General features: G+C 45.5%; 1 protein-coding gene across 1 annotated transcript; it reads right to left on the bottom strand.

Moving 5' to 3' along the window:
• Positions 1 to 22384: 22384 nt before the first annotated feature.
• SMPDL3A (sphingomyelin phosphodiesterase acid like 3A) lies at positions 22385 to 64188 on the bottom strand. The gene is made up of 8 exons (XM_066606477.1): positions 64037 to 64188; positions 57796 to 58009; positions 56632 to 56776; positions 51663 to 51759; positions 36886 to 37064; positions 27316 to 27496; positions 26450 to 26574; positions 22385 to 23459 (listed from the first exon to the last, which is right to left on the bottom strand). Exons 1-8 carry the CDS (start codon positions 64176 to 64178, stop codon positions 23157 to 23159), a joined length of 1386 nt encoding a protein of 461 aa, XP_066462574.1. The 5' UTR covers positions 64179 to 64188; the 3' UTR covers positions 22385 to 23156.
• Between the last annotated feature and the right edge of the window lie 7901 nt (positions 64189 to 72089).

Here is a 72089-nt window from a genome sequence, read left to right as displayed (position 1 = left end):
CACCACAGATTTTGTCAGGAGTTAATGCAATTTAGAGGAGAAAAAATACAATTTCATATTTTTGTAAATATGTCATTTTAAGGATAGTTTTTTCTATAGTTCATATGAAAATGAGAATTTACACCCCAAAATGGATACCCCTGTTTGCCCTGTTTTCAGAAACATACCTGTTGTGGCCCTAGTCTTATGTCCGTATGCACAACGAGGCACAATCCGAAAGCAGCAGCCGGTGGCTTTCAGAACTGACATTTTGCTTCAAGGTGTTTTAGGCCCCATAGCACACTTGTAGAGCCCTTGAGCGGCCAAAATGACAGAAAACCCCCATAAATGACTACATTTTGAATGCTAAACTCCTTAATGAAATCATCTAGGGGTCTACTGCGTATTTTGACCTCACAGTTTTTGAATGAATCTAAGCAAAGCAGGAGGAAAAATTTACGATTTTCATTTTTTTGGCAATTGTGTCATTTTAAAAACAGTTTTTTTTTGTACAACACACATATGAATGAAGACTTGCACCCCAAATTGGATACCCCTGTTTGTCCCGTGTTCAGAAACATACCCATGGTGGTCCCAATATATTATGTCTCTATGCCCAACGGGGCCCAACTGAGAGAAGCAGCCGGTGGTTTTCAGGACAGAAATTTAGCTTGAAGATGTTTCAGGCCCCATAGCCCACTTGTAGACCTCTTGAGCTGCCAAAACAATGGAGCCCTATGGACCCTATTTTGAAAAGTAGACCGACCCCTTATTCAATTCACCTAGGGATGTACTGTGTATTTTGACCTCACAGTTTTTTAATGAATCTAAGCAAAGCAGTAGGAAAAAATTACGATTTTCATTTATTTGGCAATTTTGTCATTTCAAAAACAGTTTTTTTGTACAGCAAACATATGAATGAAGGCCTGAACCCCAAAATGGATACCCCTGTTTGTCCCGTGTTCAGAAACATACCCACTGTAGCTGAAATCTGATAACTGGACACATGGCTACGCCTATAATGGAGGGAACACCCTTGGGCTTTCAGAGCATAACTGAATAACTTCCAGGCCCATTTCTCACTTGTAGAGCCATTAAGCTGACAAAACAATAGAATGCTCCCCACAAGTGACACCATTTTGAAATCTAGACCACTTTGCCCATTTATCTAGTTGTGTACTGAGCATTCTGACCCCACAGTATTTTGCAAAAATTACTTGTGGGAAATATTTGCAGTTACCGATTAGAGTATTGATCAGATACAAGTTGAAGCGTAAGGCCTTTTTATTTTGTGCATATATATAGATATATATGTATACAGAGACAATACATACTGTATATACACAGCTAACACATGGCAGCTATTCAGAAAGGCAATTGTCTACTGCTTTATGGTCATTCTTGCTTATATACAATTAAAAGTCCTCCCATCAAGTAAAAAGTGCTGAGCTGACAATTCAACCCATCATCCACATGTTGAAGTTAGCCTTACAATGGAATAAGATAAGGGGTTTAAAGGTTGTTTCTCCAGACACACTAACCTTGTCACGAACCATCTCCTCATTGTAAAAAGCTTTATTGAAGAAGGTCAGAAATACACATTAGGAAAACTAAATAATTATCTCATATGGTATAGTATTGCATTTGATCTATATATGCATAAAATTATTCCAACATTACTTTAAATCATGTGAAAAATAAATAAAATTCTTTTTTTCATAAATATGTCACTTTAAAGGGGTTGTCCCGCGCCGAAACGGGTTTTTTTTTTTTTTCAATAGCCCCCCCCCCCGTTCGGCGCGAGACAAACCCGATGCAGGGATAAAAAAAAAAACGGATAGTACTTACCGAATCCCCGCGCTCCGGTGACTTCTTACTTACCTTGCGAAGATGGCCGCCGGGATCCTCACCCACGGTGGACCGCAGGTCTTCTGTGCGTTCCATTGCCGATTCCAGCCTCCTGATTGGCTGAAATCGGCACATGTGACGGGGCGGAGCTACGAGGAGCAGCTCTCCAGCACGAGCGCCCCATTCAACACAGAGAAGACAGGACTGCGCAAGCGCGTCTAATCAGGAGATTAGACGCTGAAAATTAGACGGCACCATGGAGACGGGGACGCTAGCAACGGAGCAGGTAAGTGAATAACTTCTGTATGGCTCATAATTAATGCACAATGTACATTACAAAGTGCATTAATATGGCCATACAGAAGTGTATACCCCCACTTTGTTTCGCGGGACAACCCCTTTAATGACAGTTTCATTTTATTCAATCAGGGAAAACTGGGGAGACACCCAAATTTTAGAGCAGTAGTTCTTCTGTGTTCAACAATACCCCCATCTACTTACAGGACACATGCCTAGGCCTATAATGGAGGGAACACCAATTGGATTTTAGGGCACAACTGAATAAATTCCAGGCCCCATTGCTCATTTGTGCAGAAAAAAATTGGCTCCCTACAAATAATCCCCTCTGCGCCCTTTTTGGGATTACCTAAATCTTATTTAAAAGTAATAATGTAAAACTGTGGTATGTTTCAAAACGGGTAATTACGGAGGCCCAATTGGAATGGGCACATGGGGCAATAAAACCAGGTATCCCTCCCCCTCGGTAGCACACAGCTTGCCTGATTTGGAAGGGGGGGGGGGTATTTCCTAACATTAGGGGCAGAAATAGGGTGTAAAAAGTGGCGATGTGTGAGGTTTCGTAAGCTTGCTGTGCTGCAATGGTCCCAAAGGAAGATGCTCGACAAGCTGCTACTTTTGTTCGCTAGTTTGTATTTCCCTCATTAGCGATTATGTGGGTATCCGTAGCCTGTACACAATGTAATTGTGTATCAGCTGTGGGTATATCCGCTACCCTAGAGCACAATGAGCTCTAGGTTGCAGATATCCGCGCTATAATAGATGAATAACCTAATTCCGACCTGCTAATGTGAGCAGAATTATGTAATCCAATGCATGTGATTGGTCCACATATTACCGCAGATCAAATGCATGCAGATTCCTCAATTCCTATCTGCTCGTGTGTGACTGGCCTAAGGTAGATTGCTACCTTTTTGTACAATATAATAATGGTAATCTTGTGACCCGGGACCACTCGATGAGGCCTCCCGTCACTGCTCCAGGCTCTCTTCTATTTTTGGTAGCCAAGATATGTAGATTTTAAATTTCCCAGGCCCTCCCTGGCTCCTGTGCATGCGTCCGTCATTTTGCTGGGGGCGCACGCGCAGAAGCCAGGGAGGGTCCGTGGAGGATAATTGCATCAGGGTTCAAATGCGGAGACCTCGGGTAAGAAGTTGAAATGCAACTTCAACTTTTTTTTTACTTTTATGTGATCACCATTATCCATTGGATAATGGCGATCACATGACCTGGGACTGCATACCGTGACCCCCTGTGACATCTCCAGGCTCTTAGCTACTTTTGGTAGTCAGAAGCTGGGAAAGGTCCACGGATAACGATCCTATCACAGGACAAATCGGGGAACCTTAGGTATGTCATTTCATCTCCCTTCACAGATACGATCCGTAAGAGGAGATGTAACTTTAACTTTTTAAACTTTTTTTAAAACTATTTTAAACTTTACCTGATTGCCGTTTTTCAATGGATAATGGTGATCACGTGACCGGGCAGCCCCCCAGTGACATCTCCCTGCACTCGGCTATCTTTGACAGCTCCATAACATGCTAAATTGCATTGTAAGAGAATATATGGTTACTAACAGAAATAAAACTAAAGTGTTACCATCTACAAAATGGATTTCCAAAATCAATTGTTTCACCCTAGACTATTCTGGATGAACTTTAGTTTTATCATACAGAAACAGAATGCGATAAAGAGTAATAAAAAGAGGAAAGCAAATACAGCAGTTTGACATTTGCTCAATAATAGACCCACAAGTAGAGGCATAACTTGAAGCTCCTGGGCCCCAATGCAAAACCTGGAATGGGGCCCCCAACTATAATGCTTTATTCATAGTACTGAGCCTTATGGGCCACCCAAGGCTCCTGGTCCCAGGTGCAACCGGATCCCCTGCATCCTCTATAGTTACGCCCCTGACCACAAGATCGGGTCTAAACATAATAAATAGCAATTGAACAAAAGTGCTTACTACAAAATCCAAATGTTATAATAATACAAATGTCGAAGGGGTGTAAGAGCAAGGCAAGAAGTTGTATTTATAGTTGACAAGAAATCTAAAAGGTATCCCCGATCCCATATATTAGTGAACTGATCTGATTAAGGGCTGTACGGTATGCTAAATGCCTAATATCATTAATTATTTCATATAAATTGTGAATAGAGGCTGGCAAGGTCTGTTTCCAATGATGAACAATCAAACAGCGTGCCGCTGTTAGAATACGGAGGCACATCCTGGCGGTATCCTCCCTAATTGTAATGGGAAAAGCACTGAATAAAATAGGCTTTGGGTGCTAATGGAATACGAAATCCCCAAACGTGATGGATAAACCAGCAATCCTCTGTCCAAAAGAGCTCTCCCAAAAAAGTCTTCCCACAAAGTGCTCCAAGTAAAGAATGAGAGACTAGCAGTGTAAGGGAGATACATGGGCATCATAGAGTAAGGAAATAGCAAAATGGCAAATCTGTAGATAGGAGAAATCTTTTTCTGGATTGACAACTGGAATTTAGCCTACAAAAATACACAGGGATCTAGTTCTGAAGTCCACTAAATTGACAAGTAGGAATAAATTATTTTGGGACCAAGGCCTGGTCATAGCTGAAGCACAGCTATCTGTAAAATGTGCGTGGAAATAGAAGGATGACATTGATGACATGTTGTAGCTGTGTAGGTAACAACCACAATATAGTGTCAAGTGGTCAAAGCAGACTTTTTGGAGAGTCTTTCAATTTCCCCAGTTCTGGCAGAGGGTGTGTTCTCTTCATGCTAGCAGGGTAAGTAGAACTGAGTAATGTCCTTATTATAGAGCCAGCAGCTAGAGTCAGATCCCCAAACGTACTGCATAAGTAGGAAAAGGAGACGATGGACTGTTCTCTGAGATCTATAGCTATATTACTTGAGGAGGAGAAAAATATACTAGAGAGGTTTACAACTATATTGGAAAGTTTACAGCTTGTATTATAGGGGTTCTGTCATTCAAAAAAGAAATCAATACCTACCTATTCCTCTCCCACCAGTCTTCTTACCCCATCTTCTCCCTGCCGATCTTCTCCTGCCTACTGTAGTCACCCCGATCACCTCACCACAAGGCAGGCGATTCTTCCTCTTCCAGTAAAGCATCCATTCTCGGCCTGCCTCCTTCCTGCAGGTCAGTGTACCTGGTCACTAGTGACGTAGCGCAGGGGCGTAACTAAAGGCTCAGGGGCCCTGATCCAAACGTGAGCTGGGGCCCCACCTCTATCTGTATCTGTACCCGTACCCATACCTAAACCATGCTGCACAGAGACATAACTTGAAGCTTCTGGGCCCCAATGCAAAACCTGTAACAGGGCCCCCAACTATAATGCTTTACTCATAGTACTGGGCTCCCTATATGGAGAAGAGAGGCCTTAAGGGCCCCCTAAGGCTCCTGGGCCTGGGTGCAACCGCATCCCTTGCACCCCCTATAGTTACGCCCCTGACGTAGCGTTCACTGCCTAGCAGGAAATGCCGAATCCTATACCCAGCTACTGCCGACTCTAAGCATCCACAATAGGAATCCAGGCTAATGGGGATGTGAAGACTTTCCATATCCACTGTATATCCGTAATTTGAGTGCAGTATGCATGTGTATATATCCAAGCCTCCCCAGAGCTGTGGATGTGGGATAAGGGTGCCTGCACACGAACGGAATTTCTAGCGCGTTATTTTAGGCACATTATCTGCCCCAGACCGCAGCCAATATACTCCTATGAGGATCCGCAGTTGTCCCCAGACGGACGGATTTGTATCGCGTTTTTTCACGCGCTTGAAAAAATCTGCGACCTGTTCTAATTTGGGTCAGATTCTGCGCGTGAAGCCTCCAATACAAGTGAATGGGTGCGTTTTTTCACGCAGTACATCCGCAGTGCAGCTGCGGATGGAGTCACTGGTTGCTATGACTACAGGAAGTAGGCATGGTAGGAGGCGTCCCAACACACAGCACAGAGCTTCACAGGCAAATTTCAGCAGCAGCACTGTCCTTCCAGTCACCTCATCCACCAGACAGCAGCCACAAGCCACCAGCCTGCCACAAGCCACCAGCCTGCAGCCACCAGCCATCAGCCACCAGCCTGCAGCCACCAGCCACCAGCCTGCAGCCACCAGGCGTAACGAATAATGATCGACATGGGCAAACTTGTCGCAATGATGCAGGACTTCCCTAGCATATGGGACACTAACTGCCCAGAGTACTTAAACAAGAATCGAAAGGAACAATCCTGGCTTCAACTCTCCGCTCAGGTTTTTGGGGATGCCTGGACGAATGCAATAGAAGCAGAAAAGAAGAACTTGCGTGAGTATTATTCGCTATTGCATCAAATGTCCTTTTTTTTTCATTTTAACCCCTTAGTGGCCAAGCAGTTTTACTTTTGTTTTTATTGTGCTTTTTTCCATCCCCACTTTTAACCCTTTAGTGACGGAGCTTTTTTGCTTTTTTCCTTTTTTTCCCCCTACTCCCTAAAAAAATCGTAGTTCCTTTATTTATCCATCGACGTCGCTGTATAAGGGCTTGTTTTTTTGCGGGACGAGTTGTATTTTGCAATGGCACTATTTATTGTACCATATAATTTACTGAAAAACCTTTAAAAATTGTAATCGGAGAGAAAAAAAAAGACATTCCACCATCTTTCGGTGCGTCCTGTTTCTGCAGCGCGCAAAGTGCAACAAAAACGACCTGATATTTTTATTCTATGGGTCAGTACGATTACTACGATACCACACTTATATAGTATTTTTTTTGCTGTAGTACTTGTATTTTGTTTTTTAAGATATTTAATTTTTTAAAATTATTTTCTGTGTCCATTTTCTGCGTGCAATAACTTTTTTATTTCTTTGGCGACATAGTTGTGTGAGGGCTCATTTTGTGCAGTATGTCCTGTCGTTTCTGTTGGTACCATTTTTGCATACAGTTGACTTTTTGATCGCCTTTTATTACATTTTTTCTCGGAAATAGGGTGACCAAAAAAGTGCATTTCGGGCGTAGTTTCTTTATTTTTTTTTACCACATTCACCGTGCAGGGTAAATCATACATCACTTTGATAGATCAGACTTTTACGGATGCAGCGATACCAAAACGGTCACACTGCAGGACGGGCGACTCTCCGCAACGCTGGCAGAAAAGAGCACATGACCGGCTCCATTGCCGGACTTGTGTTCTTTCCTCCAGCTCTGTGGAAAGACGTCCATCCTGCATTGCGGCCGTCTTGTGCAGGAAGACGGGTGCATCAGCCGCCAGGATGCACCCAAGTTACTAAGCCCTCCACTGAAGCGGCATTTATTGGGTTAATAGCCTTGTTCAGCAGACACCCGCAATGTGTAGAGGGAGATAGGTAGTATTTCTTGCCAATGCAGGATGTAAGAATGCAAAATCTGTAGTAATGAATTCCTCTTGTGAATTTTTTGCAGTGACTGAAATAGTCACGCTGGAGAAGCGCCTGAAAAAAGTTACATGGATCAACCATGCCCACAAAGACATCTGCTCACCGGGTGAAAGCATGCTGCCAGAATAATTTAACGGTGCTCGCACAAGCAAGAGGGACAAAATGGAGTCTGGGTATTGGTTTTTAAGTTGTTTTCCAAGGAATGGGCAGTTCTCTAGGGGTTGGGTTTACAATAAGGGGTGTCTGCTGGTTTTTCTGCGCGTTTTTTTCTGCAACACATCCGCGTATATCCGCGCGTGATTTTTCACGCATTCGCACCTATCCGCAAGCACATTTAGGTACCATACGCGCGTGAAAATCCGCTAGCGGAATCCGGAACGCTCGGGCTTATAACTCCACCTCTTATATTCTCCCCTTGTGCACTAAAAACTCCAATCATACATGTGGTACTAGGAAGTACGAACTTATATAGCAGGTGGTGACTTGACTTTACAATTTATCCCTTTATTGATCTTGGTTCTGGGGCTGTACCTATGTACTGAGATTGGTTCTGATGGTGTATTTATGTAATGAACTGTTCTACTATTAATGATTACAATAATATATATTTGCAATATTCTAATTGTTTTATTGGACTAGGAAGTCGTCCACGTTATGAGACCTGGGTCCTGAGTATATCAGGAAGTAGAAGTTTTTTGTCAGGCAGATTCTTTCATTTGTGGCCATGGAATTGCAATTTAATTGCAATTAAAGCCACCTTTTTATAGATGAAAACTGGAGCCTGCATTTTAGGCATTTATAGACGCTGACCTCTGGTCATCCCTCATCACTGTAGACTATTTTGATTTTAACAAACCCCCCACCCCACCCTTGAAAACCCCTTCCTGTTAACCAGGGTAGAGAACAGATCCATATACCCGGTTTCCCTGAAAATAAGACATAGCACAATTTTCCAGGATTTTTGCGGATGCAAAATGATTTTTAAGGATTTTTGAGGATGCTTGAAATATAAGCCCTACTCCAAAATTAAGTGCTGCTTACAGTTAACTAAAGAAACTCAATTTAAATAGTGTCCAGGCAGCTATATACAGTTAGGGCCAGAAATATTTGGACAGTAACACAATTTTCGCGAGTTGGGCTCTGCATGCCACCGCATTAGATTTGAAATGAAGCCTCTACAACAGAATTCAAGTGCAGATTGTAACGTTTAATTTAAAGGGTTGAACAAAAATATCTGATAGAAAATGTAGGAATTGTACACATTTCTTTACAAACACTCCACATTTTAGGAGCTCAAAAGTAATTGGACAAATAAACATAACCCAAACAAAATATATTTTTTTCAATATTTTGTTGCGAATCCTTTGGAGGCAATCACTGCCTTAAGTCTGGAACCCATGGACATCACCAAACGCTGGGTTTCCTCCTTCTTAATGCTTTGCCAGGCCTTTACAGCCGCAGCCTTCAGGTCTTGCTTGTTTGTGGGTCTTTCCGTCTGAAGTCTGGATTTGAGCAAGTGAAATGCATGCTCAATTGGGTTAAGATCTGGTGATTGACTTGGCCATTGCAGAATGTTCCACTTTTTTGCACTCATGAACTCCTGGGTAGCTTTGGCTGTATGCTTGGGGTCATTGTCCATCTGTACTGTGAAGCGCCGTCCGATCAACTTTGCAGCATTTGGCTGAATCTGGGCTGAAAGTATATCCCGGTACACTTCAGAATTCATCCGGCTACTCTTGTCTGCTGTTATGTCATCAATAAACACAAGTGACCCAGTGCCAGTGAAAGCCATGCATGCCCATGCCATCACGTTGCCTCCACCATGTTTTACAGAGGATGTGGTGTGCCTTGGATCATGTGCCGTTCCCTTTCTTCTCCAAACTTTTTTCTTCCCATCATTCTGGTACAGGTTGATCTTTGTCTCATCTGTCCATAGAATACTTTTCCAGAACTGGGCTGGCTTCTTGAGGTGTTTTTCTGCAAATTTAACTCTGGCCTGTCTATTTTTGGAATTGATGAATGGCTTGCATCTAGATGTGAACCCTTTGTATTTACTTTCATGGAGTCTTCTCTTTACTGTTGACTTAGAGACAGATACACCTACTTCCCTGAGAGTGTTCTGGACTTCAGTTGATGTTGTGAACGGGTTCTTCTTCACCAAAGAAAGTATGCGGCGATCATCCACCACCGTTGTCTTCCGTGGACGCCCAGGCCTTTTTGAGTTCCCAAGCTCACCAGTGAATTCCTTTTTTCTCAGAATGTACCCGACTGTTGATTTTGCTACTCCAAGCATGTCTGCTATCTCTCTGATGGTTTTTTTCTTTTTTTTCAGCCTCAGGATGTTCTGCCTCACCTCAATTGAGAGTTCCTTTGACCGCATGTTGTCTGGTCACAGCAACAGCTTCCAAATCCAAAACCACACACCTGGAATCAACCCCAGACCTTTTAACTACTTAATTGATTACAGGTTAACGAGGGAGACGCCTTCTGAGTTAATTGCAGCCCTTAGAGTCCATTGTCCAATTACTTTTGGTCCCTTGAAAAAGAGGAGGCTATGCATTACAGAGCTATGATTCCTAAACCCTTTCTCCGATTTGGATGTGGAAACTGTCATATTGCAGCTGGGAGTGTGCACTTTCAGCCCATATTATATATATAATTGTATTTCTGAACATGTTTTTGTAAACAGCTAAAATAACAAAACTTGTGTCACTGTCCAAATATTTCTGGCCCTAACTGTATGTAAAAAAGTAAAATCTTTTTGAGCAAAAATTAATATAAGATACTGTCTTATTTTCGGGGAAACGCGGTAGCAGCTCTTTAGCTTTGCCGATGCAGGACTTAGACCTCATTCACACGAGTGTTGCAGTTTTACGCGGGCCGCATGATGTCGAAAATCGCATCACTGAAGAGTAGCCGCGATCGTTCACATGGGCATATCACGGAAAAGAATGCTGCAGCATGGAATTCTATTGGTTGGCAGAAATCCTCGTAGTGACTTCTAATGCTTAAACAGAGCCAGCTGTCTTAGTTTCCGAGCATGGGACACAGGTAAACTCCCTCCCCTCCCTTTTATTTTCAGCTCGCATTGGAGTCTATGGGAGCCTCCAGCGTTTTTGACCTATCTTTTGACGCTGCGTGAAAAATCGGCAACTAAAAATGGTGGGTGATTTGACATTTTAACGGTGTGATTTTTTTCATGCGCCCGAAAATCGCTTATGTGAATGAATGTATTGGAATCCAATGTTTCACATGGTCGTGTAAATGAGGCTTTAGATGAAAAAACACTGGGGGCCAAATCTTAACTATAGGTAAATAGGAAAATATGAGACGCACTATTAGGGCGCCCACCCACTGGCGATTTTTTTTCCTTTGCGTTTTGCGTTTTTTCTCAAGAGCAATTAGTATTGAATGTGCTCCTATCCACTGGCGTTTTTTTTTTCGGTCCGTTGCAATTTTTAACATAGGAATTGTCAGTTGCATATGTGTCCTTATTTTTCTCTTAATGCACCCATGAATGTCAATGGAAATTAACGAAAAAAACGCGAAAAAGCCACGAAAATGCAGCGGAAAACGCTGCGTTTTTCACGCACGAAAATCGCAAACGCCAGTGGGTGGGCGCCCTTAACAATTAGTTTCTTCTGGCTTTTTCTTACTTGTGTGTCTTTAGATCAGTAGGGGTTTATTTTTGCGATTGCAGCAGGCTGTAGGTTGGTAGATTTTATCTGGCAATTTTGCATAGGCTTCTCTCTAGGAAAAAAAATTGCAGAATATAAAACTTGTAAAAAATGGGAAAAAAAACAAAAACACCCCTAAAAACTGCATGTGCCAGTTAAAAAAAATGCATTTTTTAGGGCTGAAAAGTGTCACAGAAAAAGTGCATGTGAAGGAAGTCTTGGGGCACTTTTACATGTACCGGAATATCACTTACCATGTAGAAGAATATTTTGCCACGCTGATAATTCTGCATTTCTTTGTGTATTTTTGCCGATACGTAGCAGCAGCCCATGTGAATGGCAAAAAATACACGGTTAAAGTTCGGGACTCGATCGCGGCAATTTTTCATTCATGTGATTTTATAGCGTAAGGGCAAACATAAACACGCATACGGCGGTGTGAAAGAGGCCTAAGGGTATGTTCACATGGGGTGGAAATGCTGCAGAATCTCTACTGTTGAAAATCAGGTACATTCTGCAGCATTTTTGCATAGAGACTCACAGCTGATTTTGGTAGCTATATCACACCCCCTCACCTCGGAATACATGATGCTGTCAGTACACCCCAGAACAGGTACCTCGGCGACAAGCCCCTGGTCTGGTGATGCAAAAGTGGAATCCCCAGACCAGCAGCTCAGCTGTCACTGGAGGCTGGCGATGAGCCTGTGCCAAGGTGCGCTGCAGACACGCACATATGGTGCGAATATTGATGCAGGTTTTTTTGTTAATATTTGCAGCAGAATTTTCAGCGTTTCCACCCCATGTGAATGAACCCTAAGCCTCAGGTCAAGGCTGCTCCTTGTAATGATCAATGATCTGTTGAGTCACTCTTTGCAGCCATCAAAACAAGTAATATCTCTTTAGATTGAGGGCTTCTATAGACGACCATGATTTTGGAGCTTTTTGCGGCTGTGAAAATCATGACTGCAAAAAGTGACAAAATAAAACCGTTGATTCCAATGGGTTCGTTTTGACGTACATGCAAAGATAGGGTAGGACCGATCTTCTTGCTTTTTTTTAAACTCGCGAGCAATAGTGTGGAGTTTGAATAGTCAAAAAAAATCACTGGTTCATACGCAAATATGCTCTGTAGCGGCGAGCGCATTTACACCTGCGTTTAAGCAGGAATGTTGATATCCAATAGGTGGCGCTGCAGAGGTATCATTTGCATGTAAAAGCAGCATCCACAGTAAATACTTGATGGAAATTACAACAGGAAAAAAATATCTTTGTACCAGCAAGCAGATAGAAAAGATAAAAAGAGTGATTCCATTCTAAGATCTATTCAGTTAGCCTTTAGACAATATCAGCAATTGCGGAATCTTACTTTTTTTCTTTGCAGAAATTGCAGACTATTTTTTAATAGACCGATTCCATCTAGTGGTCACTTTGATGCACAACAGGCAAGCATTTGTTATTTTGAACCAAAAAAGGGATTGGATTTAAAGAGAAAACACACCTTTATTTTATTTTTTTTCTTTATTTTTCCAAGAGCCACTGCTGTTTTGTCTATTTAGAAGCTACTCCTGGTTTTGGCCCCCAAATACCGAAGCAAATGCTGTTGTGTGAAAGACGTCTTATTATTTAAATTGCATCTTAGTTTAATACTGTATGTATTATCTGATTTGGTCTGTACATGTGCTTTCTGATTTGTACAGGGTTGTAACTATATTGGTACTATATAAATAAGATTATTACTATTATTACCAGGAAAAGAGGGATGTGGTGACACTGCAGTATACATAGAATTCAGTGGAGAGGTGGCAGCACTTACACATTTCTATGTCTTCTAAAGTCTAAGGGTTAAAACAGACGGGCGCATGCACAAATGCGCTCGCTGCTATGGAGTGTGTGTTTTGCGTGTGTATAATGCGCGCTCCTAAAAGAACCAATGGGTTCCTATAGCAGCGTTCATATGTGTGGAATTAGAGGCGCAAAACAGCGTGCACCTAAAAATGATAGGACACATTTGCGCATTTTGCTGCAGTTTCCATCGACTTCTATGGGAGCAGAAGTTAATGGAAACAGCACGCATCTAAGAAAATTAGAACATAGGTTCACATTTTGCAGGAGTTTCCATTGACTCCTATGGGAGCAGGAGTTAATGGAAACTCCTGCGCAGGGAATAGCTTCCCCGCTGCTTACAGCAGGGCATTTAAAAGGTTCTTCTGGCCAAAAGCACCTTTTAAAGGTCCCACTTTTAACCCCTTAGTCCCCACAGGGATGAGGGAACTCTCCGAGGGTTCCGTTAATCCTGGGAGTCCCCTCATCACTGTGACAGTGCTGTCACAGTGTTTAGTGATGAGGGGACCTTCGTGGAGCAGCTGTTTCAATGAACGGGCAAAGTTTAATGCGCTGTGCATATGAAACTTTGCCCGTTCACATGTTTTCCGCTCATGTGAAATAGCAGGGGTTTTTTTGCACACATAGTCGCACAAAAAAACGTGGCCATCTGAATGAGGCTGAACCGTTCAAATTTTGCGCTATTGCATGTGGGTAAAAAAAAGCAGGAAGACAGGTCCTGCCCTATCGTTTCTCCCACGTACAAAAACTACATGCAAGAAAGATAGGGCAAGTCCTAACTTTTCTGGGGTGTAGTATTCACACCCTAGAAAAGAGCTAGTAAAAACGAAACCATTAAAATCAATGGGACAAAATCACGCCCATGTGAAGAAGCCCTAAGGGCTCCTGCACACTTGCGTTTTTCTTGCGTGTTTTTTTCACGCAATATTGCTGCGTTTTTTTTACGAAATTGTCAATGGGACTTTCTACTGTTAAAAATGCATCACAAGTTGGTTCTTTGCAATTTTCGTGCGATGCGTTTTTAACATTAGAAGGTCCCATTATTAATCGCGTGAAAAAAACTCAGCAATGCCGTGTGAAAAAAATGCACAAGAAAAACACAAGTTTGCAGGAGCCCTAAACGAGAGAAAAGGTAGGCCTTAGGGTGCCTACCCACTAGTGATATTTTTTCTTGCGATGCGAGAGCGATGATTATGAAAACAATGATTTACAATGGCTTCATACTCATTTGCGTTTTTCTTTCTTAAGTCTTGCAGCACACAAAAAAAATCCACGATGTCCCTCAGTGATTTCAATGGGGCCAGCGGCAGTAGCACCAGCCCCATTGAAAACATAGTCAATACATTGCGGACTTATGCCACAGCTGTGACAGCTATAGCAGAGGATTCCTTCATCCCTGCGGGTACTGTGGGGATAAAGGAATCCTCTGCCACAGATGTCACAGTGGTGGCATTTCTTTCAATGGGGCCAGCACTGCTGCGGCCGCATTGAAAGCAGTAGGTTGCAGGCAACCCCTGCAACAATGATTTTCGGGAAAGCACTAGAGATGAGCGAGCACCAAAATGCTCGGGTGCTCGTTACTCGGGATGAAATTTTCACGATGCTCGAGGGTTCGTTTCGAGTAACGAACCCCATTGAAGTCAATGGGCGACCCGAGCATTTTTGTATATCGCCGATGCTCGCTAAGGTTTTCATTTGTGAAAATCTGGGCATTTCAAGAAAGTGATGGGAACGACACAGCAACGGATAGGGCAGGCGAGGGGCTACATGTTGGGCTGCATCTCAAGTTCCCAGGTCCCACTATTAAGCCACAATAGCGGCAAGAGTGCCCCCCCCCCCCAACAAATTTTACTTCTGAAAAGCCCTCATTAGCAGTGCATACCTTAGCTAAGCACCACACTACCTTCAACACAGCACAATCACTGCCTGCCACTTCTCCTGGGTTACATGCTGCCAAACCCCCCCCCCCCCTGCACGACCCAGTGTCCACAGAGCATACCAAATTGTCCCTGCGCAGCCTTCAGCTGCCCTCATGCCACGCTAAACTCATGTCTATTTATAAGTGCGTCTGCCATGAGGAGGAACCGCAGGCACACACTGCAGAGGGTTGGCACGGCTAGGCAGCGACCCTCTTTAAAAGGGGCGGGGCGATAGCCCACAATGCTGTACAGAAGCAATGAGAAATATAATCCTGTGCCACTGCCATCAGGAGCTGCACACGTGGGCATAGCAATGGGGAACCTATGTGCCACACACTATTCATTCTGTCAAGGTGTCTGCATGCCCCAGTCAAACCGCGGTTTTTTATAAATAGTCACAGGCAGGTACAACTCCGCAATGGGAATTCCGTGTGCACCCACAGCATGGGTGGCTCCTGGAACCCACCGGCTGTACATAAATGTATCCCATTGCAGTGCCCATCACAGCTGAGGTAACGTCCGATTAAATGCAGGTGGGCTTCGGCCCACACTGCATGCCCCAACCTGACCGGGCTTTTTAATTCATAGACACAGGCAGGTACAACTCCCTATTGTGAAGTCCCTGTGGACCGACAGCATGGGTGGGTGCCAGGAAGCCACCGGCGGCACATAAATATATCCCATAGCATTGCCCATGACAGCTGAGGTAATGTCATGTTTAATGCAGGTGGGCTTCGGCCCACACTGCATGCCCCAGTCAGACTGGGGTTCTTTAGAAGTGGACACATGTAGTTACAACTCCGTGTGGACCGACAGCATGGGTGGCTCCCTGGAACCCACCGGCGGTACATAAATATATCCCATTGCAGTGCCCAGCACAGCTGAGGTAACGTCAGCTTTAATGCAGGTGGGCTAAAAATTAATTGGATTACACTTTAGGCGAGGGCCCCAAAAAATTGGTGTACCAACAGTACTAATGTACCTGAGAAAAATTGCCCATGCCCAACCAAGAGGGCAGGTGAAACCCATTAATCGCTTTGGTTAATGTGGCTTGATTGGTAACTAGGCCTGGTGGCAGCCCAGTTAAAATAAAAATTGGTTCAGGTGCAAGTTTCAACGCTTTAATGAGCATTGAAATGTATAAAAATTGTTTAGAAAAATTATATGACTGAGCCTTGTGGGCCTAAGAAAAATTGCCCGTTCGGCATGATTACGTGAGGTTTCAGGAGGAGGAGCAGGAGGAGGAGGAGGAATATTATACACAGATTGATGAAGCAAAAATGTCCCCGTTTTTGATGGTGATAGAGAACGATGCTTCCATCCGCGGGTGCAGCCTACGTATTGCTTAGGTATCGCTGCTGTCCGCTGGTGAAGAAGAGAAGTCTGGGGAAATCCAGGCTTTGTTCATCTTGATGAGTGTAAGCCTGTCGGCACTGTCGGTTGTCAGGCGGGTACGCTTATCCGTGATGATTCCCCCAGCCGCACTAAACACCCTCTCTGACAAGACGCTAGCCGCAGGACAAGCAAGCACCTCCAGGGCATACAGCGCGAGTTCAGGCCACGTGTCCAGCTTCGACACCCAGTAGTTGTAGGGGGCAGAGGCGTCACGGAGGACGGTCGTGCGATCGGCTACGTACTCCCTCACCATCCTTTTACAGTGCTCCCGCCAACTCAGCCTTGACTGGGGAGCGGTGACACAGTCTTGCTGGGGAGCCATAAAGCTGACAAAGGCCTTGGAGAATGTTCCCCTGCCTGTGCTGTACATGCTGCCTGATCTCTGCGCCTCCCCTGCTACCTGGCCCTCGGAACTGCGCCTTCTGCCACTAGCGCTGTCGGATGGGAAGTTTACCATCAGTTTGTCCACCAGCGCCCTGTGGTATAGCATCATTCTCGAAGCCCTTTCCTCTTCGGGAATGAGAGTGGAAAGGTTCTCCTTATACCGTGGGTCGAGCAGTGTGTACACCCAGTAATCCGTAGTGGCCAGAATGCGTGTAACGCGAGGGTCTCGAAAAAGGCATCCTAACATGAAGTCAGCCATGTGTGCCAGGGTACCTGTACGCAACACATGGCTGTCCTCACTAGGAAGATCACTTTCAGGATCCTCCTCCTCCTCCTCCTCCGGCCATACACGCTGAAAGGATGACAGGCAAGCAGCATGGGTACCCTCAGCAGTGGGCCAAGCTGTCTCTTCCCCCTCCTCCTCAAGCTCCTCCCCCTCCTCCTCCTCATCAACGCGCTGAGATATAGACATGAGGGTGCTCTGACTATCCAGCGACATACTGTCTTCCCCCGCCTCCATTTCCGAGTGCAAAGCGTCTGCCTTTATGCTTTGCAGGGAACTTCTCAAGAGGCATAGCAGAGGAATGGTGACGCTAATGATTGCAGCATCCCCGCTCACCATCTGGGTAGACTCCTCAAAGTTTCCAAGGACCTGGCAGATGTCTGCCAACCAGGCCCACTCTTCTGTAAAGACTTGAGGAGGCTGACTCCCACTGCGCCGCCCATGTTGGAGTTGGTATTCCACTATAGCTCTACGCTGCTCATAGAGCCTGGCCAACATGTGGAGCGTAGTGTTCCACCGTGTGGGCACGTCGCACAGCAGTCGGTGCACTGGCAGATTAAACCGATGTTGCAGGGTCCGCAGGGTGGCAGCATCCGTCTTGGAGTTGCGGAAATGTGCGCTGACCCGGCGCACCTTTCCGAGCAGGTATGACAAGTGTGGGTAGCTTTTCAGAAAGCGCTGAACCACCAAATTAAAGACATGGGTCAGGCATGGCACGTGCGTGAGGCTGCCGAGCTGCAGAGCCGCCACCAGGTTACGGCCGTTGTCACACACAACCATGCCCGGTTGGAGGCTCAGCGGCGCAAGCCAGCGGTCGGTCTGCTCTGTCAGACCCTGCAGCAGTTCGTGGGCCGTGTGCCTCTTCTCTCCTAAGCTGAGTAGTTTCAGCACGGCCTGCTGACGCTTGCCCACCGCTGTGCTGCCACGCCTTGCGACACCGACTGCTGGCGACGTGCTGCTGCTGACACATCTTGATTGCGAGACAGAGGTTGCGTTGGAGGAGGAGGAGGGTGGTTTAGTGGAGGAAGCATACACCGCCGCAGATACCAGCACCGAGCTGGGGCCCGCATTTCTGGAGGTGGGTAGGACGTGAGCGGTCCCAGGCTCTGACTCTGTCCCAGCCTCAACTAAATTCACCCAATGTGCCGTCAGGGAGATATAGTGGCCCTGCCCGCCTGTGCTTGTCCACGTGTCCATTGTTAAGTGGACCTTGGCAGTAACCGCGTTGGTGAGGGCGCGTACAATGTTGCGGGAGACGTGGTCGTGCAGGGCTGGGACGGCACATCGGGAAAAGTAGTGGCAACTGGGAACCGAGTAGCGCGGGGTCGCCGCCACCGTCATGCTTTTGAAAGCCTCCGTTTCCACAACCCTATATGGCAGCATCTCCAGGCTGATCAATTTGGCTATGTGCACGTTTAACGCTTGAGCGTGCGGGTGCGTGGCGGTGTACTTGCGCTTGCGCTCAAACAGTGGCGCTAGCGACGTCTGGACGCTACGCTGAGAGACATTGCTGGATGGGGCCGAGGACAGCGGAGGTGAGGGTGTGGGTGCAGGCCAGGAGACGGAAGTGCCTGTGTCCTCAGAGGGGGGTTGGATCTCAGTGGCAGGTTGGGGCACAGGGGGAGAGGCAGTGGTGCAAACCGGAGGCGGTGAACGGCCTTCGTCCCACCTTGTGGGGTGCTTGGCCATTATATGCCTGCGCATACTGGTGGTGGTTGCTCCCCAGCTGATCTTGGCGCGACAAAGGTTGCACACCACTGTTCGTCGGTCGTCAGGCGTCTCTGAAAAACTGCCACACCGTAGAGCACCTTGACCTCTGCAGGGTGGCATGGCGCGAGGGGGCGCTTTGGGAAACAGTTGGTGGATTATTCGGTCTGGCCCTGCCTCTACCCCTGGCCACTGCACTGGCTCGGCCTGTGCCCACACCCTGACTTGGGCCTCCGCGTCCTCGCCCGCGTCCACGTCCTCTAGGCCTACCCCTACCCCTCAGCATGCTGTATTACCAGTAGTGCAGAAACAGAACGCTGTAATTAAATGTGCCACTTATTGGCCTGTGGTTGGAGGCTGACTTCGCTTACGGAACGCACAGCAGAGCCAGGAAATAATTTTGCGCAAGCCTGCTGTAACACTTAGCTGGCTGCGTATGAATTAGGAGGACAACTACACCCAGCACAGACCCAGTACACTGAGGACAGTCACAGGCAGCCCAAATAGATTTTTTTTTCCCAAATGTTTTTGGAAAGGCCCACTGCCTATATACACTGTATATGTCTTCTCTCTCTGCGTCACCACTACTGGCCCTGGAGTATGTAAAATAACTGCAGACTGTTGCACTGTGGACTGGAATACAGCGGTGATGTAACAGCCAACACAGAGCCAGGAAATAATTTTGCGCAAGCCTGTTGTAACACTTAGCTGGCTGCATATGAATTAGGAGGACAACTACCCCCAGCACAGACCCAGTACACTGAGGACAGTCACAGGCAGCCCAAATAGATTTTTTTTCCCAAATGTTTTTGGAAAGGCCCACTGCCTATATTCAATAAATATGTCTTCTGTCCCTGCCTCACCACCACTACTGGCCCTGGACTATGTATAATTACTGCAGGGCGCAATGCTCTGCACGGCCGATATACAAAAAAAAAAAAATGTGCAACACTGCAAAAAGCAGCCTCCACAGTACTGCACACGGTTAGATGTGGCCCTAAGAAGGGCCGTTGGGGTTCTTGAAGCCTAAAATACTCCTAACACTCTCCCTATAGCAGCTCCGGCACCAGCAGCACTGTCCCTGATCTCTGTCAGAACGCATCTGTGGCGAGCCGCGGGAGGGGCCGATTTATATACTCGGGTGACACCTGATCTCGCCAGCCACTCACAGCAGGGGGGTGGTATAGGACTTGAACATCGCAGGGGGAAGTTGTAATGCCTTCCCTATTTTTCTATTGGCCAGAAAAGCGCGCTAACGTCTCAGAGATGAAAGTGAAAGTAACTCGAACATCGCGTGGTACTCTTCACGAGTAACGAGCATCTCGAACACGCTAATACTCGAACGAGTATCAAGCTCGGACAAGTACGTTCGCTCATCTCTAGAAAGCACTTAAAATATAAGCCCTTCCCTGAAAATCATGGCCAGCTGTAAAAAAAAAAGTAAAAAACAAAATATATACTCACCTAGAAGAGCCGTCCAGCTTTTCTTTCCGGCACGGCAGTTGTCTTCTGTGTTCTGGAGGCCGGGGATTCAAATCACAGCCAATTACAGGCAGCCCTCAGCCATTGAATGACAAATGAGGGCTGCCTGTGATTGGTTACAGCGCTCAGCCAGCTTGTATGCAGGTCACAGTATCTCCATGGCTACAGACTAAATATTCTAAAATACATAACACGCCGTTATCTTCATCTGGTTAGTAGGTAATATTTACCCTGCTTTGGCTTGATGGTCTTCCTGTGCTCAGGCTAATCCTGAGTCAAACAGCTTAAATAGCAACAACAAAGGAAAAAAGACGGCTCCTTAAAAACTCTCCTTTTATTTAAAAAAAAATACATAAAATTACAAATGGTAGGTACCATGTAACAACGCGTTTCGAAAAACACTTTTTTCCTGATCATAGCTAACAAACTCATATGGTACTCCCCTTAAAATCTATTAAGGACCAATCATTATACATTTAGATTATATGTGCAGATTTCCACAAGCTTGATCGTACACCTAAAACCCCCCTAAAACAAAAAAATATATATTTTTTCCTTTCCTCTTTAATAAATATACAGTAAATCATTACTAATTTTAAAACTCACTGGTAAGCAAGTTCCCAACTTCAATATCCAGAATGCCTCTCTGCTGAGGACAAATTTTCTCTAATCCTCTTAAAGGTTTTTTTTACTGATTCAATACCACAGAATCTGAATGCCTCCAAAGAGAATCTGAATGCCCCCTGTCATTAATGTGCTCCATGATACGTGTTTTTGACTTACAAATAGTGCACCCTGTGTACATTTTCTTACAATTAGTGCAAAATCTATTGCAAATGACATATTTACTATCACAATTAATGACATTTTACTAACAAACTCAGATTTTCCATCTGCACTTTTAATTTTTGTTAGCGTTAATCCCGTATCTACAAGCTCTACGTCTAGCGCTACCCCATGTGAAAAAATCCTTCTGGGATAACCAGCACCGAGAATTACTAACTGATGTGAAATAACTTGGAGATCACTTTTTTGCTAAGTTTCCATTCCTTTTTAGAACACATTGTATGCCCTTTTCTAATACTTGATTTAAAATGTTGTCCTGTTTGAGGAAAGGTAGATCTGAGAAAAACATTAGTTTCACAGTTTGAAAGTTCCTACCATAAGGCCATTTTTACATGACCGAGAAAATCACGGAGGATTTGTGCGTTCTGAGATGGTCGAAGCATGTAACTTACTCACGGACTGACAGGTGGTCATTAGCATTTTGACTAGTAATTATTAGGAAATTATCGTACCAGTCTTTCTGGTGGCACAATGCACCGAACTGCTCTAATACATGCACGTCACACACACAGCTCTGCTACATACATTGTTCATCCCATAGAACAGGGATCAGGAGCAGCACAGCAGTGGAGATGAAGGACCTGTCATGACGTCACCATCATGGTCCACCCCTAATCACATGATGGTGACGCTCATTCCAAGTGAACGACCTACATGCTTCGCCCATGATCACATGACGGTGACATCAAAGGTCCTCCATCCTTGTGCAGATTGCAAGCGAACTACAAACCCCCTGCGGCCTCAGTTGCTATATAATACTACTGAACACCTAGCCAGAAAGCAGCCATGTGTGTACAGGACCTGTAATGATGTCACCGTCATGTGATCGGGGCGGAGCATGTAAGTCACTCATGCATGGACAGACAGGTCATTGTTAGAAGTTTGATTACCTGCAGACCAGCTTGTATGTAGACCACAGTGACTCCATGGCTACAGACTACATAGAAGATGTGGGATACCGCATGACTACAGATTCACACAGGATTTATAACCCCTCTTCATCCTAACCTACAGGCAGTAGAAGAGGGGTAAGTGGAAGGGTCACACTACAAAGGTATTGTTTATAGTCTGTAACCATGAAGATGCATACAGTAGGTCTGCATAGAAACTGCATACTCACAATGGTAGAATATTTTTAACCATTTGTTAACTTTTCCGAGCATATTTGCTAAGGGCAATTACTCGAGCGAGTATTGTCCTTAGCAAGTACCTGCTGGATCGGAAGAAAAGATTCGGGTGCCGGCGCTGGTGAGAGGTGAGTTGTGGGAGTGAGCAGAGGGGGCGGTGGCGGAGAGATCTCCCCTCCGTTCCCCCCCCCCCCCCCGCTCTCCCCTGCCCCCCGCCGGCACCCAAATCTTTTCTTCCGAGTGGGCAGGTACTGGCTCAAGGCAATGCTCGCTCGAGTAATTGCCCTTAGCGAGTATGCTCGCTCATCTCTATTGCTATCACATCAAAAAACATTTGCCCCCTGTCACATGCAGACATCAGAAGGGACCAGCATGGTATGTAATAATGTGTGTAATTATACTGTAGTCAATTAAAAAATTGAGATATTTCTCTCTTTCCTTGTTTAGCATTTTCCATTTTATTTGGATTTAACAGAATTTTTTCCATATAAAAAATGACTTTGTCTTTGTCTCCCCTCCTCCGCTGCATATTTACATGACTGTAATCTGCATACGCACATATGAACCAGCCCTTAGGAGTCTGGTCTGAGGTCTGAAGTAAATTTAGGGTCTGGTCTGAGGTCTATTAGTTTGTGAGGTATGGACAGGGGTATGAGTTAATTTGGAGGTCTGACCTGGAGTCTGAACTTATTTTGAGGTTGGGAGTTTGAATTTAGTTAGGGGAATGTTTGGGGATCTGAATTCATGTAGGTGTTTGGTACACCTTAGTTTTTTATCTTCTCCATGCAGTTTCTACTTTGTGTGGTACCATTGTCCTAGCATGTTCTATATTTCACATCACAAAGGGAGTTGTACCTTCACAGAAATAGTAGTTTTTCTTAACTGAAACTCAGTAGGCAAGTTTTCCTCTACATTACTTTCACATGTATCTGGTAAATTTCTGAAGGAAAGGTCCTCCAAAGTTTGCACTTTTTAGTTATGCTTCTGAATGCATTCTATGTAGGAATGAGCATCAACATGTTGTATTGCACAAACTTGTCTTTTTTTGCATAAATCATTACACCCTTCAGAGGTATCAAAGTTCACTATGTAATTCTTGTAGTAATTCTGGAAGTCAACACTCTGTGGCTTTTGAAATCTCATAATAAGTTCTTGTAAACTTTCCGGCTGTAGATCCTTTATGTTGTACTCTTTGGTCATAATATATTCCAGCTTCCACAAGGCTTCTTTTCTTCTGTTTGCATCAGTAAGATTTAAGTAGTAATGGTAGAGATCCTAAAATGCAATAATGAAAACAATATTAGAATCTTACAGCAAATTTATTTTTAAAGTGTTAGTGATGTAAGAGTCATGCTGTTTGATCTGATGAATTAGATGTGTCCCCCGGCTGCCCCTCCCCTATGACCATCTCTTAAAGAGACTATATCACCTCTATTTTTTATTGATTAAAACCAGATAGTGAAACATTTTCCTAATCAATTTTTTTTTGATTGTAGAATACATTAATTGCATGACCATGGGAGCAACCATCTTACATTTGCTGCAGATATATGCTTTACAGCTCATTTGCTTCGGCAAACGAGAATCATGAGATTCTCGGTCCATGTAAAAAGGGGGGAAACCTTTCAGTCTAATCCTGGCTGTGATAATGAGATAACTGTTGAAAAGTTTTCTCTACAGAACATTATTAGGTTTAGTGGTCAGCATGAAAACTGCAGGATGTTAGGATTTTTTTTAAATCTAGATTGTGACATCGCAAAATTTAAAACAGTCACCCAAAATTCTTTGCAAAAATGGGTAACTTGATTTATGCATTAAGTCATTTTCTGATGACTCATTCCCATTAAACACCGAGTATGACGCTGCAGCTGCATCCCCCTCCCTCTTTTACCTCCTTTTTTTTTTAGAAATCCTAATACATTCAGGTTGGAGGAGGTTTTTGTACATTTAGAGAAAGCCTGCAGACATATAAATGGGAACTACAGGCTGTTGGAAGATATAATTACACATAATAAGATATATTAAAAAGTTTCACATATTCAGATGTAATACCATTTTATGCAAAAGGCACACACTTGCCATATTTGCACATTCCTGGAGCTATACATGTTGATTACCTTGTTTTTAAATTACATATATTCCCAGTTCATTGAAGCAATTGAGTACATGTTGTGGCTGAAGCAATTTGACAGATTGCTCAACACAGGCCTCATATAAATGGCTGACCACATATCACTTCCCACTAGATTGAGTAGAAACATGGGTAGTACCTTCATGGTTGGCTCTGTCAGTATGGAAAGGGAAACCCTGGGCAGTGAGATGACATTGGGCCAACTAGTGCAGGCCATTGTATACTGTAAACTAAATTATCATATTGCAAATAGCAGCCCAACAACCAAAGGATGATTAACATTGTCATGGTATTATTGTATCTTGTCACCACCGGAAGCTAGGGGTTTGACAGCCTTTACATGGAGTAATGCCCCTGTCACACCACTAGCTCCCAATTGGGTGAATAGCGGAAGGTCCTTGAAGGTCCTAGGATGGATTTTTGACCGGCGTGTGACTCTCCACCCCGGCCCCTGTGTAAGTTGCGTGTGCCTGCGGCGGGTGTCACTCATTGTCTACCCACACTGTGGCCTCCCTCCTGTACTTCTGCACTGTGTGTCCGCCGGCAGTCAGTCACTGTACCCCTGCGCTGTGGGCTCCCTGCTGTCCTCAGTGTCCACCACCGCACTGCCCTCCCTGCTGTCCTCCTCCTGTAGTCTGCAGCCGTCAGCTGTCAGTGTGTGTCCCCTGGCACTGTGGCCTCCTTGCTGGTGACCTCACTGTGCGATTCGGGGAAGCTGCTTCACAGACTGTGGTGTCCCTGCTGCCGATCCCTCTCTGTGGTTAAAGACAGAGCCAGAGGGGCCGCCTTCTGCGCTGGCGGTGGCAAAGCCACTTCCAGCTGTGGGCCGAAGGAATGGAGGGCTAAGAGCCCCAGAACAGCTTACAGGGTCCAGGGGACATTAGGTGAGATGGCCGGCAAGCTCCTAGCAGCGTGGATTGCCTGCCACACACACACTGCCAGAACCTATAATAATTTCACCAATCGGGAGCTAGGGGTGTGACAGGGGCATTCCTCCATGTAAGCCGTGTCAAAACCTCTAGCTTCCGCTGGTAACAAGATACAATAATACCCATTGTCATATAGATGATCTAATGGAGCTGCACAGCAGAAAGTCATCAAAGACTTTTTATCCTAAAAAAAATTTATAAATATATATTTATAAAGAGACCACGAGGAAGAAAAACGGCTGTCCGCGCTCCTAGGGATATCAGACTCACGTAGCTACGTGAGTCTGATATCCCTAGGAGTGCGGACAGCCGTTTTTCTTCCTCGTGGTCTAATTGAACTAAGCCCCGGTTATCCGGTGCAGCTTATTTGGATTGCCCTGCTGCTCTCCGACGAAGGTTGGATAGAATAAAGACTATTTTACAAGCGGACTTGGATTGCGGTGTCAGCGAGGTGCCTCTTTGCAAGGTATCCTCGCTTGACACCAGGTGAGTTAAACACTCATTTCTATTTTCTTCATGTTAAAATGATATAACATGTTATATTAAAAGCATCAAGGCGCCTCCTTATAACTTATTTATATTTATAAAGAGACTTTCCAAATGCAATAAGACAAATGGTATCTGTGCTCCCCTAAAATGTTGAATTATATGGTATGGAAAACACTAGTCACGTCTTTTTGAGTACCACAAGTTGTCATTAGCAGTCCAGGACAGAATTGAGATCATCCTGATGGTCAGTAACAGAAGTTCATGTGAGGTGGCTGAGGCTTTTAATCAAGATCATCCAAGAAGTATTTGTCAAGGTCATCTTCACCCAACTTTTGTTGCAGCTGCAGTTTGTGTGGGTACCACTTGTGTGTCGTGAGGATCCAATGTCAGTCTCTGGGTGCTTTTAGGAGGACTCTTTCTAAAAACATCTAGGTTATCAGAAACACTACTTGGACGACCAGTTCTCGGTTTGTTCTCGATACTATCAATTTCCCTGAATGTCTATCTGAATCAGTTTTATGGTAGTTTGTGCACTCACTGGTTGTCTTCATGTATATGTTCTTGATTGAAAGCCTCAACTATCTCACATGAGCTTCTGTTACCTACGGAAGATGATTTCAATTCCTACTTATATCTCCTTTGAGATATATATATATATATATATATATATATATATATATATACCTGAGTGTGTGTATGTCTGTGTGAAAACTCACCTTTAAGCTATAGCAATTAGTATCATATTGATACAGACGGAAACCTGGGTTATTTGACTCACTTTCTGAGGCTGACTTTATGGGTGTTACAGCTGGTGCAACAAACGCAGATCCAATAGGCCTGTCTGAAATAGAATATTGAATAAGTTGTGGACATGTCCAGAAATGGTCAAGGTTTTTTGCTGTTAAAATGTTGACAAATATAAAATATTTTAAGTACTTTAGCAAGTCGTTATATGAAAGCATCCAAATAGAAGAGTTGCAAAAGGTTGAGCGCCTTCTGCTAGAAGGGTTTTTCTTTTTGAATAGAGAAAAAACGCAAGGTGCTGCCTGCCCCACATTTGTCAATTTATATATAAATGGGGCTTGATAGTTTTGTGTAAAGGAATAAAACCGTGTGGGATTAGGGCGCAATACTTCTAGCCAAGGAAGATATTACAACGAGGCATTACCCAATTCTTCTTTATTAATTTCACTAAAACACTGAAACTAAAATGCGGGGGATGCAGATGATAGAATTCTCACTACACTGTGAAGAATAATCTCAGGTGCCAATATATATGAAAGCATGAGATTTATTAGATTAATGTAATTGAAACCATGGAGAGCTAGAAGCTGCACCCCCCCCCCACCTCCCTGTCTTCTAGTTACTAGTCATGCAGAATAACAGTACTTGTGTACTGTAAGGCAATAGTTTTGCTGATTGAAGAGTGAACTACAGATCACATAAAGGTGAATAAAGGTTTCACACATTAATATTAAACTGTTTTATATGCCTCATTTCGTATAATTGTATAATTAGTATAATGAGAATCAATTCTATAGATTGCTATACCACTGAAAGTTACTTTATCACTTGATCTTACCTTTCTCATCTAAAACCACCATGATGCTATCCCGGTGAGTATGCCCGTAAAACTGGCCAGCAATGACATCACTATAAGCGCGGAACATTTTTACCAGTTTCTCATTGAATGTGTCTCTCATTGCTGTTGTAAGTATAGTAAATGGAAGAAATCCTATTGGAACATGAGCAATGATGTACGCCTAGAAAATAAACATTATCATTGGGCCATCAGCTATACCATATAATAAGGTACATAGTAATATTATTCTTATTAATATTGGTTCAGAAACTGATTTAGAATATTACATGTATGTTGAAAATTGACCCTGGACCAACTTACATGTTAACTACTTAAAATGTGTATAATACTTATAATAGTATAATTTTAATAATTGTTATATAATATAGAAAATTTAAATGAATAGAAAATTAATTAGGTAAATGATACTGTATATGCTAGCATTTTATTCAAGTAACCAAGAACATATCAGTGGTTGATATCCCTATATCTTATAGCTATCAATTTCCACAGCAATCTAGTTTCATGTCTACTATCTAACCACTAGATGGAGACTAAATCACACAGTCATTTGAGAAAATTGACTTCTAGTTATTCAGTTGAAGACTAGAGATGAGCGAGCACCAAAATGCTCGGGTGCTCGTTATTCGGGATGAACTTTTCGCGATGCTCGAGGGTTCGTTTCGAGTAACGAACCCCATTGAAGTCAATGGGCGACCCGAGCATTTTTGTATTTCGCCGATGCTCGCTAAGGTTTCCTTGTGTGAAAATCTGGGCAATTCAAGAAAGTGATGGGAACGACACAGCAATGGATAGGGCAGGCGAGGGTCTACATGTTGGGCTGCATCTCAAGTTCACAGGTCCCACTATTAAGCCACAATAGCGGCAAGAGTGGGGCCCCCCCCCTCCCAAAAACTTTTACTTCTGAAAAGCCCTCATTAGCATGGCATACCTTAGCTAAGCACCACACTACCTCCAACAAAGCACAATCACTGCCTGCATGACACTCCACTGCCACTTCTCCTGTGTTACATGCTGCCCAACCGCCCCCCCTCCCCCCCACAGCGCACACCAAAGTGTCCCTGCGCAGCCTTCAGCTGCCCTAATGCCTCACCACCCTCATGTCTATTTAGAAGTGCGTCTGCCATGAGGAGGAACCGCAGGCACACACTGCAGAGGTTGGCACGGCTAGGCAGCGACCCTCTTTAAAAGGGGCGGGGCGATAGCCCACAATGCTGTACAGAAGCAATGAGAAATAGAATCCTGTGCCACCGCCATCAGGAGCTGCACACGTGGGCATAGCAATGGGGAACCTATGTGTCACACACTATTCATTCTGTCAAGGTGTCTCTGCATGCCCCAGTCAGACTGGGGTTCTTTACAAGTGGACACAGATGCATTTATAATTCCCTGTGGACCCACAGCATGGGTGGGTGCCAGGAAGCCACCGGCGGTACATAGAAATATCCCATTGCATTGCCTAACACAGCTGAGGTAGTAATGTCGTGCTTAATGCAGGTGGGCTTCGGCCCACACTGCATGCCCCAGTCTGACTGGGGTTCTTTACAAGTGGAAACAGATGCATTTATAATTCCCTGTGGACCCACAGCAGGGGTGGGTGCCAGGAAGCCACCGGCGGTACATAGAAATATCCCATTGCATTGCCCAACACAGCTGAGGTAGTAATGTTGTGCTTAATACAGGTGGGCTTCGGCCCACACTGCATGCCCCAGTCAGACTGGGGTTCTTTACAAGTGGACAGATGTAGGTTAAACTCCGTGTGCACCTACAGCATGGGTGGCTCCCTGGAACCCACCGGCGGTACATAAAAATATCCCATTGCATTGCCCAACACAGCTGAGGTAGTAATGTCGTGCTTAATACAGGTGGGCTTCGGCCCACACTGCATGCCCCAGTCAGACTGGGGTTCTTTACAAGTGGACAGATGTAGGTTAAACTCCGTGTGCACCTACAGCATGGGTGGCTCCCTGGAACCCACCGGCGATACACAAAAATATCCCATTGCAGTGCCCAACACAGCGGATGTAACGTCAGCTGTAATGCAGGTGGGCTAAAAATTCATTTGATTACACTGTAGGCGAGGGCCCACAAAAATTGCTGTATCAACAGTACTAATGTACATCCAAAAAATTGGCCATGGCCAACCAAGAGGGCAGGTGAAACCCATTAATCGCTTTGGTTAATGTGGCTTAAGTGGTAACTAGGCCTGGAGGCAGCCCAGTTTAACGAAAAATTGGTTCAAGTTAAAGTTTCAACGCTTTTAAGAGCATTGAAACGTATAAAAATTGTTTAGAAAAATTATATGAGTGAGCCTTGTGGCCCTAAGAAAAATTGCCCGTTCAGCGTGATTACGTGAGGTTTTAGGAGGAGGAGCAGGAGGAGGAGGAGGAATATTAGACACAGATTGATGAAGCAGAAATGTCCCCGTTTTGGATGGTGAGAGAGAACGTAGCTTCCATCCGCGGGTGCAGCCTACGTATTGCTTACGTATCGCTGCTGTCCGCTGGTGGAGAAGAGAAGTCTGGGGAAATCCAGGCTTTGTTCATCTTGATGAGTGTAAGCCTGTCGGCACTGTCGGTTGACAGGTGGGTACGCTTATCCGTAATGATTCCCCCAGCCACACTAAACACACTCTCTGACAAGACGCTAGCCGCAGGACAAGCAAGCACCTCCAGGGCATACAGCGCGAGTTCAGGCCACGTGTCCAGCTTCGACACCCAGTAGTTGTAGGGGGCAGAGGCGTCACGGAGGACGGTCGTGCGATCGGCTACGTACTCCCTCACCATCCTTTTACAGTGCTCCCGCCGACTCAGCCTTGACTGGGGAGCGGTGACACAGTCTTGCTGGGGAGCCATAAAGCTGGCAAAGGCCTTGGAGAATGTTCCCCTGCCTGCGCTGTACATGCTGCCTGATCTCTGCGCCTCCCCTGCTACCTGGCCCTCGGAACTGCGCCTTCTGCCACTAGCGCTGTCGGATGGGAAGTTTACCATCAGTTTGTCCATCAGCGCCCTGTGGTATAGCATCATTCTCGAACCCCTTTCCTCTTCGGGAATGAGAGTGCAAAGGCTCTCCTTATACCGTGGATCGAGCAGTGTGTACACCCAGTAATCCGTAGTGGCCAGAATGCGTGTAACGCGAGGGTCACGAGAAAGGCATCCTAACATGAAGTCAGCCATGTGTGCCAGGGTACCTGTACGCAACACATGGCTGTCCTCACTAGGAAGATCACTTTCAGGATCCTCCTCCTCCTCCTCTTCCTCCTCCTCAGGCCATACACGCTGAGAGGATGACAGCCCAGCAGCATGTGTACCCTCACCAGTGGGCCAAGCTGTCTCTTCCCCCTCCTCCTCATCCTCCTCATGCTCCTCCTCCTCCTCCTCAACGCGCTGAGATATAGACAGGCGGGTGCTCTGACTATCCAGCGACATACTGTCTTCCCCCGGCTCTGTTTCCGAGCGCAAAGCGTCTGCCTTTATGCTTTGCAGGGAACTTCTCAAGATGCATAGCAGAGGAATGGTGACGCTAATGATTGCAGCATCGCCGCTCACCACCTGGGTAGACTCCTCAAATTTTCCAAGGACCTGGCAGATGGCTGCCAACCAGGGCCACTCTTCTGTAAATAATTGAGGAGGCTGACTCCCACTGCGCCGCGAAAGTTGGAGTTGGTATTCCACTATAGCTCTACGCTGCTCATAGAGTCTGGCCAACATGTGGAGCGTAGAGTTCCACTGTGTGGGCACGTCGCACAGCAGTCGGTGCACTGGCAGATTAAACCTATGTTGCAGTGTCCGCAGGGTGGCAGCGTGCGTGTGGGATTTGCGGAAATGTGCGCAGAGCTGGCGCACCTTTCCGAGCAGGTATGACAAGTGGGGGTAGCTTTTCAGAAAGCGCTGAACCACCAAATTAAAGACATGGGCCAGGCATGGCACGTGCGTGAGGCTGCCGAGCTGCAGAGCCGCCACCAGCTTACGGCCGTTGTCACACACGACCATGCCCGGTTGGAGGCTCAGCGGCGCAAGCCAGTGGTCCGTCTGCTCTGTCAGACCCTGCAGCAGTTCGTGGGCCGTGGGCCTCTTCTCTCCTAAGCTGAGTAGTTTCAGCACGGCCTGCTGACGCTTGCCCACCGCTGTGCTGCCACGCCGCGTGACACCGACTGCTGGCGACGTGCTGCTGACACATCTTGATTGCGAGACAGAGGTTGCGTTGGAGGAGGAGCAGGAGGAAGGTGCTTTAGTGGAGGAAGCATACACCGCCGCAGATACCACCACCGAGCTGTGGCCCGCAATTCTGGGGGTGGGTAGGACGTGAGCGGTCCCAGGCTCTGACTCTGTCCCAGCCTCCACTAAATTCACCCAATGTGCCGTCAGGGAGATATAGTGGCCCTGCCCGCCTGTGCTTGTCCACGTGTCCGTTGTTAAGTGGACCTTGGCAGTAACCGCGTTGGTGAGGGCGCGTACAATGTTGCGGGAGACGTGGTCGTGCAGGGCTGGGACGGCACATCGGGAAAAGAAGTGGCGACTGGGAACCGAGTAGCGCGGGGCAGCCGCCGCCATCATGCTTTTGAAAGCCTCCGTTTCCACAAGCCTATACGGCAGCATCTCTAGGCTGATCAATTTTGCAATGTGCACGTTTAACGCTTGAGCGTGCGTGGCGTCGTACTTGCGCTTGCGCTCAAACTGTGGCACTAGCGACGTCTGGACGCTGCGCTGAGAGACATTGCTGGATGGGGCCGAGGACAGCGGAGGTGAGGGTGTGGGTGCAGGCCAGGAGACGGTAGTGCCTGTGTCCTCAGAGGGGGGTTGGATCTCAGTGGCAGGTTGGGGCACAGGGGGAGAGGCAGTGGTGCAAACCGGAGGCGGTGAACGGGCATCGTCCCACCTTGTGGGGTGCTTGGCCATCATATGCCTGCGCATGCTGTTGGTGGTGCCTCCCCAGCTGATCTTGGCGCGACAAAGGTTGCACACCACTGTTCGTCAGTCGTCAGGCGTCTCTGTGAAAAACTGCCACACCGTAGAGCACCTTGACCTGTGCAGGGTGGCATGGCGCGAGGGGGCGCTTTGGGAAACAGTTGGTGGATTATTCGGTCTGGCCCTGCCTCTACCCCTGGCCACCGCACTGGCTCGGCCTGTGCCCACACCCTCACTTGGCCCTCCGCGTCCTCGGCCGCGTCCACGTCCTCTAGGCCTACCCCTACCCCTCAGCATGCTGTATTACCAGTGATTTGATTTCCCAGGCAGGAAAGAAATTGGAGCAAGGCTGCACTCAACCGTAGCTGGTTGCATCTGATTTTTGTACGTTGTCCACGCAGCACACACGTACACGGAGACCTTAGGACTGACACAGGCAGGCCAAATATAATTTATTTTCCTTTTTTGCAAAGGGAAGGACCCACTGCGTATATTCGATGAACAATAACTTTTAGAACTGTAGTGTGGCCCTGAAAAAGTGACACACAACTTTAGTGTAGCAGAGTTATTAACTCTAGCAGAGCAGGTATTTGCCAGTCAGGAAAGACAATGGCGCAAGCCTGCAGTAAACCGTAGCTGGTTGCGTCTGATTTTTGTACGTTGTCCACGCAGCACACACGTACACGGAGACCTTAGGACTGACACAGGCAGGCCAAATATAATTTCTTTTCCTTTTTTGCAAAGGGAAGGACCCACTGCGTATATTCAATGAACAATAATTTTTAGAACTGTAGTGTGGCCCTGAAAAAGTGTCACACAACTTTAGTGTAGCAGAGTTATTAACTCTAGCAGAGCAGGTATTTGCCAGTCAGGAAAGACAATGGCGCAAGCCTGCAGTAAACCGTAGCTGGTTGCGTCTGATTTTTGTACGTTGTCCACGCAGCACACACGTACACGGAGACCTTAGGACTGACACAGGCAGGCCAAATATAATTTCTTTTCCTTTTTTGCAAAGGGAAGGACCCACTGCGTATATTCAATGAACAATAACTTTTAGAACTGTAGTGTGGCCCTGAAAAAGTGACACACAACTTTAGTGTAGCAGAGTTATTAACTGTAGCAGAGCAGGTATTTGCCAGTCAGGAAAGACAATGGCGCAAGCCTGCAGTAAACCGTAGCTGGTTGCGTCTGATTTTTGTACGTTGTCCACGCAGCACACACGTACACGGAGACCTTAGGACTGACACAGGCAGGCCAAATATAATTTCTTTTCCTTTTTTGCAAAGGGAAGGACCCACTGCGTATATTCAATGAACAATAACTTTTAGAACTGTAGTGTGGCCCTGAAAAAGTGTCACACAACTTTAGTGTAGCAGAGTTATTAACTCTAGCAGAGCAGGTATTTGCCAGTCAGGAAAGACAATGGCGCAAGCCTGCAGTAAACCGTAGCTGGTTGCGTCTGATTTTTGTACGTTGTCCACGCAGCACACACGTACACGGAGACCTTAGGACAGACACAGGCAGGCCAAATATAATTTTTTTCCTTTTTTGCAAAGGGAAGGACCCACTGCGTATATTCAATGAACAATAACTGTGTTGTGGCCCTGCCTACACAATTCTGTCCCTGTAGTATCAATGGAGGGTGCAATGCTCTGCACAGACGATTTTTAGAAAAAAAAAAATATGCAACACTGCTAACAGCAGCCAGCACAGTACTGCACACGCTTAAATTTGGCCCTAGAAAGGACCGTTGAGGTTCTTGAAGGCTACACTCACTCCTAACACTCTCCCTACCTATGCACCACTTCTGTCCCTAATGCTGGGTGCAATGCTCTGCACTGCCGATTTTGAGGAAAAAAAAAAAAAACACTGCTAGCAGCAGCCTGCACACAGGTAGATGTGGCCCTAAGAAGGACCTTTGGGGTTCTTGAAGCCTACACTGACTCCTAACGCTCTCCCTACAGCAGCACCAGCACGATAGTACTTTCCCTCAGCTAACTCACAAGGCATGTGTGGCGAGCCGCGGGAGGGGCCGACTTTTATACTCGGGTGACATCTGATCTTCCCAGCCACTCACTGCAGGGGGGTGGTATAGGGCTTGAACGTCACAGGGGGAAGTTGTAATGCCTTCCCTGTCTTTCAATTGGCCAGAAAAGCGCGCTAACGTCTCAGAGAGGAAACTGAAAGTAACCAGAACACCGCGTGGTGCTCGTTACGAGTAACGAGCATCCCGAACACCCTAATATTCGCACGAATATCAAGCTTGGACGAGTACGTTCGCTCATCTCTATTGAAGACACTTAAAAATGTGAGTCTTCCTTTTGGTCTTGGTGGCATCACCATCTTTTCCTTCTCTGGCTCAGGGGTATTGCTATGTCTATTTAGACGTAGAACCCCACTTTTTACCATGGAAAGGATATATGTTGTGGCTACTACAAGAAAATAAGCTTGTATCAGAGTACTATAGCAATGGTCCATGTGAAAAAAAGCAGCTTGTCCAATGCTCATCTGTTTTTACGGACAAAAGTAAGACACGCTATGTATGGGGCTTAATGAACATTGGGCAGCTGTGTGCTGTCTAATGATTATTGTGTTTGACTTCTCAGCAGCATACGGCCACGGTCATGTGAATAAGTCCTAAAGCCCATGCTATACTATTTTTATTGTAAAAAGTAGTATGAGACCTGATTGCATTATTTTGCTATCTTTTACAAGCTCTTAGGCCTCATGTCCACGGTACGCATGGATTTTTCATGCAGATTTCTACAGCAGATGCACTGCGAGTCATCGTTAAATTGATTTTTTATTGCTTGTGGGAGATCACGGATTGCGTTTTTTTTCCGCATGGATGCAGAGCGGATCATCCGCATGGAAAAAATCCACAACCCCACCTCCCAGCCTTTTCCCCACCTTCCTAATTAAATTAACCTTCAAATCCACAGTGAATCCGTAATTGTATTTGCGGATGCACTGCGGATCACACGCTTCCATAGAGATGAATGGAGCCCATTTGTGCATCATCCGCGGTAAAAATGGAGCATCCTGCAATTTCTTTTCCGTGTATGCCATCCGCAAATCAAATAAAATCAAATCCGCAGTGTTAATTTAAGTGCGGATGCCCCATTCTTCTTTATGGGCTGCTTGAACTACGGATCGTCCACGCGTGTCACCCGCATGGATTCTGAAATTCAATTTTGCCCGTAGACATGAGGCCTTAATTGAGGTATTCACAGTGGTGTTTGTTTCTACATTATTTAGTTATGTTTCAAGTGTGAACAGGGCATAAAAAATCTGAATATTGAAACTTTACAAACCGAGGACATTGAAATCTGACACTATGAAAAGTTCAATGCTGAGCAGTTAATAGAAACCTACCACAAAAAAAAATGAAAGGCCATATAGAATATATTAACTACTCCCAAATCAATTTACATCAAACTACCTCAAAGGTATACACTGTGCTATCAAAAGCATGGCTTGATTTATGTTAAAGGGGTTGTCTCGTGAAAGCAAGTGGGGTTATACACTTCTGTACGGCCATATTAATGCACTTTGTAATATACATCGTGCATTAAATATGAGCCATACAGAAGTTATTCACTTACCTGCTCCGTTGCTAGCGTCCCCGTCTCCATGGCTCCGTCTAATTTCGCTGGCTTCTTGCTTTTTTAGACGCGCTTGCGCTGTGCGGTCTTCTGCCTGTTGAATGGGGCCACCCGTGCCGGAGAGCTCCTCACCGCGTCGTCATCGTAGCTCGCCCCGTCACGTGTGCCGATTCCAGCCAAACAGGAGGCTGGAATCGGCAATGGAACGCACTGAAGGAGAAGAAAATCCACGGTGCACCATGGGAGAAGACCCGCGGTGCACCGTGGGAGAAGACCAGTGGCGCCATCTTTAAAAGAAGAATAGAAGAAGCTGCTGAACACTGATGCAGGTAAGTGCAATGCGCTTTTTAAAAACTAACCTATGCTTTCTTTTTAACAGGGCAGAATGCGGGGGTAAGTTAAAAAAAAATTTTTTCGCTTTCGCCACGAGACAACCCCTTTAACATAAACATCTGATCAAGCACATCTCTTAACCCTTTCCAATACAACTTGTATCCAGGATTTCCTAGGGGGCTTACTATTTTTCAGCTGTTATACAACAGCGCTATTTGCTGGCTAAAGCCAGTACTGCATGAGGTGATACATTGGATAGGCTCCGACAGCAGAGAGGCTGGCAATATACAGTAAGAGAACCCAGACAGACGTCTTCCAACATCGGAGCTGTACAGCCTTAAATTATAATGTCTTCAGACTTCAGACAGTGGATTGGAAAGGGTTAATAAATTTGGAATATGTCTTGCCGGTCCGTGCCCAAGACTGAAATCTATGCCTGAATAGATTTCCACTTTAATTTATGGCAGTTTCTGGCATACATTACAGTCAATCTGACAGACCTGAGAGACCCCACTGCATTCTGAAAATCCCCATCCACTTTTAGAATGCAGTGGCAAGCAGGGCTCAAACAGGCCTAAAAGTTGCAAATTTGGGCGCAAATATAATGCACACCAAAAATTGCAACTTATAGCACCAGTTCACTGGCATAAAAAGAAATGCACCTCTGTGTTTGTTATGGACTATTGTGTCCACTAGTTTGTTACCTTCTCATTGTTTTGGCGAGAAAGTTTCAATGTTTCCTCCAGCCATTCAAACTGATCAGCTGGGTCTGTTATGTTTCCGATCTCTTGATTTGGACTATAGTACAAGTTGGTGTTTAAACTGATGATCCTAAGAGGATGTGAAGTTCCATTTGATTTGTAGATCTGAGAATAGTAGCCACCTGCAACACAAAAACAAAAAGATGTTCTGGTTCAGCACACTGACATATATATTTGGAACAAAACACCTACTTTGTCTAAGACACAGGTAAAAAAGATATATGCAAATAAAATGCTTTATTTCATATAATTACAAACACAGATATAAAAAAAATGCATAAAAAGGAGAAATAGTATCCATTCAATCAGCTATACATGGGTACAGGTATCTATAGTCACAATAATAGATAACTCAATATATACATAAAGTATTTTGGCAGTGGTAGTGGAGTAGGTTACCATTGCTTTCCCCACCTCTCCCCATTTATGAGGGCTTGGGATCGGCGTGTAGCTGTTGCCAACAACAATGCAATCGTCTTTGCCATAACTTTGTTTGGTTGCGAAATCATCGAATGGTGTGTTGTCTATCTGGCACTTGAGTTTGACACATAGTGGATCGGATTGACAGGTTACTGGAAGGGGCTGGTGAGAATCCAGCAGTCATGGCACACATTGGCATCAATGACAAAGTTAGAGGTAGGTGGAAGTAACTTTCACAATTTCAGGGAACTAGGATGTAAGTTTAGGGCAAGGATCTCCAAAGAAGCATTTTCTGAAATACAACCTGTACCAGATGCAACACCAGAAAGTCAGCAGAAGCTTAGGGAGGTAAACAACTGGCTGAAGAGTTAGTATAGGGAGGAGGGGTTTGGGTTCCTGGAGAACTGGGCCAACTTTCCCGTTGGCTTTAGGCTCTACCATAGGGATTGGCTGCATCTTAATATGGAGGGTGTAGCTGTGCTTGGGGGAGAAGATGGCTAGGATGGGGAGGATGGCTGTGCCGTATGTTCACTAATTCTAGAGTTCTGAATAATAAGGTGGACAAACTGGAAGTAATGTCTGAGGAAAACTACAACATAGCAGGAATAACTAAGACCTGATTAATAGATGAAAGCTGTGACTGGGCGGTGAATTTACAGGGTACAGTCTGCTCACAAGGGATTATAAAAACTGAAAAGGGGGGGGGTTGTCTTCATGTATTTTTGGTTTAAAGCCCATATACGGCAGGGAGATGAACATGTTGAGTCTTTATGAGTAGAAATAAATGGAGGGAAAAACAGTAATTAAATCCTCATGTATGTAGGCCACGAAATATAGCAGAAGCCACCAAAAATCTATTACTGAGGCAAGTAGATGAAATTGCAAATCACAATAAGATAATTAGGGTGGACTTTAGCTATTCAGATATAAATTGGGAAGCCAAAATTTGCGTATCTCATATATGTAAGCTTCTGTTAATAACTAAATATAATTAGCTTACCCAACTTGTACAGGACCCAAATAGAGGGATGGTCATTTGGGCTACATATTAACCAATACACCTGACAGAATAACAGAAGTGCAAGTTGAGACGCACCTGAGAAATAGTGACCATAATATAAAGCAAATCTATTAAACTGTTTTTTTCTCCAGTGTATTAACAGGGGGAAATGAAATGTCAGATGAGATGCAGAGTGATAAAGTAAACTCTCCACTAAATGTCCCCAGTTTAACCCAGGAAGAAATTCAGAGCTGCCTTATAAAGATTAAAATAGAACCCGGGTCCTGATGGCATACACCCCCAGGTTCTAAGAAAATTAAGTAACATGATAGACAGACCATTGTTAATTGCCTGAACTAGATGGACATATGTCTTTTTTCAGTCCAACATATTATGTAACTATGTAATGTCCATATATTTGATTTGTGTATGTAATGTGCATATTTGTTGTGTGTAATATCTGTACATGTATGTAACATATGTTTAAATAAGTGTGTATGTATATGTTTTATGTATATATTGCAGAATGCATGTTCACACCACGATTAGGCTTTCCATTTTCAAGTTCCATCATGGCAGCAGAAAAACAGAATGCTGGATCCATCCTATGATGGAAACGAATGGTGCCCAACAGGCACTATTAACTATAATGTATGTCTGGCTCCCGTGGTGCCCTCCAGCATTATCCAAGACAAAATAGTGCAGCACGCTGGCATTTTGTGCCACATATGTGTCGGAGGATCCAAATGGAGCCTCACACACAGATGGGAATATAGCTGAAGGCTCTTGTCACATCTGTGTCATGATTTAATTTACAACTGAAACTGCAACGCAGTGCCATATCCATGAGCACAGTTTTCAAACGATTCTTAATCCCTCCAAGACATCTGCGCTACATGCACTGTGGATGCTGGGCATCAGTGCATACAGAGCCAGATTCGTATTTGCCTAATAGAAAATATTACTAATGAAAGCAAATATGGAGGCACATGCAGTTCAAATACTAATTAATCACGCTAAGTGGGTGCATTTTTCATGCAATATAGACAAAAGCAGCACATGCTATGTTTTTAAAATAGAGCTGTGAAAAATACACCCATGAAAATAGCTAATAGATTTATATTAGCTCCATATCACAGTCCGGAAAACATGGACTAAATATGAACTACAAATACACTTGTCAGAAAGCAGCCTTAACGTGACATTACTAAATTAGATTAAAGTAGTAACCTTGTGTGCCACACATAAATGATGTGTTCAAACGTCACAGTCAAATCACGTTTTTTGCTGTGATTTTTGCAAAATTCACATAAAAAAATAATGCAAATTGAATAGAACGTGTAAACACACCCTAAGGGCTCAGTCACACGTATATACACGCGTCAAAAAAACGCATGAGCATGTCCATTGCCACCCATATGTTCTATCTTTTGTAGGTGCGATTTTTTTTTTTTGACGAACGCAGTAAAAACGTTTTTACACGCGTACATACGCACGTTAAAAAGGCCCATGTGACTGAGCCCTAAGGCCTTAGTCAGACGGGCGATTTTTCGCGCGATTTGCGGATCGCATGACGGATGCGCATCCGCAAACCGCGTGACCGGTGCACGCAAGTCGCCCGCAAATCGCCCGAAAATCTGCTCCTAGCCGCGTTTCATTAGAAACGGGCCGGAGCTGTCCAGCGCATTGCATTCAATGGAGACGGCAATACAACCGTCTTCATTGAAAGCAATGCGCTGCGGGCGAGCCCGGGATGAATTGTCGGTAAGGGCTTAAATATATAAGCCCTTCCCTGCAATCCATCCTAAAATGTGTAAAAAAAAAAAAAAATTGTATACTCACCCTCTCCCGGCAGCCGGAGCTCCGCGTGGCCGTCCTGCAGTGGGTGTGAAGGGGGGTGTGAGTCAGACCTGCCCCCTGATTGGCTCAGCGCTGAGCCAATCAGAGGCATGCCTCTCTCACACCCATTCATGAATTCATGAATGGATGTGAGTCAGACCTGCCCATGATTGGCTCAGCGCTGAGAGGCAGCAGTCACTCACCCATTCATGAATTCATGAATGGGTGTGTGAGTGTTTTCAGCCTCTGATTGGTCAGGGCTGTGACCAATCAGAGGCAGATCATTCAGCAGGCGGGGATTTTAAAGCCCCGCCGGCTGAATAGTGCCAAGAAGCAGTTCAGGAGAACTGACAGCGGCCGCGGCTGGACTCCGGCTGCAGCGGAAAGGTGAGTACACAATTTTTTTTTATTTTAACACATTTTAGAATGAATTGCAGGGAAGGGTTTATATATTTAACTCCTTCCCGACAATTCACCCCGCGCATGCCGGCAGCCCATTGCTTTCAATGGAGCGGCTGTATTACCGCTCCATTGAATTCAATGGGCAAACATCGTTCTTCTCTGTCACAGCTGTTACAGCTGTGGCAGAGAAGAATGATTTGTCTTCTATATGTTCTCAATGGGGTCGGCGCTGCTGCCGCCGGCCCCATTGAGCGCATATAGAGAAGAGAACAGGAATCGCAGATTGCAGATAGGTGCGATCTGCGATTTTTTGTTCTATAATTTATCGGACGAGCGCATAAAAAGCGCTCATGTGTCCGATACCATTGCAAAGCAATAGTTTTATAAAATCGCCGGACGCATGCGCAAATCGCGCAAAAAATCGCCCGTCTGACTAAGGCTAATTTCACAGGGGCGAGTGCAATATTGGGCCATGAAATTTGGCCTGATATCGCACTCACCCAATATGTGATTTTCCTTGACGTAGGGATCGGCAAGTGTTTCTTTTTGTTTTCAATAGCTGTGCAATGCTTTTGCCGGCCCCATTGAAAACAAGAGGACCCCTAGGGTCTTCCTTTTACAGGATTACAAATGAAGCATTATGGTTGATGGCCCTGTTACACATTTTTCATTGGGATTCAGGAGCTAAAAGTTCCCCTATTGGTTGGAAGCAACATCTATTGTGTGAAGGTGTAGATATTGGGTTTTCCTCCTGATCTGGATCTATAAGTGGACTAGCAGGGGATTGTATACACCATCTTAACTACACAGATGTTATTTCAGTTTGTCATCCTATTGTGTCCAGGTGCCTATTGTTTGCATCACCACAGCTGTCTGTTATTAACTGTTGTATGCCTTTATGTTAGTGATTTTGAAAGGCATTGCCTTCAGCTAGCAGCACAGTTTTTTTCCTGAGGTGTTGGTGGTATTTATATGTGTTCTAGCATCATATAGTTGTGTTGACAACCTACACTATTCTACTTATTGGCATTGTCTGCATAAGGCCAAATTCACTTGACCGTGTGCATGTTGCACAACACACATTAGGACACCCCTCCGTGTGCTATCCGATCAGCATGGGTAGTGGACATTGCATGTGACACTGATGAGGGGCAAGACCCCCAAAACAGCTGTCTGTGTAGGGCATTCTGGCTAGGTTTTCAATTCCCTGTCATTGTTATAAGACTTGTCTAAAGAGTCTAACAATGACTTGCAGGAATGTTGTCTTCCAATAGATGGCACTGCATAGGCATTGTCCCATCTTCCTTATTTCCATATTTCCCACATCTATAGACCTGTCACTAGCCAAGCCAGAGATCTACTGCACACTGATGAGGGTCAAGAACCCAGAAACAGCTGTCTGTGTATGCTTTTCAATTCCCAGTCATTGTTATAAGGCTTGTATAAAGGGCATAACATTGACTTACAGGAATGCTGCCTTCCAATAGGTGGTGCTGCAGAGGTATTGTTCCATCTTCCCTTTTTGCATATTTCCCAGAGGAGCATGGATGGCCTTATAAGTCTCCTCACTCACCTCATAGGTGCTCTCTTTAAAGAGAAACAATACCCTTCCTGAATTACGTCTGTGATATGGAGAAAATATGGATAATGAATAGAGATGAGCGAACACCAAAATGCTCGGGTGCTCGTTACTCGGGACGAAATTATCGCGATGCTCGAGGGTTCGTTTCGAGTAATGAATCCCATTGAAGTCAATGGGCGACTCGAGCATTTTTGTATATCGCCGATGCTCGCTAAGGTTTCCATTTGTGAAAATTGGGGCAATTCAAGAAAGTGATGGGAACGACACAGCAACGGATAGGGCAGGCGAGGGGCTACATGTTGGGCTGCATCTCAAGTTCCCAGGTCCCACTATTAAGCCACAATAGCGGCAAGAGTGCCCCCCCCCCTCAACAACTTTTACTTCTGAAAAGCCCTCATTAGCAATGCATACCTTAGCTAAGCACCACACTACCTCCAACAAAGCACAATCACTGCCTGCATGACACTCCGCTGCCACTTCTCCTGGGTTACATGCTGCCCAACTCCCCCTGCACGACCCAGTGTCCACAGCGCACACCAAATTGTCCCTGCGCAGCCTTCAGCTGCCCTCATGCCACGCCACACTCATGTCTATTTATAAGTGCGTCGACCATGAGGAGGAACCGCAGGCACACACTGCAGAGGGTTGGCACGGCTAGGCAGCGACCCTCTTTAAAAGGGGCGGGGCGATAGCCCACAATGCTGTACAGAAGCAATGAGAAATATAATCCTTTGCCACCGCCATCAGGAGCTGCACACGTGGGCATAGCAATGGGGAACCTATGTGCCACACACTATTCATTCTGTCAAGGTGTCTACATGCCCCAGTCAGACCGCGTTTTTTTATAAATAGTGACAGGCAGGTACAACTCCGCAATGGGAATTCCGTGTGCACCCACAGCATGGGTGGCTCCCTGGAACCCACCGGCTGTACATTAATGTATCCCATTGCAGTGCCCATCACAGCTGAGGTAACGTCCGATTCAATGCAGGTGGGCTTCGGCCCACACTGCATGCCCCAGTCAGACTGGGGTTCTTTAGAAGTGGACACATGTAGTTACAACTCCGTGTGGACCGACAGCATGGGTGGGTGCCAGGAAGCCACCGGCGGTACATAAATATATCCCATTGCATTGCCCATCACAGCTGAGGTAATGTCATGTTTAATGCAAGTGGGCTTCGGCCCACACTGCATGCCCCAGTCAGACTGGGGTTCTTTAGAAGTGGACACATGCAGTTACAACTCCGTGTGGACCCACAGCATGGGTGGGTGCCAGGAAGCTACCGGCGGTACATAAATATATCCCATTGCATTGCCCATCACAGCTGAGGTAATGTCATGTTTAATGCAAGTGGGCTTCGGCCCACACTGCATGCCCCAGTCAGACTGGGGTTCTTTAGAAGTGGACACATGAAGTTACAACTCCGTGTGGACCCACGGCATGGGTGGCTCCCTGGAACCCACCGGCGGTACATAAATATATCCCATTGCAGTGCCCAACACAGCTGATGTAACGTCAGCTGTAATGCAGGTGGGCAAAAAATTAATTGGATTATACTGTAGGCGAGGGCCCCAAAAAATTGGTGTACCAACAGTACTAATGTACCTCAGAAAAATTGCCCATGCCCAACCAAGAGGGCAGGTGAAACCCATTAATCGCTTTGGTTAATGTGGCTTAATTGGTAACTAGGCCTGGAGGCAGCCCAGTTAAAATAAAAATTGGTTCAGGTGCAAGTTTCAACGCTTTAATGAGCATTGAAACGTATAAAAATTGTTTAGAAAAATTATATGACTGAGCCTTGTGGGCCTAAGAAAAATTGCCCGTTCGGCGTGATTATGTGAGGTTTCAGGAGGAGGAGCAGGAGCAGGAGGAGGAATATTATACACAGATTGATGAAGCAAAAATGTCCCCGTTTTTGATGGTGATAGAGAACGATGCTTCCATCCGCGGGTGCAGCCTACGTATTGCTTAGGTATCGCTGCTGTCCTCTGGTGAAGAAGAGAAGTCTGGGGAAATCCAGGCTTTGTTCATCTTGATGAGTGTAAGCCTGTCGGCACTGTCGGTTGACAGGCGGGTACGCTTCTCCGTGATGATTCCCCCAGCCGCACTAAACACCCTCTCTGACAAGACGCTAGCCGCAGGACAAGCAAGCACCTCCAGGGCATACAGCGCGAGTTCAGGCCACGTGTCCAGCTTCGACACCCAGTAGTTGTAGGGGGCAGAGGCGTCACCGAGGACGGTCGTGCGATCAGCTACGTACTCCCTCACCATCCTTTTACAGTGCTCCCGCCAACTCAGCCTTGACTGGGAAGCGGTGACACAGTCTTGCTGGGGAGCCATAAAGCTGACAAAGGCCTTGGAGAATGTTCCCCTGCCTGCGCTGTACATGCTACCTGATCTCTGCGCCTCTCCTGCTACCTGGCCCTCGGAACTGCGCCTTCTGCCACTAGCGCTGTCGGATGGGAAGTTTACCATCAGTTTGTCCACCAGCGCCCTGTGGTATAGCATCATTCTGGAACCCCTTTCCTCTTCGGGAATGAGAGTGGAAAGGTTCTCCTTATACCGTGGGTTGAGCAGTGTGTACACCCAGTAATCCGTAGTGGCCAGAATGAGTGTAACGCGAGGGCCACGAGAAAGGCATCCTAACATGAAGTCAGCCATGTGTGCCACGGTACCTGTATGCAACACATGGCTGTCCTCACTAGGAAGATCACTTTCAGGATCCTCCTCCTCCTCCTCCTCAGGCCATACACGCTGAAAGGATGACAGGCAAGCAGCATGTGTACCCTCAACAGTGGGCCAAGCTGTCTCTTCCCCCTCCTCCTCATGCTCCTCCCCCTCCTCCTCCTCCTCAACGCGCTGAGATATAGACATGAGGGTGCTCTGACTATCCAGCGACATACTGTCTTCCCACGCCTCCGTTTCCGAGCGCAAGGCGTCTGCCTTTATGCTTTGCAGGGAACTTCTTAAGAGGCATAGCAGAGGAATGGTGACGCTAATGATTGCAGCATCCCCGCTCACCATCTGGGTAGACTCCTCAAAGTTTCCAAGGACCTGGCAGATGTCTGCCAACCAGGCCCACTCTTCTGTAAAGAATTGAGGAGGCTGACTCCCACTGCGCCGCCCATGTTGGAGTTGGTATTCCACTATAGCTCTACGCTGCTCATAGAGCCTGGCCAACATGTGGAGCGTAGAGTTTCACCGTGTGGGCACGTCGCACAGCAGTCGGTGCACTGGCAGATTAAACCGATGTGGCAGCGTCCGTCTTGGAGTTGCGGAAATGTGCGCTGACCCGACGCACCTTTCCGAGCAGGTATGACAAGTGTGGGTAGCTTTTCAGAAAGCGCTGAACCACCAAATTAAAGACATGGGCCAGGCATGGCACGTGCGTGAGGCTGCCGAGCTGCAGAGCCGCCACCAGGTTACGGCTGTTGTCACACACGACCATGCCCGGTTGGAGGCTCAGCGGCGCAAGCCAGCGGTCAGTCTGCTCTGTCAGACCCTGCAGCAGTTCGTGGGCCGTGTGCCTCTTCTCTCCTAAGCTGAGTAGTTTCAGCACGGCCTGCTGACGCTTGCCCACCGCTGTGCTGCCACGCCGCGCGACACCGACTGCTGGCGACGTGCTGCTGCTGACACGTCTTGATTGCGAGACAGAGGTTGCGTAGGAGGAGGGTGGTTTAGTGGAAGTAGCATACACCGCCGCAGATACCAGCACCGAGCTGGGGCCCACAATTCTGGGGGTGGGTAGGACGTGAGCGGTCCCAGCCTCCACTAAATTCACCCAATGTGCCGTCAGGGAGATATAGTGGCCCTGCCCGCCTGTGCTTGTCCACGTGTCCGTTGTTAAGTGGACCTTGGCAGTAACCCCGTTGGTGAGGGCGCGTACAATGTTGCGGGAGACGTGGTCGTGCAGGGCTGGGACGGCACATCGGGAAAAGTAGTGGCAACTGGGAACCAAGTAGCGCGGGGCCACCGCCGCCATCATGCTTTTGAAAGCCTCCGTTTCCACAAGCCTATACGGCAGCATCTCCAGGCTGATCAATTTGGCAATGTGCACGTTTAACGCTTGAGCGTGCGGGTGCATGGCGGCGTACTTGCGCTTGCGCTCAAACAGTGGCACTAGCGACGTCTGGACGCTACGCTGAGAGACATTGCTGGATGGGGCCGAGGACAGCGGAGGTGAGGGTGTGGGTGCAGGCCAGGAGACTGTAATGCCTGTGTCCTCAGAGGGGGGTTGGATCTCAGTGGCAGGTTGGGGCACAGGGGGAGTGGCAGTGGTGCAAACCGGAGGTGGTGAACGGCCTTCGTCCCACCTTGTGGGGTGCTTGGCCATCATATGCCTGCGCATGCTGGTGGTGGTGGCTCCCCGGCTGATCTTGGCGCGACAAAGGTTGCACACCACTGTTCGTCGGTCGTCAGGCGTCTCTGTGAAAAACTGCCTCACCGTAGAGCACCTTGACCTCTGCAGGGTGGCATGGCGCGAGGGGGCGCTTTGGGAAACAGTTGGTGGATTATTCGGTCTGGCCCTGCCTCTACCCCTGGCCACCGCACTGGCTCGGCCTGTGCCCACACCCTGACTTGGGCCTCCGCGTCCTCGCCCGCGTCCACGTCCTCTAGGCCTACCCCTACTCCTCAGCATGGTGTATTACCAGTAGTGCAGAAACAGAACATTGTAATTAAATGTGCCGCTTATTGGCCTGTGGTTGGAGGCTTCGCTTACCGAACGCACAGCAGAGCCAGGAAATAATTTTGCGCATGCCTGCTGTAACACTTAGCTGGCTGCGTATGAATTAGGAGGACAACTACACCCAGCACAGACCCAGTACACTGAGGACAGTCACAGGCAGCCCAAATAGATTTGTTTTCCCAAATGTTTTTGGAAAGGCCCACTGCCTATATTCAATAAATATATGTCTTCTGTCCCTGCCTCACCACTACTGGCCCTGGAGTATGTAAAATAACTGCAGACTGTTGCACTGTGGACTGGAATACAGCGGTGATGTAACAGCCAACACAGAGCCAGGAAATAATTTTGCGCAAGCCTGCTGTAACACTTAGCTGGCTGCGTATGAATTAGGAGGACAACTACACCCAGCACAGACCCAGTACACTGAGGACAGTCACAGGCAGTTCAAATAGATTTTTTTTCCCAAATGTTTTTGGAAAGGCCCACTGCCTATATTCAATAAATATATGTCTTCTGTCCCTGCCTCACCAATACTGGCCCTGGAGTATGTAAAATAACTGCAGACTGTTGCACTGTGGACTGGAATACAGCGGTTATGTAACAGCCAACACAGAGCCAGGAAATAATTTTGCGCAAGCCTGCTGTAACACTTAGCTGGCTGCGTATGAATTAGGAGGACAACTACACCCAGCACAGACCCAGTACACTGAGGACAGTCACAGGCAGCCCAAATAGATTTTTTTTCCCAAATGTTTTTGGAAAGGCCCACTGCCTATATTCAATAAATATATGTCTTCTGTCCCTGCCTCACCACCACTACTGGCCCTGGAGTATGTATAATTACTGCAGGGCGCAATGCTCTGCACGGCCGATATACAAAAAAAAAAAGTGCAACACTGCAAAAAGCAGCCTCCACACTACTGCACACGGTTAGATGTGGCCCTAAGAAGGACCGTTGGGGTTCTTGAAGCCTAAAATACTCCTAACACTCTCCCTATAGCAGCTCCGGCACCAACAGCACTTTCCCTGATCTCTGTCAGAATGCATCTGTGGCGAGCCGCGGGAGGGGCCGATTTATATACTCGGGTGACACCTGATCTCGCCAGCCACTCACTGCAGGGGGGTGGTATAGGGCTTGAACGTCGCAGGGGGAAGTTGTAATGCCTTCCCTGTCTTTCTATTGGCCAGAAAAGCGCGCTAACGTCTCAGAGATGAAAGTGAAAGTAACTCGAACATCGCGTGGTACTCGTCACGAGTAACGAGCATCTCGAACACGCTAATACTCGAACGAGTATCAAGCTCGGACAAGTACGTTCACTCATCTCTAATAATGAATTTTTTAACTGTCTGTGTGAAAAAGCGCTCATGTGTATAGCCTAATTAATAATAATAATCTTTATATAGCGCCAACATATTCCGCAGCACTTGTAAAACAAAACCACGGTTACATGACATAACCAATTAATGAAAACAGTAGGGGTGAGGGTCCTGCTCCAACGAGTTTACATACTACAAATAATGGGATAATACAGAAGGTAAAGAGTCTTGAAATGTACAAAGTTTGGCAAGGTGGCGAGTGTGGGATGCTATACACATAGGCAATTGTTGAATTTAGCCGTAAAGTGGCTGAATAGACATGACTGCAGAGGGCAGTTGATTGCGACTAGCAGGGACAGCAGTCAGTAGGTTTTTACAGCACTCCTGAAGTTTTGTGAGTAAGGGATTACCTGGATAATTTTGGGTTGTGCGTTCCAGAGGCCTGGTGCTGCCCTGGAGGCAGGAATGAGAGCATCAAGTTAAAGGGGTGCTTAATCTGATTTTGTTAGCTGAGCAGAGGGCGTGGGCTGGGTGGTAGATTAAGATGAAGGAAGCAATTTAGGGTGGTGCGGTGCTGTGAAGGGCTTTGTCTATGAGGGTATTAAGTTTACATTGAATTCTATACTTGACCGGCAGCCAGTGCAGTGATTGGCACAGGGCAGAGGCTTCCATGTAATGTCTGGACAGGAAGATTAGCCTGGCTGCCACATTCAGGAATTGGAGGGTGGAGAGTCTGGTGTGTGGGAGGCCGATCAGCAGCGAGTTGCAATAATCGAGCTCAGAGTGGATGAGGGCAACAGTGAGCGTTTTTAGCATGTTCACGGTGAGAAAAGGGCGAATTCCTGCGATGTTCTTGAGGTGCAGCTGACATGTTCTGGCAAGAGATTGGATGTAGGGGGTAAAGGAAAAATCGGAGTCCAATATAACCCCAAGACAGTGGGCGTGCAGTCTGGGAGTTATGGCGGAGCCACACATGGAGATGGAGATGTATGGATGAGGTCGGTTAGTAGAGAGTGGAAACACCAGTAGGTCAGTTTTTGAGAGGTTCAGTTTTAGGTAGAGAGAGGACATAATGTTAGAGACAGTGGACAGACAGTTGGTGGCATTCTGAAGGAACAGTGCTGTGATGTCACAGGAAGAGGTTTATAACTGGGTGCTGTAAGAATAGAGATGGTACTTAAAGCCAAATCTCCTAATGGTTTGTCCAATTAGGGCTGTGTACATAGAGAAGTGGAAGGGTTTCAGGACCGAGCACTGGGAGACCCCAACAGCAAAGGGAAGAAGAGAGGAGGTAGAGCATGCAAAGGATAAGCTGAATGAGCAGTCAGATAGGTAGGAGGAGAACCAGGAAAGAGCAGTGTCCTTTAGGCCGATGGAGCAAAGCATATTAAGGTGGAGTTTGTGGTCAACAGTGCCAAACACTGTGGAGAGGTTGAGAAGAATCAGTAGGGAGTAGTCACCCCTTAATTTAGCCGTCAGGAGGTCATTTGACAATTTTGTAAGGGTGGTTTCTGTCAAGCGTAGAGGGCAGAAACCGGAATGTAAGGGGTCAAGAAGAGAGTTTTCTCAGAGATAGCTTATAAGGCAGGAGTAAACTAGGCATTCTAATAATTTGGAAATAAAGGGGAAATTTGAGATGGGTGGGTAGTTGGTAGCTTAGGGTGAATCAAGAGTTGGTTCCTTCAGCAGTGGGGATATGATGGCATGTTTGAATGAGGAGGGGAAAATGCCAGAGGTCAGAAAGAGGTTAAATATAGTGGTGAGGTGGGAGATAACCACCGGGAATAGAGACCGGAGGAGATGTGGGGGAAAAGGGTTTCTAGCACAAGTGATGGGGCGAGGAGAGGAAAGCAATCTGGAGACTTCTTCCTCTGCCATTAGTCTAAGTACAGAGAGCAAGCAGGAGCTAAATGCAATGCTGAAGAGACTAGGGTCAGGGCTAGTCTGGGATTGGGAGGCTATTTCTAGCCAGATGCCGTCGATTTTCTTTTTGAAGTAATCAGCCAGCTCTTCAGCACTCAGATCCATCATAGGGGAACTGTAATTTAGGGCTGAGAAGGGAGTGAAAAGTGTAGAGTCATTTAGGGTTGTGAGATAGTGAGGAAATGAGAGGTGAAGAAGTCTTGTTTGGCATGGTAGGGGGTTGTAAGTTTTGAGCATGAATTTGAAGTGGAGAAAGGCTGCCTAGAGCACCACCCAATGAAAGGTGTTTGAGGCGTGAGCCATAATTGCCATGGTCTGCACTGAATAGCTTGAGTCACAAGGGGTGCCGCTTCATCAAGGGCATGTTTGAGCATGGTGTTGCAATGTGCCGCAGCTAGGTTGGTGTAGGAGAGGAGAGAAATAGGGAACAAAGAGTATTATAGGGTCTCAGCAAAGTTTTTTGTGTGAACGGCCTTTTCTGTCCATGTGCTATCTGTGAAATACATGGGCAGCACAAAGACCAAAAATACAGCAGTCTGAATTGGCCTTAAGACTACAGCTACATGGAGACTTTTTGTAGCATAAATTCATGATTATGGGGGTAGCCATCTTGCCTGTTCTGCAGTTAGTAATAGTTAGAAATATGCTTTACCACAGCCTAAGGAACCATAAAAGCAATGGACAGGAACTGACTTCTATGGAAAAGAGAGTTCTAGACATGTTCTGTGAACTGCACAGAGGTCATTGTGCAGGAAGGGGAAAGCTGGCTGTGACCATCACCCATTGTCAGTGATATGAGTCAATGTTTTATTGCGATACAATGTTTTTTAAATATATGTTACCTATCTGAGTAATCCTGTCTCTGATGTGAATTAAATGATTCTGGATTTTTTCCATAGAACAGGAAGTGCCAGACTGTTATTGGGCTTAGTAGTCGGTGTGAAGAAAAAAAGCAAAAATTCTTTAAAAATATGTTTAAATGGAACTGGTTGCATTGCTCGTGCAATTCAATCTGTGAGGAACAGGTTATAGAAAAGGAGGAGCTGATCAGGCAGATTATAGTTTTGTGGGAAAAGAGTCAGTATAATTTAGCAGTCAAGTGGGGGGTCTCATCAGTGATCGACAGCCGGGCCTGCACAAATGTGTACAGAAAGAGAGCTGTCAATCAGTGAGTAGAACCGCCCATGGGGCGGGAATTAAAAAAAAAAAAAATAGAAGTTATACCAACTTTTTTCCTATAAAACTTTACATCAATCTGCCCACAGATAGGACTGTATGTTCAACATGACAGGTTCCCTTTAATATAAAAACTTGATTTATACAACAGCTCATTTTGATGACACAACCCCTTTAAGCAGAAGTGTTTTCGCAGCAGCTCATTGTTAGTCATTCCCTAATCTGTGACCAAGATGATTTGCATTGTAAGTTTCTTAAGTTTATTGAGTAACATAGGAAATTTTCACAAGTTTATAGTTTTGACTTCTCTCTTAGTGAAGTAATGCATTTCACTTCCAAATAATAAAACAGTATATAGATAATACTGTAATACCTTTCCGAAATGTTCTGAGAGCTTCTTCAGATAGCCATGGTTTCCAAAATTCTGCCACTGCTGTATATACCTCACTTCCTGCTACAGGCAACTGGTCCTGAAATACATTAGGAAGAGAACAGGGGTCATGTTATTGAGGCTCCAAGAGGTGATACAGAGAATTTCATTTGGTACAGCCATGTCAAGTCTTATAGTCAAAAGTGAATTACCACTTTTTACTCCATGTCGTTTCAAGTCCATAATCATATGCAGCTAATTTCTTAATAAATCTTCATAATCATAGCCGATTGTGCAATATTTCTCCAGTACAGAGCTCCAAATCCTTTGCATGGACGTAGATACAATGGGGACATCTCATCAGAGTTAGATAGAACCTGCCTCATTGAATACAATATCTGATCTGCAGGCATTATGTTATAGAGCAGGAGGAGCTGAACAGATTAATATAAAGTTTTATGGGAAAAAGTTCAGTAGAATTTGTAATTTCTTGCTCTGAATCACAGCCCAGGAATGCACTAGGTGGTCCTACCAGTGACTGACAACTTTCCTTGTATGAGTATATATACACAGATAGCTGTCAGTCACTGAAAATGTTGCATTGTATTAGTCATGTGATCCACCAAACAGGGCGTGTGACATATGAATTGGAATAAATTCATTTATGACACCTGATATTGAGCTGTGAATATTTCATGACACCATCTGGATAATGAAGTGACATAAGCATTATGCATAGAGGACGGTGCTTATACGGAGTGTTTGAGGTTAAAGCCTACAGCTGACTCCGATGATGCATGTAGCAAGTTATGCCGCCGATGAGAGAAGACGCTGATAGTGAAGTGACAAGTCATGTGCCTTTCGACTGCCAAGGTGTTGAGACGAGATGTATATTTTGGTGAGGGACATCCCTTGAAGTGAAAGTGGATGGAAAGTGAAAGAATATTTTGAGTCGCAGTAGAGATATAGAGTACTTTAAGAGAGTTTACATTGAGTTATGCTCCAATGTTAAAGTACGAAAACCCTCTTATGGAGTGTAATATTGTTTATTATGCTAATGTAGAAAGCGCTGCCTTCATCTCTGTCTTTCAGCTGCCTCGCCATTCTGAACCTGCATCGCACCACTACCCATGACATCAGCTCTTGTTCAGCCACTGATGGATCTTGATGGCCATCCAGCATCATCACCTCCACAAACTACATCCTGATGCTATATCGGGTCCAGACCCAATGCAGTGGTGCCAAGAGATGAACAAGGGTCAGGAGTAAGGAGGGTAAGTATATAGGACACTATATTTTGGATTAATCCAATAGATAATGATTAGAGATGAGCGAGCACCAAAATGCTCGAGTGCTCGTTACTCAAGTCAAACTTTCAGTGATGCTCGAGAGTTTGTTTCGAGTAACGAACCCCATTGAAGTCAATGGGCGACTCGAGCATTTTTGTATATGACTGGTGCTCTGCTAAGGTTTTCATTTGTGAAAATCTTAGCAAATCACCAAAGTCATGTAAAAAACACAGAAATGGATAGGGCAGGCGAGGAGCAACATGCAGGGCTGCATTTCGGGCTTCGAGGTCTCACTATTAAGCCACAATAGTGGCAAGAGTGAGACCCCCCCCCTGCACTGTCAGCATAAAGATCGTTCTCCTCTGCCACAGCTGTAACAGCTGTGCAGAGAAGAACGATGTTAGCCCATTGAATTCAATGGAGCCGGCAATACAGCCGGCTCCATTGAAAGCAATGGGCTGCCGGCGAGCGCGGGATGAATTTTCAGGAAGGGCTTAAAAATATAAGCCCTTACCCGAAAATCATCCTAAAATGTGTAAAAAAAAAAAAAAAAATGTATACTCACCTTTCCGCTGCAGCCGAAGTTCAGTCGCGTCTGGCCGGCAGTTCTCCTGAACTGCTTTCTGTAGTATTCAGTAGGTGGGGATTTAAAATCCCCACCTGCTGAATGGGCTGCCTCTGATTGGTCACAGCTCTCACCAATCAGAGGCAGCTCTCACTCACCCATTCATGAATTCATCTAAACATGCCCTTGAAGTGCTATTACACATGCGTTAATTGCCACAGGTGATGCTTGCAATTTACCACCTTACTACTTGCAGCCACTAATGCACATGTAATAGCACTCTAGGGGGCATATATACTTACAGTGGTGTAAACTATGCATCTGTCTTCCTGCCACAAATGTATTAAGAGGCCTGCACCTCCTTAAACATTAGTCACGTGGCGGCACTTCAATGCACCAGGTGTAAATCCATGGCAGCTCCAAGCTGCTATAGGTCTCTGATATAATGTACACCAGTTTCTGGTATAAATGATGGCAAATGTAGGCAAATCTGTAGGCTGTGTGCATGCACTTCCATAGAGATCAATATGAGTGCGTACGCACAGCCCGCAGAGATGAGTCCGTTGCACTGTCCACACACTGACTTCCATGGGTGACAGTACAGGAAGATCAGTAAATATACAAAATACATCCCTGGACAATCACAGGCATAACTTGAAGCACCTGGGCCCCAATGTGAAATCTGTAACACGGCCCCAAACCTTAATTAATAGTACTGGGCTCCCTATATGGAGAAGAGAGGCCTTATGGGCTCCTTTAGCCTCCTCTACCCAGTTGGTAAAATGAGTACCCAGCCTGCTGAGGGGTAAAGATAACTGGGGAAGACAATGGCAAGCCATCCTGCAAAAACAGTCTGCCAAGAAAACGTCAGAATGTGACGTCACCCCAGGAATCAGTCATGACTCCGTGCTTGCTCCAGCGGACTTTACCTTTATCTACCCTATCTTTAGCAGATTTCGGAATGGAATATCCACAGCACTTACAGTAGAAGCCATGTGGAAAAAAATGAAAGAATTATGTCCACATAGCACAAAAAAATTCTGCATGGATTCAGCAATGGAACTAACACACACTACAGATTTTCATTGGCAGCATGTCAACTATTTGCATTACAAAGGGAGAAATCCAAAGCAAGTCCATAAAAAAATCTATGGCACTATTAGAGGCAGCTTTTCCAGCTGTGGGTTAGCTGCAGATTTGTTGTGGATTTTCCCTGTGGAAAATCTGCAGTGAATACAGCCCATGTCAGGGGTGTCTTCACACATACTATTTTTATGCAGTTTTAGAGGCCAAAGCAATAAGAGTTTTTTTTTTTTTTTTAATTAGTGGTAATAAAAATATAATACAATCGCCTTATATACCATATTTTTCAGACAAAAGTACACATTCGCCTATAGGATGCACCTATGATTAGAGACATAATAAGTCTTACCATCCACTTCCTGTGAGTAATATTCAGGTAATATAGTACGGGCACTGTTAGCAGCTGGCAGTCAGACTACACCAAAAGATTGCTGCGCATTTTATAGCAAAAGTAAGTGCATCTAATAGTCCGAAAATACAGTACTTCAACTTCACCATCCACTCCTGACATTGGCTTAAAAAACTGCATCAAAATAGTATGTGCAAAAGGCACCCCAAAGAGGAAGCTCGAAGAATATGATTTAAGAAGGTTGTATAATTTATAACCAAACAAATCTTCTCTGTTCTTTCCCTCTTGGGATCTCATTAGTACCGTGTACATAAAAACTCCCTCATGTTTGGTTTACTCGCTTTGCTCTCTCTGCATTTTTTTGTCTATATAACATAAATATTCAATTTAGATGAAAAATACTGTATATTAAAATTCTTGTACTCAAGGCTCTCATTCATCTTCCATAAGCTGAAGAGAATCCGCAAACAGTTTGTATCTTCATTCACTAAATGGTCGGATCGGTCATTGCATAAAGTATTGTATCATAAAATGTAGGAAAGGAATTTCAAACAGAGGGCTTATTTACACGTCCGTATATCGGCTACGCTCTGCCCCGTCCCAGCGCACTGCTCCCATCCCCCCCCCCCCTCCTGCAGAAATGGACACCGTATATCGGCCGGGCGTGAAAACCTGGCCGATATACGGACGTGTGAATAAGCCCAGAACAAGTATATTATACTACACAAAGGGAAATAATGGGTGGATTTTTAGCAATTTACTATTACTACAGCATCAGGAGAATGTCAAACAACTCTCCATCAGTCATCTATTGAACCTAATAGCTTTCTGCCTGACAATGGTCGCATGCAGAATTCCACCATGGATTTCCGCAGCGGAAAATAAATTGCGGCATGTTCTATTTGCCATGGATTCACACTGTGGGAGGTCTCCATTAATATAGCATTAATGGAGATGGCGGAAATCCGCGATCACTCGCAGGCACTTCTTTGTTTACTATCGCGGTACTCCCGTGGCGTAAATCCGTGGGCGTATCCCGCGACGCTTGTGGGCATGAGCCCTTAATTATATTATATACTTGTATAGCTTATACAAAGTGGCTGAATGGACACTTTAGATACACCCATCTAGTAGTGTGTAGGACATCCTTTGGCCTACACTACCACAGCTATTTTTCATGGCGTCCATCAATTCATCATGCTATTACTCCACCTCCACAAGCCTGAATTGTTGACAACTGACAGGAAGGGTTCATCAAATCATGCTGCTTGTACAAAAATTCTGATCCTTCCGTCAGCATGGTACACCAGGTATCTGGATTCATGTGACCAGGCGATGTTTTCCCGCTGCTAAGAGATCCAATTTTTGTACTCTATTGCCCTCTGGAATCTTGTCTTTCTATTTTTTTGGAATGGCACTTTAACTGTCCATCTGCTGTTATAGCCTAGCGTTCAAGTGCTTTATAGGTCTATACAGTAGTCTGTGACAGCCTGTATACAAGTTGACCACAGCTTATAAGCACAGACCTGGGAGCCAGAACAGAGGTGTGGTACTGGACATGCAGGGAGTCAGGAGATTTGAGTATAGCGTATTTTATTATTTTTGACCATGGGGAGCAGGAATTTTCAAAAAAAGCTCAGACAAGCCCTTTTCATCCAGTTTAAGGAATTAACATCTGAAAATTACCTGGGGCCAGTAGTCATGATTACCAAGTGCAGGAAACACAAGCATATCCGGTAAAAGGCTACGGATAGTGGAGGTCATATTGCCAATGACATCTATCACAATTTTTGTGGACAACTCATTTACAGGAACATGAGGTGGACTATCTCTGTGGAAGAGAAATATGAGGGGTTTATGTTAGACAATTTTCTATACTGCTGAAGAAGTTGGTGCTATACAGATAAAGATTATCATTATTATTATATCATCCTTCTTTGTCCAATGGAAATCTTAAAAAACTCTCTTAGTAGCAGAAGTTTGATAACATCCTGAAAATGTGACTAGAATAGATAATATCTACTTTGGCCACTGATGATAAACTAAGTATTTTTGGGTGCCACTGGAGCATGTTTGTGTGGTTAGTAGATAAAAAATCTTGACTAATGACTGGATCCACACATATAATGTCACAATTCTGTGATTTCCTATTTCATAGTCTAGGACAAGATTTCTCTCAGCAAAATTATACTGCCATTGCAAATTATATAAACTTGTTGGCCTCCATAAACTTTTTCAGTTTGTATAAGAATTGCCCAGTAACACCCTACTTACCTGCAAACCTTTTATGTATTGAGAATAATATTGCTAGCCTTATTCCTCTTAGGGCAGCTTCACATAAGCTGCGTAGCGAATGCATGTAACAGTCGTGCAGCACGCAGCAAGTACGCAATCATATTGCGTGCTTGCTGCAGGCTGCTGATCGCCATGCACCATCGTAATACGCGTCTAGATAGAACATGCTGCGATCTTTATTGCACGCATATTTCGCACAACATGTGTAATCAGGAGCCTATAGCAGATTGGTACAGCGTATTCTGCGCAGAGAATATTCACTAACAATACATTCATGTGAAGGAGTCCCTAAAGCGACTCTCTCGGCCTGGAGTAACAAAAATGGCCACACCAGCGTCTCTGATGATCTGATGCACACTGTGCCCTAGTATGCATCATTAGTCCTAGACACTACACCTGCTTTGGATTACCAGTGCTGTCCACATGAGTAGTGCTCACCAATCAGAGCAACACGTAGTGTCTTAGACTACCGATGCTGGTTTCTTCAGGACTGGAAGATTGCTTTAACTGTGCCAGCTAGATAACCCTTTAATAGTAGCAGAAATTATTATTTACCCAGTCCATATCATGAAGTCAGCTTTTTGTGTAGATGTTTTTATGTATTGGATTGATGAAAGAATAAGTCCATATGGAGAATCACACATAAAGTCTCCAAAAATTCCAGGACTGGAGGCATTGACACCCTTAGAGGACAAGCATACTTTGGTGTGATCATCAGTAAGGTGATATGAGAAATCCAAATGAAGATCTGAAATATGCCAAAACTGACCTGTAAGTAAAGCAGAAAATCAGTTATCATCTACAGGAACGGAAATTACTTAAATTATATAATAATTACAGACTCTTTTAATTGGTTTGATGCATGGCAGGATATACAGCTATTCAGAGTGTATTCTGAAAGTGAATTTGTCTCAAGACAAAGAATAAGGAGATATGACCTCTGAATTGATCAGGGCCTTTCACTCAAATTATCATGGATTAGTTTTGGACTACTTCAGGGTTGGTAGACAGCCTGTTAGGTCCTGCCTCTGGGTGCTAAGGAGATAATTTCAGAACCATAAGTGTATGGTAGATGGCATTAAGGGATTAATAAACTAAAGGGGTTGTGTAAGCTGTTTTTAATGTAAAACCATGTTCCTCATGCAACAAAATAACAATCAGTAATATATTGACCTCTTCTAGCTCTCTGCATCTCCTATGTCGTTGCTCAGTCCTCTGTGCCCATTGTTTGTTTGCAGGCTACCTGACATCACAGGTTGCTGCAGCCAATGACAGAGCTCAGTGATCAAGCTCTGTCATTGGCTGCAGTAGCATATGATTTCCTACAAACAGGCTGATGCAGCCTGTAAATATCACATCACGGGAAAAACCCAGAGTGAGGTTCAAAGAGACTTGAGTATATTAGTGCTTGTTAGCCACCCTTTAACTATCACAGAAGCTTGTAAACATAAGGTGAACAAAAAATTCCTTATATGATGCTGATGAATTCATGATTCCTCTAGAAACAGGGGATGTCGAAGACACAGACCTAGGTTTGAAAAAACCATATCATGCCCAAAAAGATTGCCATTTTGATTCCGAGGTGTGTAGTTGTCATCCCCTTCTGCTTAGCAAGCCTGTTGTCACTCTAGATGCTGCGGCTGGGAACAGGCCGGGGCAGCACATTCCTGTAACTCAAAATGCTGTTCCAAGTCCCACTTCAAAGCATGTTTACTCTGAAACACTGGCATTTCAGAATAAAATATATAGGGAACATACCTGTCCTGGGTCCTGCTACCTATGGGTTGGGCAGGATGAACCTAGTGACAGGTTCCCTTTAACACAGAAACTGGTACAAAACAGGAACTTTTCTTCAAAGAGAGGCTCATGCTTGGAGATTACAGTACAATGCTTGGTGGTATCACTACTAGCAGGCACAATTTCTTTGTACATTGCAACCACCAAGAAATTGTGCCTGCTAGTAGTGAAACCACCAAGCATTGTACTGTAATCTCCCAGCATGAGCCTCTCTTTGAAGAAAAATTCCTGTTTTGTACCAGTTTCTGTGTTCATGTGAGTTGCCACATCAATCTTCTGCTTAGCTACACACGACCAATGCCCATGAGCCTCACCACTCTTGCCCATTACAAGTGGCACTATTTACAGGGCCCAAATGTAGGCACAGATTTGGATGCAGCAACATCATTGCAGATGCTCACAACACGTTATGTCATTTCTACAATATGCCTATGCTATTTGCTTAGTGCAAACCTTCATTCATATACATTAGAACGGCTGTGCTATACAAACAGCATAACACCACATGGCACACCATGATAAACGTGTAGCAGAGAAGATATCCAGGTTACCACTGCTACAGCTGTACAGCGAGATAATTTTTTAAATTTTGGTTTAAACTTCCACTAATAGAAAATATTTAATTGTGGGACAACCACGTTAACAATGATAGCCAATGTAGAGGTTTTTAAAAAAGACAAGTCTTCATTGTTTGCTTATCTACAGACTTTAATAACATGGTTATTTTCTGCTACAGTATTACTCTAAATATAAACAGCTTCCTGGTGACACAACAACTCACAATGTCAAATGTCAGGATTATAATTTCTGTGTGGATATACTGGTTGGTCTAGAAACTATTCCACTGCAGATTATATATAACCTTGCCATACTTTTTATGGTAATTCAGTAGAAAGTCATTATCTCTACATATTGTGCATAGAAATATAGCTTGTATCAAGTTTTGTTATTTACCTTGAAATGTATGAAAACTAGTAGAAAGAGAGAAGATGGAGAAGTTCCTTATAGCAACTAGTTTGAATAATGAATATATTTTCTAACCCTTCTCTAAAATAACTGGAATCTGAGTAGTTCCTCTTCGGTCTGTGCTACAACACCTACTTTTCTTTCTACAGCAATTCTCAGAACCTTAGAAGTGACTAGTTGACACTAGTTCACAAGCTGGAGACACTTTGGCTCTGCTGCATATTGTATTATCTTACAGTATTTAATCATCAACAGCAATTAACAGTACAGCTTCCAGTTTTCAATGTTTTAAAGCAGTTTTCAATATTATATCAGATTAGTAGGGTTACAACTCCTAGAACTCCTGCTGATAAGATGTGTGATAGGGCCTGCAGCCTCTTAGTTGTATACTATGGACAATGCTATACATTGCATACCGTAGTGGTGATGCCTGATATTGATGCTTAATCCCATTCACTTGAATGGGACTGAACTGCAGAAAGGCCATTTGACTGATGAAGGTAACATCTGGGGGTACTGTTGTATTATGTTGCCACCCAAACTTAGGGGTGGAGACATAATGCAGCTGGGTTGACATGTAGGTGACGCCCCCAGCTTCTGATTGGCTCTCCCCACTGCCGTGCTATATGAGTTTCTCAGCTCTCAAGTGCTGTCCGGACCCTGCAGTTGTGACAGTCGCGCTGCTGTGACCTCTCCGACTGGCAGCGTGTCCTGGTACCCTGTGCTGTGGGATCAGCACTGGCAACTCCTCTCTTTTACCCCTCCGGTGCTGTGGCAATGTGCGGTCCAATGTCCGGTGCCTGTGCCGATGCCACCGGGGACACTGATGTGCTACTAACTATGCTGTTCACGGGCGCCAGAAAACACAGTCCTGAGGCTACCGTGGACACTCACAGTGTGCAGTTCAGCACAGCTGAACACTGCTGGCAGGGCAGCAGAAGCAGAGATTGCAGCCGGCCGCCAACACTAACAGGCAAACAATGCTTACACGCCGCTAGCCATGAGCACAGTGTGTTGAACGCAGTTAGGGCGCCAGGGAGATTTGCTGAACATTCTTCAGAAGGCTGACATCCATCAGCTACCGGAACATCACACCTTACAGCCGAAGATGGCAGAGCAGTGGGACGGTCACAACTGCAGGCTCTGAACAGCACTTGGGAGCTGAGACACTCAGATTGCACGGCAGCGGAGAGAGCCAATCAGAACCTGGGGACGTCACCTACATGTCAACCCACCTCAATTATGTCTCCACCCCTAACTTCCGGTGGTGACATATTACAACAGTACCACATCTAGGGTTTACACCCGACCGGTAAATTACTGACCTGGCCGTTAAATAAATATCTCAAGTCCAGTGCTAATATTTATTTTTTTACTGGCCATATTAATGGCCAGTAAAAAATAATTCTCAGTTGCCAACCGTCTGAATAACCACCCAACACCATTGATCATGCATTTAACTCACTCCATCTGTAGCTCTGGTCCAGTGGCCATTGTTGCTGTAATCAGACTGCGACCTATGACTGCACCCCCCTGCTCTGCACTCTGTACAGGAAAGTTTCTGGATGCAGGAATGCAGACGCCAGGGGGAAGAAGTCAGAGGTCAGAGGTCTGATGCTGCAGTAGTGGCCACCAGATCGGAGCTACAGACAGAGTGAATTAAATGCTGAATGGTATTGGGTTGCTGCCCAGCTAGACATCCACTAAGAAGGACACTATTGATACTTTAGCCTCTAAGGGGATCACTATTACGACTGGAGTCACTAATAAGGTCACTATTATTACTGGAGTCACTATGGGCATCACTATTACTACTAGGGCCACTAAAACTGCTCCATACAACCTGACATCACTGCGGGTGGGAGAAGTGACCCTACAGTGACAAACACCATGGAAGACCCATTCTCAAGATTGGTGGGGGTCTCAGCAGTGAGACCCTGCTAATTAAACTTTTTATCCCCTAACCTACCCTATGGATAGTTGAGAAAAGTTGGTTCTAGTTCAGCCACTTTAAGGAAAAAAATCTGCAGTGTTTGCACTTGTCCTAAGACTGTTGACGAACCTATATCTATGATCAGCAGAAAATCTCCCAAACCTTTAGTATGCAGTTTATGTGTGCATTGTGAACTATCTGCCATTACACAATCTTGTGCAGTGATAGGTTCACAATTCACTCAGTTTCAAGATCATTGTTTGCTTGTGTTACTGCTCTGTCAGTAGGGAGACAGCTGACCAGAAAGTTTATGCTGACCTGTAAAAAGATTAGTTACCTGACATATCTGATGTTACAGATTGCAATAATAGATTTAAAAGGGTTGCCTGTCTTTCCAGAAGCAGTGCCACTCTTGCCCATGGGTTGCGTTTTGTATTGCAGTTTATCCACATAAAACATAAAATCCCACATTGTTATAAGTCTTCTTAGAAAAAGGGAGACCTCCAGGATCGTTACAGGTGCTTGTACAAGTGCATCTCTTGTAGACTTGTTATTTAGAAGGGTATTCCGGGGATTTACTATTAGTGTCCTATCTCAAGATTGGTGGGCATCCGTCACTCGGGGTCCCTGCCAATCAGCTGATCCTCTGGCCAACTGTCAGTAGAGCAGGGCCAGATATCCGCATCGGTGGTCAGAGCCAGAAATGAAAGACTTCACTCCCACAATGGGAGTGATGCCTTCTATTACACTTCTGGCTCATCATTGTGGTCAGAGGCTGGAATATAATAGAAGGAATTGCCCCCATTAATTTCAATGGGAATGAAGCTGTCAGGAGTGAATGTTTGGCCCTGCTGCACTAACAGCGGGCGCAGAGGTGTAACTGTAATGCTTTATTTATACTACTAGGCTCCCTATATGGAGAAGAGAGACCTCATGGGCCTCCTAAGGGTCCTGGCCCTGGTTGCGACCACATCCCCTGCATCCCCTATAGTTACACCCCTGAGCGGGTGCCGGTGGATCAGCTGATTTGGCAGAAATCCAGAGTAGCGGACCTCTGTCGATCGACTATTGATAACCTATCCTGAGGAATACCCCTTTAAGTGGGATTTATTAAGGTTAAGGGCTTACTCATACAAACGCATTTACACAGGATATAGCGCATGCAAAATTTGCTCACGCAATACACAGTGAATAGAACCCTTTGATTTCAACAAGTTCATTGACATAAGCACATTTTGCGCATGCATTTCATTTGCAAAAAAAATATGCAGCATGTTCTATTATCGTGCACATAAGCACAGCACATATTAAACTAATTTCAATTAGTTGCCTAATAAAATCAATGGGAGCATGCTTGCTTTCATTTTTGTGCTCGCAAATATGCACAACATGTGCGCAGAAAAATACAGTAAAACACGCACAAGCATGCAAAAATGTAACACCCATCATACAAATACACAGTGCAAATGCACGCATAAATGTGCTTATGCCTGTATGAAGCCGGATTCACACAGGCATATTCGGCATGCAACACATAGTGAATGAAACCCACTGATTTCAAGTTCGTTCACATGCGTGTATCTTGCATTCACAATACCGTTGTGCAAAAAGATGCACAGGACCGTGGCTGCGAGTTTTCTTTGCACCCGCAAATGCGAAAAGTACAGGAAAATCCACAGCACCACGCGCAAAAACACAACCTCCGATGCACAAAAATGTGGCGCTGATACACATGCGCTCATATGCATCTGATCTAAAAGAAATGCAAAACAGCTAGACCAAATTAGCTGAAGGGGAGATGGGGGCAACCGAGTAAACTTAGAACAGTACAAAGGTAAATAAGGCAGCACATTTTCCGGCCAGGTAAGGACGGTGTAGATTTGCTTAACAAGCAATAACTAAATAAATGTTTATTAGAAAATCCCGCAGTGACTGCTCTGTCTTTTGTCATTGGTCCTTGTACAGATAGTAATCTGCTTCTGCTAGTAAGAACGTGTTAATGTTCCACTTTAAAGGTACGTTACCTTCTTTCGCATTGTAGACAAGTACACAGACCACTAAGTTGGTGTAACATGCCAACATACTCCCTGCTGTACTGACCTGAGACTTCTTGTATACTGTAGTCTCCAGGCTTCACTGGAAGAGCTGAGGTAGCCAAGGGGGCGAGAAGAACCAACCAAACGTTAAAAAAACCCATCTTCTTCTGCTGGAGATCTGCGATCTGAAGGCTATTCCTTCCCATGACTTTTATACTTAGAAACTTCCTTGTTTACACAATGCTAGGCGTGCGTAACTCCTCCGGTTACACTCATTAACCTCTGCATGTGTTGTAGCAAGTAGATGCAAGAAGCCACAGGAAATATGCAAGATATACCATGTCCATTTTGTCCAGGTTTTGAATAGCGTATGGGCTGCAATTATTAAATAATGATGTAGTCATTGAACTGACAATTACCAGAAACACACAGCAGTTTAAGAGACATCAGATGAAGATAAAAGTTTATGAGCAGCAAGAAAAGTCCAAACGGATGCCTGCTGTGACCATGAAAAGTAGATGTTGAGGTTTTCATGTTTACTTGTGTAACGAGATAGTCACAAAAGGAATGTTTCATATGTTTTAGGCCGGGCTCACATTTGCGTATATTCATTGCGCATTAAAAAGAGTGCAGCATGTTCTATTTTACATGCGATAAAGCCTACTTGTTCTTTATAGCTGTGTATCTAAACTCTGTACATATGCAATAACATTATGTATGTGTAGCAATTTAACACAAGGTTGCTATGAGAAAATAGAAGGAATGTAAAAAAAAAAAGAAGAAACCAGGAAGGCGATGCACGACAGCGTGCAGGAGATACATTGTCATGCGCAGGCAAAAAAACATGATATTACACGGTGAAACACCATTCCACATGTAAAATGCTGCATTTTATACACAGCGTTTCACTATATGTTCATGTGAGCCTGGCTAATGGGAACCCATAAATCAGTTTCCTACCTCCGTAAGCCTGTAACCATGGGCACCATGAAATATGGACAGGCTCCCTCCATACAGAGAACTAGGTTTAATCTGAAGCACCGCAGCATTTCAGAGAACACATAGTTTTAAAACAAGGCATGGTGAGAAGTGTCTGCTATGTGTCTCCCCTCTGGCTTCTTCCCTATATGCAAAATTGAAAGACCCACTGATCACTTATGAATAAAACCCGAACCAGGCAGGGAGAATCCAGAGGGGTCTGCCAACCACAGCTTTCTCCCCCCACCCAGCTCTTCTGAAAACGATATTTTCTCTGAGTGTGATTGTTCTCAGTAAGAGAAACCCCGTAATCTTGTAGATATGATACCTTTTATTTGGCTACAAAAATACATGATGTTACAGTGAGCTTTCAAACCAAGGAGGGTCCTTCCTCAGGCATAGTGGAACAGATCTGAAGAACCATTTATATAAATACATATACACATGATCAAATGGGAGGGCGCAAACATAGTGTGATTCATTTGCAATTGAAAAGAATCCCAGTCCAGGATAAGAGAGCACAGACATGTTGTCAGAAAGGGATAACAGTAAATAATTAGTCCAGTGACAAGGAATGTGAAAGTTTTCTGGTGTCTAAATTGAAAGGGGTCGGCAGGCCAGTGTGTTACCTCTGCTCTGGGCTTCTCATATCTCACAATCTCCACTGATATAAAAAAAACCTCTAAGATTCATTCCGTTTCTGATCGTAACAAAGGTGGTTATAAATTTATATTTCCAAATTCTTCTATGATATTGGGACTTCAAATTGCCCTAAAAGGGGTTGTCCCGCTAAGCACTTCTGTATGGCCTTTACAATGCACTTTGTAATATACATTGTGTATTGTATATGAGCCATACAGAAGTTATATACTTACCTACAGGGGTGCCCCCCTGTGTTGACGATCCCATTGTCCTTGGATCTGACAAATTGTTCCAGCCGGCTTCTCCACTTGTCGGGCATGCGCAGTAGAGATTCTCGGGCCGTGGAAGAGCCTGGTATAGTTTGCGCATGTATCGTGCTTCATTCCTGGACAGCCGCGGGCCAGATCAAAAGCATCCAGTGGTGACTCTCAAGCGGGGTAGGGTAACTATAGCAGCCTGGGTGGGAGGTGCTGTCAATGTACTGGTGGGGGGGGGGGGGGGCAGGCTGTCAATGTACTTGCAGGGTGAGGTTGGGAGGGTTGTGCTGTCAATGTACTTGTGGAGGGGGGGAGGGGGGCTGTCAATGTACTGGGTGGGGTGAATTGTCAATGTACTTGCGGGGCGGGGGCGGGTTGTAAAGAGGAGGGTGCTGTCAATGTACTGGCCGGCGAGGGCTGCCATAACTTTTCACAGTGGGGGTATGGGGAGCTATCATAACTTTTTGCAGGGGGAGCTGTCATAACTTGTCACACGGGGGATGGGAGAGGGCAGCTGTCATAAGTTGTCGCACCAGAGGGGGGTAGGGGGGCTGTCATAACTTGTCGCACAGGGAATGGTGGAGGGGCAGCTGTCATAAGTTGTCGCACAGGGGGTGGGGTAGGGAGGCTGTCATAACTTTTCGCAGGGGGGCTGTCATAACTTGTTGCACAGCGGTTGGGGAAGCGGCAGCTGTCATCAGTTGTCACACAGGGGGTGGGATAGGGGCGGATGTCATAAGTTGTCTCACAGGGGTGGGGTAGGGGGGCTGTCATAACTTTTCGTCAGGAGGCCTGTCATGACTTGTCGCACGGGGGTGGGGGGAAGGTGGCTGTCATAACGTTTCACTGTGGGGGTAGGGTAAGGGCGGGCTATCATAACTTTTTGCACAGGGGGTGGGGAAGGGGCGACTGTCATAATTTGTCACACAAGGGGTGGGGTAGGAGGGGCTGTCATAACTTGTCACATGGGAATGGGGAGTGGCAGCTGTCATAAGTTGTCGGACGGGGGTGGGGTAGGTGGGCTGTCATAAGTTGTCGCACGGGGGTGGGGGGAAGGGTTGTTGTCATAACTTTTTGCAGGGGGTAGCTGTCATAAGTAGTTGTACAGGGGTGGGGTAGGAGGGACTGACATAACTTGTCATACGGGGGTGCTGTCATAACTTGTCGCATGGCAGGGGAGGAGGGGGGCTGTAATAACTTGTCACACAGGGGTGGGGGTGAGGGGGACTATCAACTTGTCGCACAGGGGGTTAGGGGGAGGGGGGCTGTCATAACTTGTCGCACTGAGTTGGGGGGCTGTCATAAGTTGTTGCATGGGGGGCTGTCATAACTTGTTGCCTGGGGGTAGGGGGAGGTGGGGAGTATTACTGGCCCTGCCACCAACCGACCCAGCCAGCCAGCCACCATACCCACCCAGCCAGCCACCAACCCACCTAGTGTAATCCTGAGGGGAGGAGGGGAGCTGTGACTATAGTGAATGTTGAATCCTGTGTTATATATAGAGAGTTGTCTCCCCTCAGTGTAATCTTGCCTGTGCAGGGAGGGGTGAAGGGGAGCTGTGACTATTTTGAATGGTGATCCTGTGTTATCTATATATAAGTATCGCCTCACAGTGTAATCCTGTCTGTGCAGGGAGGGGAGAAGGTGATCTGTGACTATTGTGAATAGTTAGGGTGCTGACAACTTGTCGTTGTGGGGTTGGAATGCTGACAACTAGTCGCCACAGTGGGGGGGGGGGTTGGGGTGCTGACAACTAGTCACAGTAGGTGGGGGGTAGTGTGAGGGGTGCTGCCAAGTAGTTGCTGCCGGGGGAAGAGGTGTTGACAAGTAGTTACCGCAGGGGGAAAGGATGCTAACAAGTAGTCGCCGCTGGGAGGGGTGCTGACAACTAGTAGCCACGGGGGGGTGGGGGGTGGGTGCTGACGATGCGTGGGAGGGTGATGACAATTAGTCACTGAGGGGGGAGGGGTGCCGACAAGTAGGGGCGGGGTGGTAACAAGCAGTCGTGGTGGGGAGGGGTGCTGACAACTAGTCGCCGCGGGGGGAGGGCTGCTGACAACTAGTCGCCGCAGGGGGGAGGGGTGCTGATAACTAGTCTCCGTGAGGGGGGGTGCTAACAAGTAGTTGCTGCAGGAGGGGGTGGGGTTTGTGCTGCCAAGTAGTCACCGCGGGGGGGTCCTGATAAGTAGTCGCCGCAGGGGGGGAGGGGTGCCAACAAGCAGTTGCGGTGGGGGGGAATGGGGAGCTGTCAGTGTACTTGTTGCGCCAGGTATCCTTGTTTCACAGTGGGGCGGTTGCAGGAGATTACCCTCTTCATTCACTTTACACAGCAGCCATTCAGTACTGAACGGCTGCTGTTTACACTGAACTCTCATTGTTCAGGATTTTATCCTGAAAGATGAGTGTGTATAGACAGTCTCTCCTGGCCCTGCTCCCTTTAAGTACACTGTACAGCAGGAGAATATGCCATACTATAGAGGGATTTAGAGGGGGTGGGGCCTGGGTGGTGAGGGACTGTAGATTAGTTCAATACAGGTGGGTGGGGCGTGTCATGGGCGGGGCCAGGACAGGAGCTGTGGGAGACCAGGAAACCCTGCTTTTTCATGTATATGTGTCCTGCTTCCATTGAGAGCGCGCAGACAGTGGGGGAGAGCGCAGGGCATTGTGGGAAGGCAGCACAATGGCGCCATCTTTGAAAGCTGCACTGAACATTCAATATCCAAGTAAGAAACAAACATTCCAGCTGATCTGCCTGCCAGTTTGAGCCCCTGTATGCTGTGTGTTACCATGCTTAGTGAAGGGGAAGCATAATTTTTTTTTTTTTAAATTTCACCCTGCGTGGCTGGACTACCCCTTTAAGTATAATAACTTTCATATGCTGTATGTTGTGTCTATCACTAGAAAAATGCTTAGCCACAGGTAATTCTGTCTTTCTCTCTTCAATTCTGTAGCGATGAGATCTCATCCTCGCTTTTAGTTTTTTCACCCTGCGTGGCTGGACTACCCCTTTAAGTATAATAACTTTCATATGCTGTATGTTGTGTCTATCACTAGAAAAATGCTTAGCCACAGGTAATTCTGTCTTTCTCTCTTCAATTCTGTAGCGATGAGATCTCATCCTCGCTTTCAGTTTTTTACCTGTTTCTCCAACATAAAGGGCTCCAACAGAACATTCACTGTGCAACACCCCAGAGGGATTACCCTGAGACTTGACTACTGTGCAGAGCTGGGAGGGATAAATGTTGGCTTGTCACGGGGGTACTTACCAGGCTATGGTCCCAGAGGGATGACACGTAGCCAAGTCCAGAGCAGGACTGCAGGCCACCTTCAGAACCCCTAGGATAGGGAATGCCAATCAATGGGATGAGGAGCGTAGTAGTTATCACTCGTGACACCACTGTTCCCACACACAGTATGTCACGTGGCAGAGAAAATAACACATAGACTTGTGTATAGTACCCCGTGTCCCCAGGAATGTTTAGTTCCCAGTATAACTTTACTTGAAGAGATAACTTTCACAAACAATTATTCAAGGCAATGCAGGTACAATTCTCTTAAGTGAAAGCAGACTAGAGCTCAGAGGTCAGGACAGATACAGAGGATGAAACCAGTCCTACAGTCCACGTTATCTGTATGATAGGGGGTCACTCCGCAGACTCTCTGGCAGACAACTATTTACATAAAGGCTTAAACAATAACACCCGGCATGGCAGGCGCTTGAGTGTGACTCAGTAGAGTACCTCTGTGACTCTTGGCAGCCACACAGGAAAAGCCTGTAGTGTGAATTGGTACCTGTATGGTGGGTTCCACTATTTAGAATTATTGGGAATTGCTCTCTGTTTCTAGGATCTTCGGACTCACTCCATTCCCATCCAGACTTCACTCACTACGGGATATCTCTCCTCTTCCTCAATCTTAACGTACATGAAAGCTGAAGGTGCTTCCATGTGGCTCTGTTTTAGCACTCTCTCCCAGAAGAGGGACTCCTTTCCCGCTCTCAATCACTCCTATTTATACCTTCTGACACACCGCGTCACATGACAAACTGATACATCTACATGCACGCAGTTATTTTATTAGAATTAACCTCTCAAGTGCCGCAGCTGTGCAACACACACACTGAAAATGACAGGACAAGCTTTGCACAGTGCATCTACATAAGACAGACATGTATGACAATAAGGGAGGGCACCAGGATGGTGTTCTGGGCCACTACAACAGCAGCGGATCAGGTACACAACATTGAATGGGGAACATGTAAATGTCCGCGGGATTTTATAGTCCTGCCGTATATTGCTGATTTGTATCCTGTCCGTACATATGAGAAGGTCTTGCAGCTCCTTACATTGCAGGGATACTTTCCTTTTTGTGTAGCAGAGGGCAATGCACTCCTGATTATAAGGTTCCTCAAATTTGGAGGTTGTCTGAAACACAGAAGGGAAGGGTCTGGGAATATGATTTTCAGATGGTCATCCTTGTGTAGGCTATGATGGAGTTTGTTTGCGGTTTTCCTTAGTACCTTCTCTGTGTATTGGAGCAGTTGATTTTCTGGGTATGCTGGTGGCTCTTGTTATTTGGTCATCAATTAAGGCAGGATGGTAGCCCTGGTTTAAAAATGTCCTTTTAAGGTGGTATAAGTGTTCCTCTCTGGTTGTTGGGTTGGAGCAGATCCAGTTGTATCTGATGGCCATTTGAGGTATGTGGGTCGATAAATTGGTTTTCGGTATAGGGATGTCTGTATTGAGTTGTTTGAAATTTCTATGGTGGTGTCTAAAAAGTTGATTTATATATATGAGTAGCTTAATGTCAGGTTTATGATGGGGTGAAATGCATTTAGTCTCTCATGGAATTTTATTAGTTCTTGTTCAGTGTTGGTCCAGATGATTATGATGTCATCAGTGTAGCGGAAGTAGGCCAACAGTTTGCTGGAGGAGGAGGCTAGAGAGTTACTCTCCAGTTGTGCCAGTTCCAGTCAGTTGCAGGAATATCTCTTTGCCAAAGGAGAAATATTTGTGTGTGAGAATGAATCTTGTAAGTAGTAACACCAATGCAAAGGCAACCCCATTGGCCTTAAGGTGTGCCTGGCAGGTGGTCAGTCCATCTTCGTGTGGGATGTTGGAGTATAATGATTCCACATCCATGGTGGCCAGGATGGCGCCATCGGGGTGGGGACCTACGGTTGACAGTTCATTTAGTAGGTCTGTGATGTCCTGCAAGTAGCTGGTTGTATTTCTCATTTATAATTTAAGGATACCCTCTACCCATCCTGAGGTTTTTCAGAGAGGGTTCCCGCACATGAGATAATTGGCCTCCCTGGGTTGCCAGCTTTGTGTAGTTTGGGATGCATGTAGACTATACCAACCCCTGGGTTTTCCGGTTGGTAAAGTCCAAAAGTTTTGTGGAGCCCCCAGACAGGCTTCTAATGACCCTTCTTAATTCCCTGACATATTTTTTGAGTCTCATGCTTGAGAAAGGCTTTTATAATAAGCTGAAACGTGTTGCAGTATTGGACCAATAAATTATTTATCCTACCCGTTGGACCCTCTACTTTGTTACATCCTTGCGATATTATACGCTGTCTGGGATTAGGGTTGCCAAGGATCAGGCACCCCTGTGAAGTAAGTTTGCACTCATATTTTCCTCTTCCCTATTCTTATCACACACCGAAGCGCTGGTAAATTTTGTTTTTCCATTGTCGCTCATCTACATTTTCCGGTGTGTCTGCATGCTTAGAACCTTACCATGACGCTCTCCTGAGGGGATGTCGCAACCAACCAGTGTATTGCCTAGTGCTATCCTTGGATACCAGTACCAGAAGCCTTCCTGGATTTTGACATGCCGCTACCCTAGGGGGGCTATCCGGTGACGACGGGTGAGTCCTATTCTTTTGAATTCTCAACACTTAACTTCTACCTGCCTCTCGGAGCGCTACCCACTGATTATTGTATATTTCTGAGTCGAGTTTTGCTCCAGTCTGGTGTAGTATCTGGTATCCATCAGCTATCTGTCTGCTTCAGTTGTGTAGTCTGATGTATACATAAGAACTATAGCACTAACCTTATCCACTGATTTAATGGTGATGTCCTTGTTGTTTTTGAGCGCATAGATGGCCCTTCTTTCCTCCATATTGATATTAAGTGCTTCATTTTCCTGCTTGTTCAGTATAGTAGATTACACCTCATGTCTAAAGGAGTCTATATATTTGTCCAAAGTAGGGATGCGGCCAGGAGGGGGTGTCCA

This window comes from Eleutherodactylus coqui, chromosome 1, assembly GCF_035609145.1.
Source record: "Eleutherodactylus coqui strain aEleCoq1 chromosome 1, aEleCoq1.hap1, whole genome shotgun sequence".
Taxonomy (NCBI): domain Eukaryota; kingdom Metazoa; phylum Chordata; class Amphibia; order Anura; family Eleutherodactylidae; genus Eleutherodactylus; species Eleutherodactylus coqui.
The sequence above is the reverse complement of the archived record's forward strand: the minus strand, read 5'-3'. Positions and strand labels throughout refer to the sequence as shown.

Bases quoted from the DNA above. Each gene is read 5' to 3' on its own strand.
- SMPDL3A (XM_066606477.1), bottom strand. From the start codon at position 64,178: ATGGGAAGGAATAGCCTTCAGATCGCAGATCTCCAGCAGAAGAAGATG. The intron at 51,760-56,631 runs GTAATTTTCAGA...AATGTATTTCAG, and splicing joins ATCATGACTACTGGCCCCAG to GACCAGTTGCCTGTAGCAGG. The intron at 23,460-26,449 runs GTGAGTTTTCAC...ATTGCATTTTAG, and splicing joins CTAATTGCTATAGCTTAAAG to GATCTCTACCATTACTACTT.